General features: G+C 39.1%; 1 protein-coding gene across 1 annotated transcript; it reads left to right on the top strand.

The window, feature by feature from the left end:
• The first annotated feature begins 30,921 nt into the window (after positions 1-30,921).
• On the top strand, positions 30,922-71,608 carry uggt1 (UDP-glucose glycoprotein glucosyltransferase 1). Its single transcript, XM_057860156.1, has 39 exons — positions 30,922-31,058; positions 31,639-31,780; positions 31,868-31,944; positions 32,204-32,337; positions 32,413-32,525; positions 32,599-32,773; positions 37,022-37,118; positions 37,182-37,260; positions 37,339-37,439; positions 37,849-37,948; positions 38,108-38,168; positions 39,376-39,467; positions 40,070-40,220; positions 40,301-40,420; positions 40,492-40,577; positions 42,335-42,470; positions 42,539-42,670; positions 42,746-42,910; positions 46,811-46,931; positions 47,036-47,134; positions 51,564-51,658; positions 51,811-52,017; positions 56,316-56,447; positions 56,522-56,652; positions 57,061-57,156; positions 57,246-57,348; positions 57,411-57,490; positions 57,565-57,754; positions 60,054-60,212; positions 60,287-60,372; positions 60,974-61,058; positions 61,144-61,235; positions 61,302-61,491; positions 61,563-61,745; positions 61,840-62,000; positions 65,574-65,688; positions 66,774-66,890; positions 66,967-67,108; positions 71,031-71,608. The coding sequence occupies exons 1-39, from the start codon at positions 31,028-31,030 to the stop codon at positions 71,048-71,050; spliced, it is 4,596 nt and encodes a 1,531-aa protein (XP_057716139.1). The 5' UTR covers positions 30,922-31,027; the 3' UTR covers positions 71,051-71,608.
• Positions 71,609-72,089: the final 481 nt, after the last annotated feature.

Raw genomic sequence — 72,089 nt, 5'->3', positions numbered from 1 at the left:
GTAAATATCCGGCGTTGTGCCAAAAAATAGCCGCCCCGCGTGAAATGTGACCCCTGACGGGAGTGTCCACACGTCAACAACACCGGCGCGCCGGAGCTGGTCCGCAGTCAATCCGAAGCACTGACGCGGCCGGTATACGTTGAACAATAGGATATAATGGAAACGATTGGTGCCGCTATTTTTTGCCGGACCTGGAACGAAGATGCATTTTGCGCAGTTGGTAACAAGGAATCCGAACTTTTAACAGCACGTCGGCCGCACGCGCGCACACACGTGCACGCGAGGCGATAAATCGCACCAGAAAAATTACCGCCTTCATTTTTATTTATCGTGCGATAAATTGAATTATTATTAATTAGCCATTAATCCTTTTTGTTGTACTTGTACCATATTGTTGATAATGAGGAATGAGTGATAATAATGTTTGCATTTTACAGTGTTATTTATAAGTTAGTAAGTTACTGAGAGGCCTTTTGGTTATTGATAAGCTTGCTTTCCTATAATTGCTAGGTTAAGAAAGGCCACAACAGTCTCCTCTCTTGTAGCCCTAAATGTTTGTATCTGATGACAAAGCACAATACCTGTTGGGTTTATGATTTAGTTTAGTGCTCATTGTTCAGGAAACACATCTTCACTGACATTGACTAATTGATTGTGATTGACTCAAATTATATTTATTTGAAAAAATAAATATTGTCACTTTATTTGAAGTCGACACTATTTTTGTCTTTGTTTTGTTCATTATAATATTGTCACCATGAAAAATCGGGTTAGGTCAAAGGCAAATCTATGTTGAATCCACCACTAGTATTTTTTTTTAACCTCCAGGTGTTCAAAAACTCAGGTGAATATACATTTAAAAATGATATATATATATATATATATATATTTTTTTTTTTAATCGATATCGGTATTGGCTTTGAGGAGCAGGAAGTTATTGGTATCGGTTTCAAAAAATGGATATCGTGCACCCCTAACCGAAACTATAAAGAATGTGTGCGTATCAGCAACTCTTAGGTTGTTTTAAATTTATCAGAATTTGTGTGATCTACGCACATGACGCACATTGTTACACAATGTTATGATTTGCATTTAAAGCAACACTAGGTCATTTTTCAACCTTTATAAGATATTTTCATAACATTTGTGATAATATGTCGACTGACAACTAATTGAATGACATCTATTTTATATCTTGAAGGGGTCTGTATCGCTTTCACCGGCACTAATTAACTTTGAGGAGGATGGCAGGAACCCTGACACACACAAAAAATTTAAATGTGCTGACTGCTTTACGGCATACATCACTTCCCCCTTTCCTCATTCATTATAAAGACCGAAGTCTATGCGAACACTTACGTGGGAATTCTGCAAAGATGGCAGAGCAACAAAAGAGACGAAAAGTTTTGTCTGAGGAGGTTAAAAAAAAGCCCGACTTTCACTTGCTCACTCATCAGCACTGACGAGTTCAGGTGGGGTGGGGTGGTGGCCACACTAAGCTACGCGGTTGCTAACTGTCATATGCTATTGTTTTGCTACAGCAGGATTCATTACCTTATTACTATTCATCCTTCACACAGCCGCTGGAAACAGAAATGTTGTTTAATCCATCTACAGGTGACCAGGAGATTGATTTTTGATTGATTGATGATTTTACAACACTTTGCAGGCAGACCCCTGGGGTCCATAAGGCGAGCTAGGCAAATGCTAGGGGCATTGCAGCGTCCAAAAGGGCATCAATAAAAATGTTCAAAAAATATTTGATGATAGCAATATTCAAAAAATTATAGAAGACAATAAAACAAAAGAACAACAAACCAAATTGTGATAGGTCTTTAAATAATAATGAAATCTGAATTTTTCTAATGCGCCCTTTGACCGTTTCACTGTTTCCTGTGATGCGGTAACTTCATCACAATCTCTAGTATCAACCCCCACGTACACACGTATACTTGGCGCAATTGCAAGCTAGCGGTTATGTACATAAAGTTTAGATGGCCTACTGCTAAAGGTAAATTATACTGTTACATTAGCCAGACCCGTTGTTTTAGAAATATTTTCAGTATTCAGCCAGCTGTGAATGAGTGTCAATTTACTCTCCCTCCCATTTTGGAGAAAGTTGGACAAAGTGTATGGGGGACTAAAATTGTGTCTTGCTCATTTTCATGTGATGTGAAGCACTTTTACCTTGTGTTAAAATTTGCTGTTCAAATAAATTTGCCTTGCCTAAAAGTACTTAGGTGATTAAATAATACACCATTAAATATGCAATTAATAATTTCATAGTTCTGTGGTATGGGGGACTAAAGGTGCCATGGATTTAAATGCAAACATTTGTCATTAAAGTTGTCATTAATTCAATAAAATGGCATCTGTTCATGTAAAAAAAAAAAAAAAATCAATTTTTTTGTTATCATATATTATTTAATTCATTATTATTGGATGGTCCTGTGTAGTTGCAGTGCTTCATGAATTTATTTTCATTTTCAACCTCGCCCGTCAAAGATAGTGGCCGGATCCCACCTCCTGATAGAGCCAGGTACTGTAGGCTGCAAGAAGTTAGGCACTACTATGGTTAATGTCATGCTGGTTTCACAATCAATAGCTATTTGACTAATATAATGTAACATTACACTTTCTTCTCTTTGTAGATGCTCTTCTGAAATATTTTCCTTCCACCTCAGTACATCCTGGGCCAGCAGATCAGGGGATCAGCAAATATGCTGCCTAGGGTACTAAATTGGTCAGAAACGGCCCTGTTTGCGGGTGTGCACTAGTCCTCATTGGAAATGCAGTGCTGGTCCTCATGGGAAATGCAGTCTTCCTTAAGGCAAAACACTACCGCTATTGTCTACCGGGGTCACTAAAATCGACCCATAGACTACAAGATACTTGACGGGTAAGATGCCGTGAACTGCTCTGATCGGTCAGTCGGTATATTATTGGCCTGGTGGGAACTGGTTATTTTGCCGTGACGCGTTCACGGCTAAATAACACTTGGAGGCGAATTACCGGTTACGGCAGAAATAATCACTCCGTATGGTACCAGTTTTCTTAGTTCCACACAGTACATTTTCCACGTAATTGATAAAGGTCAACTTACTGGGTGACTTTATGAGGTAGATGTAGATGTTTCCGAACTCCACTGCAGGCAATTCCTTTGGATTGTTTATCCAGCTATCAGCTGCGACTTTGTATGGGCAGATTTGCAGGCCAATACACGCTAATTTTAAGTTGTATCGCCTCCTCGCGTCTGTCGCAGTGATCGTGATAATATTACGTCATGATTAAGACGTTTTTTTTTTTTTTTTTTTTTAAAGACGCAAAACACAGCTGAAATATATGAATTTCAGACGTTTGTCTATGGATGTTTACCTGTGCGTGCCCCCATCTAAAAATGGCGACTCGTTGCTATGCGAGATGACGTCATTGTGACATCACGCCGACTGCGAGAATGGACTTGTCGTAAGGAAGGCAGCGCCAGAGTCAACTTAAAGACGAGCCGTTTTTATGTGAAGAAAATGCTTCCTTCATGGTTTCTTTTGCTTTTAACCAAGAATCGAGAATGTTTTACGTCCATATCTATAAAGAATTAAGGGATTTAAGCATTTATTCACAAGAAATTCAACGTAAAAACCTCATTGTTTTGCTACGGCAGCCATGTTGGATTTTTTATCTATAGATTTTATTTTGAAATTTCTGCATCCATATTTAAAAACAATCAGCTTTTATGTGTTTTGATTTATGTAATATTGTAAGTAGAGACACGTTTTCCATATAAATGCCCTAATCCGTTCAGACATGAATCTTTTTTATTGGATAAAAACGCATCAAAACAGGTCACAAATACAGTACATGTGACAATTAGATTATTGCACAATCAACATAAAATCTGAGTTGTGCATAATGTGAAAAACCAAGAATAGAGTAAAGAATAAAAATTAATACACTTATCTAAAGCTGTTGGAACACAAGGGGCGAATGAAGAGGACGCTGGGATGCATACATACACATACAGCAGAGGTCCTTCATAGCCAATTGGATGCCAGGAATTCTAAGCAATAGCCAATGGCTGAGCAGCTATACAGTAAGTATGTTACGTTCCGTAAACTCTGGGAAATGTGAGTACCAGCCAGTGTTGGGCACGTTACTTTAAAAAAGTAATTAGTTACATTACTCACTACTTCTTCCAAAAAGTAACTGAGTTAGTAACTGAATTACTCTATAGTAAAAGTAATCTAGTTACCAGGGAAAGTAACTATTTCCGTTACTTTAAAAAGAACTTGTTGTATGTCAAAGAATTTGACATTTTCTGAGCAGTATTCGAGTCAGTGGAATAGAGAAGAACAGACAGGTAGTTAACTTGTTAGGTGCTTCAGCAGATTTGAATTGCTTACCACAGATGTCAACAAAAGCTTTGCCCCGGGACATAAATTACACATTACATGCAGGTTCTTTCCTTTAATTTCGACAAACTTGAAATAGTGTCTATATCTCCACCTCTTAAAGGACCATTTTTCTTGACTGCTCTGCCATCCCGACCCTGTGTATCTGTTCTGCGTGTGTGTGTTAGCCGCACGCGCTGTTCCGGTTTGCTTGTGAAATCACCGGCTTTGATTGGCTTACCACGACACATGACTCTAACCCTCAGCCAATCACAATCACTTCTATCGCATCTCTCGAGGGGCTGCATTCAGGTAGGCTAGTTTCCCGACAATTCACGTCACTTTCATAGCATCTGCCGTCCTCAAGATGGAAGCAGAATTATTGCTGGATGACAGTGGGAGATGGGAACAAGGCTAGCATCAGGTGTAGCAAACACAGAAATGTTACCAAACTTTGGAAAGCATTGTCTAATTGAATGAGCTGGGACAAACAGCTTGGAGTCAGAAGTACGTGCGCTATTCTCGAACCTGAACGCACCCCAAGTCTTGGATGACAAATCAACAGAGCAGAGAGTCGACTCGACACGGCTGGTAGTTTCTTCAATTTATTCAGAGTAAGTAACGTACCGCTTTTGACCGTCAGTAACGGTAACGGCGTTGTAACGGCGGAAAAAGTAATAAGTTAGAGTACCCCGTTACTGAAAAAATAACGCCGTTACGTAACGGCGTTATTTATAACGGCGTTACTCCCAACACTGGTACCAACTATACTGTATTTTTGCCATTTGCATCCTCAAATTTCTTTCTTAACAAGAGGCAATATTTTCCCGTTGAGGCGTGTCTTAACCTGAAGTCTGTATGTAGAGACTTTCTTAAGTAGCGGTTCCACTGTAGTGTTAAAAATACAATGTTTTGCGGGGGAAAAAAGATGTTGTCCCATCAGGACATTTCATTGAAAGGGAGCTTTGCCGTAGATTGTTGCGATTGTCCAACATGCGGAGCCTTACATCTGCATTCACTTGGCTCGCTGGCCCGGGGAAGAGAAAGAAATGGTGAGAATGAAGAGCGGGGAAGAAAATGTCACCGTTGATGGACGGCAAAGGTCCACTGCCGTTGAGATGTGGAGATGAAGGAGATGCCGAGGAAAAAGTCGCCGTGAAAAAAGCAAGGGATTACTGAGGAAAGGTGAAAAAAGAGAAGATGGAGTTGTAATGAAACAGAGGAGAAAGGTGAGGAGCTTTAGGTGGATTTGAATAGAGGAAAGGAATGAGGAGGCTGTATTGGGAAAGGTTAAGAGAGATTTTATTTGAGGTGTTTTCTTTATTCCATCCCGAGTCATTTTAATGGTGTCTGAGAGTCACCGTGAGGTTACCTTGGCAACAAAAAACGCACAGTCGGACTCACGGCAGGACGTTGTTATCTGTGCACAATTATCCCTCTGTGACTACTGGGGAAAATGTGCGGTTGTGTGTGCGAAATTGTGAATTTGTCCCTTGGCCGCCGCCGCCATCACCATGTGTGAATCATGGACGGTAGGCGAGCCCATAAAGAGCCTAGAGCTGTTAGCGGGGATGACTTTTGGGAATGATCACAGGCCGGGTGGCTGCTGTACTGTACTCCCATCTCTCCCCGCATGCCTGCCTTGACGAGTCGACCGGTCACGGCTGACGGCGGCCCCGATGGCCATCACGTCGACGGCGATGATTGAACATATGAAATATGTGCTCTTTGTCCGTGCTTTTGGATGGGGTGGAGGCTAGAGGAAGAGGTCAGGGGAAGGGTGAAGGCAAGAGAAAAATTGCCTGTTGGGAAAGAAAGCCACCTTCTTGCTGCATCTTCCCTCCCTCCTTTTCCTCGCATATACAGTGACAAGACATTTGTCCGATCTGATGTGAGGGTATTAATAATGCATGGTGGTGTACATAATCACAGATGATTCTGGCTTCTGTTGTACTCTTTTAAAGGAGAACATTTCAGAATGGTTGAGACAGCACATGTGACCTATCCTAATTAATAAGTACTGTATTTTCCGGACTAAAAGTCACACTTTTTTCAGTTTGGCTGGCCCTGTGACTTGAAATTGTAAAAAGCAAATATAAATTGATTGAATAATGAGCAAGTTACGACTTCATTTCAAAGTCTGTGCCTTGCAGTGTTGTTAATAACGGTGTTAGAATATAACAGCGTTACTAATGGCGTTATTTTCTTCAGTAGTGAGTATTCTAATTAATTACTTTTCTCATCTTGGCAACGCCGTTACCGTTACTGAGGCGGGAAAGGCGTGCGTTACTATGCGTTACGATCAGGAGTGAAAGTGGGCCGGAACGGTCAGGAACGCAGTTCCGGTATAAGATTTATGGCCGGAACGCAATTCCAGTATAAGATTCAGGGCCGGAATGCTGTTCTGGTACACGATGCATTGAGTCTGAAAATATGACGTCAACTGTCAAAACGCTATGTAAAAAAAAAAAAAAAATGCTAAGCTGCCACACATGCATTTCATCTCCAAGAAGAAAACAATCTACCAACATCAGATTTACATACACAAGTGTTAACAACAAGCGTAATAAAGTGCTTGTGTAGCGTAATCAGTTTCCGCCGATATTTATTATTTATTTTATTCCACGGACGGTATGGAGGTTTCCCCATCTGCTGCAGTTATCTGAGTCTGACGATGATGAGTTATGTCAATGTGCGAATGTACTCAGCAAAGCAAAACGCCTGGACTCATTTATACGTTCAATTGGCTGACATACTGACATGTGATCAGCAGAGATAGTTAGCTCTGATTGGTTCAAATGTGCATGTTTTCTGGAACAGCAAAAAAAAAAAAAAAGTTTGTTGAACTGATCCGACAAAAAAATGGCAATGCAACAGAAAATGGATCAAATCTTTAAGAGCAGGGAAAGAGTTGAGGAGGCTTATTTATCATATCTAGTTTTATTTGCTCTCATGGGGAGGTTCAGAACATCTTAGCTGTCAATGTGCACTTTGGTCTTGTTCATTTATGTTAGGCTACTTATTTATTTCCTTATGATTTAAAAAAATCAATGTGTGCGTGATCTTCAAAATATATTCCATTTCACTCTGCATAATATAAGTCATTTGTACTTATTTTTCTGAATGTATGTTACTTATATCTTTATTATTTAAAAAAGAAAAAAAAAAAGAGAAGAAAGTAAAAATAAATTAACTTCAGGTGGCTACATTAACATTAACTTCAATTTTAATATACATCCTATTTTCTTAAGTAGTTAAAATGGAGATTTGGCATTTAGTATGTGAGGAAATGAGGGGAAAATAAAAATTAGGAGATTGGGGTTATTGCAGTTTTAGTTAACTTTTATTTTGCAAATTATTGAAAAAATACAATTTCGAATGAAAATCAGTTTTTGTATGTGTTATAGAAATAACTGTGCCAAAACAGTTTTCTTTGCATTTCAGTAGTTTATTGTTTTTAAAAAAAAAAAGTAAACAAATAAATAAATAAACAAACAATCAAACTTTCTGGCTCTGTGGTGACCTTCACATTGGGGAGTTCCGGCAAAAAATTCTTGTCACTTTCACCCCTGGTTACGATGTTGGTTGACTGACGTGAGAAAAGTCTGGAAAAAGACGGACTCACGGAGACGAGAGAGCAGAGCAGGAGTGGGAAGGAGGCAAGGGAGTGTGACGCCGTTGCAAACACGATGCTACTATGCCAGGTGGGTCCAATAATATCTGACTGTAGCTGATAGCCTACAAACTACGCCCACATGTACTGTATATACAGAACTAGATGCAAATGACAGACAAGGCGGCATTAGCAACATATATAATAAAGAACTAGATGTGTTAGTTAACAGCCGCCATCTTAAAGCAGTAGACTTCTCATGAAGGCTCTGTTGTAGAGAACCTTCCTAGCGAACCTAAGTCACTTTTTATCTAAAATGCTCCTCAATCGGCAAAATTTAATTTAAATCTATCTTTAAATGACGAAACAGTTTTAAAACTTACACGTCAAAAATAGACGGAAGGGAAGTAATGCAATAACGGGAGCAATTTTAACAACTTTAACGGTTGATTCACAACATTAAATTACTTCCACACATAGCAAAGGTTATTATCTAGTTATCACAATATACGCAATACCCTTGTGTCTAGGTAAGTTTAGGGTAAAGAATTGGCTCGGGCCGACTGTCCCAAAAACCCTTTAAACTTCAGATTGTGTGAACTGTTTTTTTGGGGGGGGCGGGGTTTTGGTTTTTTTTTTTTTTTAGAAAAAATAACATGAAAATTATCACCAGTTACTTTGTCAAGTAACTAATTACTCTTACATTCAGGTAACCGAGTTACTAACGCAATTACTTTTTGGGAGAAGTAATTTGTAACTGTAATTAATTACTTTTTTAACGTAAATTAACAACACTGGTACCTTGTGCCTAAAGCCGTCACATAGACTGCAACAGCATGTACAATATTATTACGTACAGGAATTCTTATCTGTACTGAGATTTTTTTCTTTGTAACTGGAGCCCCTGCGAGAAAGGCATCCAGGGCGGCTGTCCATTTTACTCCTATCAAAACTTAGAACTTCTATCCCAGAGCCGAGAGGTGCCTGTTTCGTTTCTGGACTCATGTCATCTGGGATAAGCTCCAACTCACCTGTCACCCAAAAGAGGACAAGAATGTTCCTCAATGTTGAGTTCAGATGAATATGAAAATAATCTTAGTATAAGATCTATTCATTTTTATTACCCTCCCATAAAAGAATAAATTTTACAATTTAAGAAAAGCGCATATCTTCAGGAGAAGAGACTCCCTCCCTCATCTCTGAAACTGAGTGAGTGGCTCAATTATGATAGCCAATGGCAAGCAAGGGTACTCATTCTATAATCCATGCAATGTTAGCACATTGCAAAAGAAGCTCAACAGTGCCCCCGACAGGAGGGAGGGAGGGCATCACTGCAACTCCTTTATCTAGTCATCCACCAGTTCTTTTTTTGGGGCATAATGGAGGAGATTTATCATAAGTATGATAGGCTCGTAAAAATGAAATGTTCCGCCGCCTCGACAGGATCTGCTGAAGGATCTACGGTCCTGGTAGGGGGATTAAGGTGAAACCCAGGCTGGCCTGTGTCCAAACTATTCTTTGCCAAGGTTAGACTATCCTCTGGCCTTTATGCACACATGCTTATACACAAAAACACATTATCTCGCCTATACGCAAGGTTAAGGCACTTATTCTTTCTTATTTTACCTGTGAACAAATTTGTGTTTATATATACAGTACAAGAAAGTACAAGACTATATCTCAGGACAAAAAGTTCTACTTAATATTTTTAAGTGCAAAGTCCTTTATTATTTTTATTAATCTTGTTTTTTTTCAGAAAAATTGCTTCTTTTTTTTTACTAAAGAATTGTAATCAAATGCAAGTACAGTAGTAATATTTTCAAGAATAGAGAAGATGTTACATCCATGAAAACAAAAGTATGTGCATGTTGGTATTTGTGTCCTTTTGTACAAATGATTGGAAGAGGGATTGAGTTTAATTCACATAAGTAATTTTGAGTTGCATTTTATACAAGTGCAATACAAATACATTTTGACGAATTGGTTGCAATCATTGCAATCTCATACTAATAGTGCATTTTCATGAAAAAAAAAAAAAAAGACATTTCTAGATAAAATGAAAAATAGAGAAAAAGTCTACGTTTTCCAGGAAAGGTGCTCATCAGAAGAATAAAATTATCCTTGTCATAGGCGACTGAATTTGTATGTTTTCTGAAAACTATGTCCATAATTTTTTGAGTTAAAAGTTTTTAGATGTAAAGGAAAACATGTATTTTCAAGATTAAGGTTTTTTTTCTGAAATTGTCTTTATTATTCCTAAATTATCAATAATACTTACAGTGTATCACAAAAGTGAGTACACCCCTAGCATTTCTGCAGATATTTAAGTACCGGTATATCTTTACATGGGACAACACTGACAAAATAACACTTTGACACAATGAAAAGTAGTCTGTATGCCGGTTATATAATAGAGTTAATTTATTTTCCTCTCAAAATAACTCAGAATATAGCCATTAATATCTAAACCCCTGGCAACAAAAGTGAGTACACTGCATGTGAACTAGATACATGCCTAATTGTCCAAATTGAGTACTGCTTTTCATTTTCCCTCCAAAATGTCATGTGACTTGTTACAGGAGTGCTGTCAGCATTGCTGCAGAGATTGAAGAAGTGTGTGTGTGTGGGGGGGGGGTCATTCCCACCACCATGTTCCACCATGCTTGACTGTAGGCATGACACACTTATCTTTGTACTCCTCACCTGGTCGCCACCACACATGCTTGAGACCATCGGAACCAAACAAATGAATATTCGTCCCATCAGACCATAGGACATGGTTCCAGTAATCCATGTGCTTTGTTGACATGTCTTCAGCAAACTGTTTTCGGGGTTTCTTGTGTACCGTCTTCAGAAGAGGCTTCCTCCTGGGGTGACAGCCATGCAAACCAATTTTATGTAGAGTACAGTGTATAGTCTGAGCACTAACAGGCTGACCCCCCCACCTCTTCAATCTCTGCGGGAATGCTGACAGCACTCCTGTAACGAGTCACATGACATTTTGGAGGTAAAATGACAAGCAGTACTCAAATTGGACATTCGGGGATGTATGTAGTTTCCATACGGTATACTCACTTTTGTTGCCAGGGGCTTTGATATTAATGGATATATTTTGAGTTATTTTGAGGGGAAAATAAATGAACTGTATTATACTGTATAAGCTGCACACAGACTACTTTTCATTGTGTCAAAGTGTCATTTTGTCAGTGTTGTCCCATGAAAAGATATACTTAAATATCTGCAGAAATGCAAGGGGTGCACTCACTTTTGTGATACACTGTATGTATCAAATTTCAAGCAACACCCCCCCCCAAGATTGAAAAGTGCTTTTTTTTTTTAAAGAAAAATAATTGCCTAATTTAAAAAAAAAAAAAAAAAAAAAAAGTCAATATGTAAATAAATTGGAAAATGTATGAAAATTCCAAAAACTGTAACTAGAAAATCAAGACTTTCTCATGAAAATTCCAAAAACTGTAACTAGAAAATCAAGACTTTCTAGTTACAGTTTTTGGAATTTTCATGGGAAAAAAAGTTTCAGATAGATAGTTTCTTGAGAAAATAAGTCCAAAAAAATAAAGCAACATTTGAAAAAAATAATAATAATAACCATGTCCTAATAAAAATTCTCTTTTAATGGAAAAGTAATTTTTTACTCAATGATTTTCTAGCTAAAAAGATACAAATTGTCAAGAAAAAGATACTTTCAAAATATAAAGTTGCATATTTTCTCCCCAAAAGTCATGCAAATTAGGTGGAAAATCCATAAAGCAAAAACACTGGGCTCCATCCATCACTGGGGGTGCTCAAAGGGCCCCTGGGTGCCCTCTGGCAAGTTCAAACGGCAATCCAAGCATTGGTAGAGCACACCAGGCTCACACAAAGAAGGTGACTCCAAACCGTAGCAAGGAGAACGGTAATAATAATCATCATCCCTCTGGGTGCATCCGAGCGCCTGGATGGAGACGGCAAGGGCGGGCAGGCGGCACCCTTAAAGGCATCTCTTCTCTTTACCGTGTAGTTTTCTCATCCGATGTCTTAAAGCTATGGTGTGTGTGTGTGTTGGGTGGAAGGGTGGCGATGAGGTGAAGATCACGGGAACAAACAGATTGTAAACGCTTCAGGGGGTGCAAAGTAATATCATGTCAAAGATTGTGCTATTTTTATGGATTCTTATATCAGTTTTTTTTTTTTTTTTTTTTTTAAGAGACTGGAATGAACCAAACTACATGTAGACTAGGCAAAAATTCTTGTCTTTTTTATGATTTATAGTCAGTGTTGTCACAGATTACTTGAAAAAGTAATTTAATTACTGATTACTCCTCAAAAAAGTAATCCAGTTACTTTACTGATTACTTTATTATCAAAGTAACTAAGTTACTTTAAAAGTAATTTGTCAGTTACTTTTCCCATTTTTTCTCCCTTTGCTGCCTCAACAGAAAAATTTCATCGCATGTAATTGAATTTTTCAGATTAGGCTTTATCTTCGAGTTAGCAGGGGTTTAGTTAGTCGATGGAGTTGATTTCAACCACCATTGACTTGCGCTAGCTCAGCCACTCCGGAGCCCTGAAACTAACAAATAACTGACAAACTGCACGGAATTTGTTCAAAACAACTCCAACGACTAATTAAACCCCCGCTAACTCGAAGATTAAGCCTTATGTCAAAAATTCTGAACTTCCCCTTTAAGATAAAGACCTAGCCGTTAAAATGTTGTCTATAAAAGTTGTAAAGCAATAAAACAAACAACAAAAACAAATAAAATGAACAAGAATCCTACAAAGTATTTCATAATGCATGCAGTATAGGCCAAAAGTTTGGAGACACCTCAAGGGTGGATACTTTGAAGAATGTAGAATATAAAACCTGTTTTCAAGTACATAATTCCTCATGTTCATTCATACTTTTGATATTTTCAGTGAGAATTTACAATAGTAGTGAAAATATATAAAAAAGCACAAATGATGAGGCGTGTCCAAACTTTTGACTTTTGACTCACTCTTTTGTCCCCTCCAAACACACACACACACACACAAAGTCTCACTCCGCCTATGGTTACAAACTATAACTATAAAATGTACGTAAAGGCTGGTTACAAACTGTAAAAGTGCTGGCTGTCTCGTTACCTGATGGCTTTGTTTCGATTTTTGTCATGTTGTGCTGTAATTCCAGGTGGTTCCTTAAATTAGATGTAGAGTTATTAGCGGTCGACTGCCCTTTTCAGCCAGCGCAAAGTTTGCGACGCACGGAGATATTTTTGGTCATCTTTATTGGAGAGAAATGTGAAGTCATGGCTGTATGTCCAATAAGCAAATGCAGCCGTTTATGGTTCTTCTCCTACGTCTTCCACTGTTAGCATCCTGAGAAGTAGCCAGTTGTTTGTTGGCCGCCAACAGCGCTCATAGCATGGTAATACACGTGACCGTTTTTTTCCCCCAATGAGAAAACATGACATCCGATGTCACTGCCAAACTCAAGAGCAATATTTTCTATTCAGATTCTCTTCGTACATGACTACAGTATTCTTTATTCTACATACATCATGAGGAAAAAACAAAATAGTAACGCGCGGACACTAAGGAAACAAACTTTAATCAGATTACTGGCCTCGAAACATGAACGCGTTAGATTACTCGTTACTGAACGAAAATAATCAGATTACAGTAACGGGTTAGTAACGCATTACTGACAACACTGTTTATAGTTATACACATACATGCTCAGAAGCATTAGTGTATCTCTAAAGCAGACAGTGGTTAACAGAAAAGCACACTGTCCCTATTGTGAAACATAGAGGGAAAAATCTGCGAAGGGTACAACGACAACTAAAAAAGACTAAAAGCAAACCCTCAGAACCTGGGAAAAGACTCCGGGTGTTTGAAAGATTTTCTGGACTGGTGTTTTTTGAGCACCTTCACATTTTTAAATATTTTGAGTCAACCTTCGAACCTAACACCAAAAATTGTTCCTCAAAAAGTGGATTTTCAGGTTTAGGGGGGAAGATTTTCTTGCGCTCCTTGGCCTAAAAGTGTTTACTGAGCATTTGTAATTATGATCCTTGGCATGCGTTGTGGGTAGTTACTCAAATAAGGAAATTGATAGGAAAAAAAAAAAACTTTGACAGACCGCTCCCAGTTAAAATGGTTTGGACGCCTATTGCCATCAATGGCAGCCAAAGAGTTAAGCTTCTGTATGTGAGGTCACAAGAGATTTACAAAACAAAAGTAAATAAAAATACCCAGAGCAAATTACACATTGGCCATAAGCATTTGAATTTATGACTTCTCCTTTTTTTCAATGTACTGTACTACAATTTGTTTTACCATATTTTTTCTGACTATAAGTCGCACCCGAGTATAAATCATACCAGCCAAAGAATGCACAGTTAAGAGGGAAAAAAATTATTTTAAAATCGCACTTGAATATAGGCAGGGGTTAATTTGTGCCGGATCCTGCCGGAACAAGATCCGGCACATCTTGATTTTGGCCTCCCTATGTTCAAGGGACTTACTTGAGCAGATCCGGCACCTCTCGTGTATAGAAAATAATAATAATATGTGGACCGCCGATTTCCGTGGCTCATTCGTCGTCGCTCCTACGTCCAGTTCTTCCTTTGGGGAGGTGGTGTAGTATATAAAAACACACCTCAGATGAAAGAACAGCCTCAGGTGACTGTTGCATGGAGACTTTTATTAACTAAACAAAAACCAGCGGGGTACAATCAGCCAGTCAACACCGCGCAACTCTCCTTTTCGCTCCCTCTCTCTCCCCCTTACACTCACCCACTTGTTCTTCTACGCCAAATTGGCAATGCCGGTCACACAGCGGGACAGCGGCCCCTTGGGGATGCCGGTAACAATGTTGTTTATAAAAATTTAACGTCATTTGAAAGAGTCGGAGATTTGTTGATGCACTGAAAAGCTGGACCAACAAATCATGCCCCTGAGATTAAAAAATAAATAAATGAATAAAAACTTTAGAAATTTGCGGCATCTGGGAGCAAGCAGCCAGGATCAAACAGTATTTCAACATGCCAAAAAGACAGTTGCGTTTACTGTCCTTTTTCAAAAAGAAGGAAGATTGTTTAAAACGAGTCAGAAAAGCGATTAAATGTAATGCAATAAAGTAGGCGACACTGTTTGGAATTTTTTTTCAATTTATTTGCTTAACTGGCCTATACAATATTTACAATTGTGTTATTGGAATAAATTATTATAGAAGTATAATGAATTAACGGATAAATATGTTTGCAAACCACAGACTCAAGCCACGAGTATAACGGCGTAGTGATATATTTGGTGATGAGGCCCTAGTCATGTATTAATCATCTAGCCATGTTATATCATGATTAATACACGGGAACTGACCAATCAGAGAGCTTCCTCAAACCCACCCATTATTATAATAAATAATAATAATGGGAGATTTGTGTTATTGTAATTTCTGCTTTTTTTTTTAAAAAAATGGTTTACAAGTTAGACCTGTTGAGAAACTAATTGCTGACTGTGGTTACGTGGGCAATTGCCTGTGCTGTGCAGAGTATAGCCTAAATAATTGTAAATTGTTGTCATAACATTTATACCATGCATATTATCTGAAATTAAGGCTTGTAAGTCCCACAGCATAGCAAGTGGGCATTTGCGTGTTGTTTTCAGCACCATTTTCTGCGTATGTTCCTGGACCTGTGCCCGTCTCGTCATCCCTGTGCTGTCATATGTATTTTACGTTCCGGCTCCTTTTGATTTAAAAATTAAGCACTGAGTATAGGTCACATTGGGGGGTCAAGCTGAACAACAAACATTATATGTAATTATAGTAAAATGTAGAGCAACAGGCTAAATAGACATCCGTAAGCATAACATATTAACAGTTTTTCGGTGAACTATGGCTTAAACAGCAGGCTGTCGGCTGTCAGACCGAGGAAAAAAACATAAATAGACAAGTTTCCGGGGTACTTCCGCATTTCTGCTTGCGACTTCCGCTAACCAAAACAACAGTAAAGCTGGAGTGGCATTACTCATCAACATCCCTCAAAAAAGACAATTTTGAAATACCGCATCCATCTGCCATCATCACGACATGGGAAGACAACATGAAGTAATGGCTAGGAGTCGCCACAACCCAAAATAGTTTTGTATTTTATTGATTTAATGGCAGTGGATGGGAACGCAATCAGGGACCTGAAAAGCTCCGAAGCATCCAGTTGAATGTGTTTTTTCTGATACATGAATATGGGAAATTTGTGTTCATGAAGGCAGATGTAGAAACCAACACAGAGCTACCACAAAGTAATAACAGCAACAATTTTGTTCAATTTCACTACAATTCTCTGATGTGTCACAGCTAAGACCGCTGTTAGGCAAGGGAAGACAAGTTGATGTGCCTCACAAAAACACTTTTGTTTATGGACATATATCGAGAATACGTGTGTTCTACCTTGATGATGGAAGGCTCGATTTATGCTCCACCTTCGTTAATATTATTCTAATAATTTTATAAATTGTGATTTACTGACCTGTTTTGCACATCCACCAATTGTTTTAAATAAAACAAGAAATGGACTCATGTTGTCCAAAAGTTTTATTGCGATCAGTCTCAGCAAACAAAAAGAATGAAATAATATTTGTGTTTATATGTACATCTGTGATGAGATGATAACACCATAACTATAACTTAACTAGATGAAAATTACCTTATAGTATTTCCTTGTAACAACTTGCGTCAACCCTTCTGAATTCGGCAACTGTAATCGTATTTGTAATTTTGCCTGATTTTGGTCTTTCAAGTGGCTGGCGTATTAATCTACACCCCATGTTAACACAGGCTGCACAGATTGTTAGAATTTTGTCCACGAACGATCACCGAAGTGATAAGAACAAAATGCCATCTTTTAGGTGAATTCTTTAGGTTCATAACACATTCTTAACTTATTGTCCAGTGCTAGTTTCGATTTAAGGCGTATGATGAGGTAGATCCACACTGGCGCTTTGAAGCTGGACGCTGTTCAAAACATTCCACTTCCACATATACCGTATTGGCCAGAATATAAGACAGTGTTTTTTGCAATGAAATAAGACTGAAAAAAAGGGGGTCGTCTTATATTCGTGGTCTAGACATTATACCCATTCACGATGCGAGATGGCGCCAGATATCATTGAAGCGATGTTCTGTCATGACAGATCTCAGCTACTCTCAAGTTTGACCAGTTTGCATTATTTTATTGCAATGTTTTTCCTTATTCAGATTAGTTTCAAGACTACAGTTACAGTTAGACCTCACTTTGATGGTCAATGCAGTTCTTGCAATTTTGTTGTTTTATCCCAATAGATTGGTTTATTCACATTTCAAAAACCAGAAGCCATTCATTTACGAATGTGAATGCACTTTAGTTTAAATGTTCAGATATTAAGATTTGAATGAGGCAAAATAACATGCTTTTTCTCTCAAATATATTGTTATAATCATTTGTTTCAGGTGTACTGTAATTATTTTCTGTATAAAAAATAATTTGGTGTTCAAAAAGTCTTTTTCAAACTTGAGTCTTGAAAAAGAGGGGGCCGTCTTATATTCGGGCCAATACAATACTATATACTGTGTATTTATATACGGTATATATAGGCGCTTCCAGGAGTTCACAAAACCAAGCACAGCACTGAAAGTCCCGAAGTGTCATCTACGTCGTGCTGAATCCATCTGTGGAGAATCTGTGGGTTCCTCTGGTATGATTTGGCAGTTTAAAACTTTGTCTACTTCAACCGCAATTCGTGCAGTTCTGTCTAAACCAGGGGTCGCGTTAACCAAATATTTTCCGTCGTTGACAGGTTTTTTAAAACGGTGACGGAAAAAACTGAAGTCCGTCCGTCATTTTGACAGGTTGCAATTCACACCCCAGACCACAGCGAGTGAGCATATTAATTAGCTATTGTCTCTCTTAATGCATGACGTCGTTGGCTATTCTGTCAGAATATTGTAGCGTCACCGGGGTCTGGCGGCGGCACCGTGATTGACACATCAACACGAGGTTCTTATTGGTGCACCCGGTGTGTCAGCGCGTCATCCAATTGGTGGACTAGATTGCCGCCTGTGTATAGACCCCAATCACATGACGTCACAACTCCGCCCTCCTGACTGGAGCCGCCATATTGTGTGTCAGTTTGTCATGTTTACACATTACTGCTACGTACATGCCTCCTATTACAGCGTGTTTTTCTGCTCATTAACATTAATAATCAAAATGGTGAAGGCGTGTGTGGCGGTTGGTTGCAGTAACAGAGAAGATAGACGGAGAGACTTGAAGTTCTACCGTATTCTGAGAAACCCGAAGAGGAGAGCGAGATGGACTGCTGTAATTCGACAAGAAATCTGGGCACCAAACGATCACCACAGACTATGTAGTAGTCATTTCATATCTGGTAAGATGCATTTAATATATATTTAGAAGATTTTGGGCTGACAACCACAATTAAGATCATTGTGTGACGTTGGTGATTGGGGTCTATATAGTTGCCTCTTTTTCTTTGGGGGCGGAGTTGTTGTTTTGTTGGTGTTGTTGGCGGTAAGCAGAGTAAAAAGAGGGAGAAAAATACCACGACTTCCGTGTCTAATTTTTCGCCGCCAAGCAAGCGTTACAATATTAATTAAAAATGAATGAAAACTAAATAGTATTGAATATGTCATCATTATCATTTTAAAAATTTAAGTGACGGGTAAAAATAGATTATGACCGGATTTTTATGACCCTGTCAGTCAAAATGACAGACAACGAAAATGTCTAGTGCAACCTCTGGTCTAAACCATAAGTCCTAAGCAGAAAATATCAAAGATGGAGCTGCCCATGTTCGCTCAGGAAACTTGTCTATAAGTCGAATCTGAGAATGGGTCGCATGCCCAGCCAAACTATTAAAAAGTGCTACTTACTGTATAGTCCAGAAAATATGGCAATTTATTTTTAATTGTATTTATTTTTAAATTATTACTCGTGTTTTTTTTTTCTTAATCTTTTTTTTTTTCTTTTATATTTATTAATATGTAAATAATCGAATCCCCGAAATGGATCCTTCAATTAATTAATTAATTGTATTCAAAATTATTTATATATGTTTTGGAACACTCCAAATTTTCCGTAGGAGTGAGTGTGTGCGTGAATGGTTGTTTGTCTCTATGTGCTCTGTGACTGGCTGGCAACCAGTTCAGGGTGTGCCATTCGTTACCTGGGATATGCTCCAGCACCCCCGCGACCCTCGTGAGGATAAGCGGTTCAGAATATGAATGATTGAATATATTTTCTGATCGCCAATTAAGTGCAAATTTCATGCGGGCAACACTAATACTACAATTTCGTGTCAAATTGGGGTCTCAAAATATTGTCCGATGGGCCACAATTGGCCCCTGGGCCGCAGGTTTGAGACAATTGTCGAATATGAACATAATAAAATCATTAGTCGATTAGTCATTAGTCTTTCTGCTCCCTTTCATTCTAGACTTGTAAACATTTTGTTTATGTTAGTTAATGTTTGTTTATATTTACATTTTGAAGAATTAGAGAACAAACATAAACATTAAAGAAAAATCATAATTTGTGCATAAAAGGGTTAAGGTTTTGTGTCAAATAACAAAGTTCCAATATTGCAACAAAATCATGATAATATAAGATATACACCATTAAAAAATGTTTTTTTTTTAATCTCATGATAGAGTGGCAGGGACAATGCTTGTACTGCGTCTTTCTTGATAATACATTTCTGTGGTGCGGTGATTCTCAAACTGATGTACTTTAAGAACTGTGTGTTTCATTTCAAGTTGTTTTGTGATACGACGACTAGCTAAACCACTATAATATCTTGTGTTAAAAATGAATGGTGTTTTCCTGTATTTGCTTTGTTAATGCCAACATTTTCCAAACAAACAATTCCCTTTTTGACGGCAGCCATTTTTAGCCGGGAGCAAAGCGCCGCCAACGGTGCCAGTGTCGCAAGTGACAGAAGTGGTTCATTGCCGTCAGGTCGTCTTTGTCTCTGCAGACTAATTACAGAGTAATGGCTGTCAATGATGTCAGGGAATTGATGCAACACGACACATGCTAACAGCGCTCAGGGGTCTGTCTTGCTGAGCCTCGCTCAAAAATGCTAACTCAAATCATTCATTCATCTTCCGTACCACTTATGTACTGCTTATTTATAGAACGTGGGAATGGGCCCGTGCCAGATTTATACTACCCTCATTTTTTTAAAAAAAGGAGAAAAAAAAAAGGCCGGGGGAATATGATTAGTCTCAAGTTCTCGGAAGAACTTCGATATGACGTTGTCATTTGTTCTGCTGATGAAGGCCAGATTAATGACAAATTAATGTCCTACAGACTGCACACTCCTCTAAGAGGGCCAAAGCAGAATTGACATTTGGAGCCCTACTAAAGTGGTATGAAAAAAAATCGTAACCTTTTGGAATTTCTCACATTACTGGTTAAAATCAGCACCAAACTTGATCTGATCTTTTTCAAAATCATACAGATGTACAAACAGTGTCTGCTGTAAATAAAACTACCCAAACATTTATGGGTTTTCATATTTTAATTAGGCTAGTATGCAAACAATGACAGAAGGGGGGGAAATAAGTAAGTGAACCATCATTTAATATTTTGTGGCCCCCCCTTTGGCAGCAATAACTGCAACCAGACACTTCCTGTAGCTGCAGATCAGTCTGGCACATCGATTGAAGTCTGGACTATGACTTAGCCACTCCAGAACGTGTAGTTTGTTCTTCTGAAACCATTCTGAAGTTGATTTACTTCTATGTTTCGGATCATTGTCTTGTTGCAGCATCCATCCTCTTTTTAGCTTCAACTGTCTGACAGACGTCCTCAGGTTTTCCTGCAAAACATCCTGATAAAGTTTAGATTACATTCCTCCCCTAATAATTGTAAGTTGTCCGGCTCCACAACAGCCCCAAATCATGATGTTCCCTCCACCATGCTTTACGGTGGGGATGAAGTGTTGATGTTGGTGAGCTGTTCCATTTTTCCTCCACACATGACATTGTGTGTTACTCCCAAACAATTCAACTTTGGTTTCATCAGTCCACAAAATATTTTGCCGAAACTTCTGGGGAGTGTCCAAGTGCCTTTTTGCGAACATTGAATGAGCAACATTGTTTTTTAGACAGCAGTGGTTTCCTCTGTGGAGTCCTCCCATAAACACCATTCCTGGCCATATTTTTGCATATAGTTGATGTGTGCACAGAGATATTGGACTGTGCCAGAGATTTCTGTAAGTCTATAGCAGACACTCTAGGGTTCTTTTTTACCTCTCTGAGTATTTTTCGCTGAACTCTTGGAATTGTCTTTAGTGGACGGCAATTCCTTGGGAGAGAAGCAACAGTGCCAAACTCTCTCCATTTTAGACAACTTCTCTGACTGTCGCTTGATGAACATCCAGATTTATAGAGATGGCTTTGTATCCTTTCCAGCTCTTTTGATCGAGCCATGATGCACATCATACAATGCTTCTCATCAAGACAATTTTTACTTTTAACTTTGTTTTTTTTAAGGGTTTTACTTTTTACTTTAAACCACTCATCAGTGATTGGGCACACACCAGACTTAAATTGTTTGGTAAAAATTGGCTTCAATTGCTCTATAAATCTACTTAGGCAGAGGGTTCACTTACTTATTTTCCCCCTTCAGTCATTGTTTTCATGCTATCCTCATTAAAATATGAAAACCTGTAAATGTTTGGGTGGTTATAGTTAAAGCAGACCCTGTTTTTACATCTGTGTGATTTTGACAAAGGTCAGATCACATTTGATGGTGATTTTATGCAGAAATGTGAGAAATTCCAAAAGATTCAGATACTTTTTCATACCACTGTATTAAAAAATAGGCATTCATTGAAATACAAAGATACAACGAGGTGTTTTATTTTTGACACAACCACTGCATAGTGGCACACAGAGGTTTGTAGTAACGTCTTACATGTAGGGTGATCCCTCGTTTTTCGCGGTTAATGGGGACCAGAACCCGCCGCGATAAGTGAAGAAAACGCTTTTTTTGCGTGTGTGTTGAATGTATTTATTCAGATTTATCATTGGAAAGAGATACATGTATATATATATATATAATATATACAGTGCCCTCCATAATTATTGGCACCCCTGAAAAAGATGTGTTTTTTAGCTTCTATTATATTTTTTTTATTCAAATATTATGGGACCTTAATGTGTCATGTCATGTCATTTCCTGTTTTATTTTGAAAGCTTCACCCTCCTTGTGTCTGCGTACTTGCCCTTCCTCTGGTCACCTAATCACCTATTGTTTCCACCTGTTCCCCATTACCCCCTGTATATATATTGCCTTAGTTTCCCTTGTCTAGTGCAGAAGTGTCTTTTGTCCAAGGTCAGTCACGTCAGCCTCTCGTCATAGCCTACCGTCATAGTCTATTGCAGTTCTACTGAATGTTATCCTCCATTGGAGCGCTTTGTGTTTGAATTTTTTCATCTTCGCTATCTTGGCTTTTTCCTCCATTAGGAGCGTTTTGTGTTTTTGCCCTTTCCTCCCTTATGGAGTGCTTTTTGGTTTGAACCCTGATCGTGGTTGCTTTGACTTATTCCTCCATTGGAGAGTTTTTTGTTTGTACATTTTTCTCATTCCCGCATGTCAGCGGAAGAACCTGTTTTCAAAATAAAAGTTTTTGCCTGAACCTCCGCAGCTGAGTCCGCCTCATCATCCAGGTCTGACATAATGGAAAAGAAGAGAAAAAACAAACCTTCAATACAAGTGCATTCATTCAGTGGGGAAAAAATCCCACATAAAGAATAAATTCTTTGACATCAAATAATGTGTGTCACAATTATTAGCACCCCTGGTGTTAATACTTTGTTCAACCCCCTTTTGCCAACAAAACAAGGCCTGGGGACTGAGATGGCCATGGGAGGAGCTTCATTTTGTGTCTGGTGAACCATTTCTGTGTAGATTTCGCCATATGTTTCATTGTCTTGCTGAAAGACCCAGTGACGACCCATCTTCAGCTTTCGGGCAGAGGGCAACAGATTTTGATGTAAAATGTCCTGGTATTTCAAAGCATTCATGATGCCATGCCCCATAACAAGGTTCCCAGGGCCTTTGGAAGCGAATCAGTCCCACAGCATCACTGACCCACCCCCATACTTCACAGTGGGTATGAGGTGCTTTTCAGCATGCGCATCTTTCGTGGCACGCCAGACACACTTAGAGTGTTTGTTGCCAAAAAGCTCAATCTTGGTCTCACACAAAAATACACAGGGTCCCAGGCTTCAACTGGGACCGTGTGCTTTGGTCAGATGAGACCAAGATTGAGCTTTTTTTTTCCATTAAGGTCCCATATTATTTGAATTTAAAAATTATTAGAAGCTAAAAAACACATGTGCCAATAATTATGGAGGGCACTGTATATATACATATATATATGTGTGCATATATATGTTTTTTTCCCTTTTTTTGTTTTAAGTATACATTTTTTTTGTAAATGTTTTTCAAGCACTTCAAATGTAATATGTTATGATCAGTGTTGTTAATAACGGCGTTACAATATAACGGCGTTACTAACGGCGTTGTTCTTTTCAGTAGTGGGTAATCTAATTAATTACTTTTTCTCATCTTGGCAACGCCGTTACCGTTACTGAGGACGGAAAGGCATGCGTTACTCTGCGTTACTATATTGGTCGAAAAGTCTGAGGGAGACGGACTCACCGAGATGACAGAGCAGAGCAGGAGTGAGGAGGAGCCAAGAAAGTTGTGATGAGGAGCAAACGCGATGCTAGGTAGCTCCAATAATACATGTTTTAGCCGATAGCCTACAAACTACACCCGCTGCTATGGTAGATATGGTAGACATGGTAGATATCACATGTACTGTATATAGATATAACTAGATGCAAATGACAGACATGGCACTAAATGCGTTAGTAGACAGCCGCCATCTTAAAGCAGTAGACTTTTTAGGACGGCTCTGTTGGAGAGAACCTTCCTAGCGAACCTAAGTAACTTTTTATCTAAAATACTCCTAAATCGGCAAAATCTTGACTTGAATCTATCTTTAAATGATGAAACAGTTTTAAAACTTTCATATGTCGAAAGTAGAGAGAAGGGAACTAATGCAATAATGGGAGCAATTTTAACAACTTTTAACAGTTGATTAAGGGTAAAGGGTAAATTAGGGTAAAGAATTGGGCTCGGGCCAATTGTACCAAAAACCTTCACAAAAAACTTCACATAGTGTGGCCAATGTTTTTTTTTTTTTTTTTTTTTCTTTTTTTTTTTTTTTCGGTTTTTTTTTTTTTTTTTTTGAAGGAAAAAAAAAAGTAATGATCACCAATTACTTTGCCAAGTAACTAATTACTCTTACATTCAGGTAATTGAGTTACTAACGCAATTACTTTTTGGGAGAAGTAATTTGTAACTATAATTAATTACTTTTTTTCAGTTAGATTAACAACACTGGTTATGATAGGTTTTGAACATGTTACTGTCCCACGGAATTATTTTCAAACCAGAATATAGTAGAAAAATGCTTGTCTTTATTAAATGCTCTAAACTGAGTGAGTCCACTCAAATCCGCTCAAGCTGCTCACTTATACACAACGAGTTGCGGCAGCAATTGTTCAAAAAGTTTAACAATGACTGACACATGCGGCACTTTGAAGCTTCGGCTTCCAAGCATCTGTGGCAAGATCAAACACTAAACTTCTGTCAATCATCGTTAACTTTAATCAGCAACTCCGGAGCACTGCCTGACCAACAAAGAGCAGCAGGAGGGAGAGTGAGACTACGTAATCGGATCGGGATGGCTCATCATTTTATTTTATTTTTTTTAATTGGAAAAAAATCTGCGATGGCCACAGCAACTGTTTAACAAGTTAAATGATGTTGAAACATGCAGCGCTCTGAAATTTCAGCTTACAAGCGTCTCTCTCAAGATCAAAGCTCAACTGTCTGTCAATCATCGTTAACTTTAACAAGCAACTCCAGTGCACTGCCTGACCAAGAAAAGCAGCAGGAGGGAGAGTGAGAGACTACGTGATCCGATCAGGGCGGCTCTATAAAATACTGCTCTTTTTTATTTATTTATTTATGTTTTTTTTTTAAGTGGAAAAAAAATCTGCAATGGACTGAGGGCGCCAAGTTTGAAGCGCGATGTAGCGAGGGATCACTGTACTGCATTACTACATTTACTTGAGTAACCTTTTGAGAAAAAAAAAAATACTTCTTAGACTAGATTTACTACACGATACATTTTACTTTTACTTAAATAGATTTCTCCTTACTTTAGGCTTCACTAGAGTCGTTACATTTTGCCTCATTACTCTACTTATTGACTTTATTTTTGCCAGAGATGCCGACAGTAGCTGTCTCAGTTTCACCAAAGAGACAATAACCAAATGACTTCATTGTACCAATCAGCGGTAACATTGTTTTTTCTCTGCTAGAAGGCACTCAGGCTCTTTGGACTGGTGGTGTTTCATAGTGTTTTTCTGGTCTGAATTCGATGATTTTTGTGTCATGTTTTTGGCCTAATATGATCATGTAATAGGTTATCGTACATTATAATATTAACAGTTCATATGGATCAAGTTGTGCAGAGAAAAAAAAATTACCATTTTTCAAATCACACCTTGTAAGCAGTTACTCACAACGTTACTCATTACTACTCAATTCTTTTCAACCAGTAATTTTTTTTTTACTTGTAATTGAGTAAATTATTGGATGACTATTACTTTTGCTTGAGTAATCATTTTTAGAAGTAACGCTACTCCTACTCCTCCTACTCAAATTTTTGGCTACTCTACCCACCTCTGGTAGCTCATGACGAGTGCTGCAAGATTTAATCGATTAACTTGAGTAATTCGATTAGAAAAAAGATTCAAATTATAGTATTCGTGTAATTAAACTGGCATTGTAATGGTTTGTTTTGATTTTGAAAGTGTTTGCATTTAGTTTTATTGATTTGGGTGGATACACTGCCCTCTAGTGGCAACAGTGAATATAACATAACTCATTTCACATGGCTGAATACAGCTGTCCCCTGTTAAGTCCAACATAAGCTAAAATTTATTTGAGTAATGTTTTTTTTAATGCATTAGTAATTAATTCATTGGTATATTTAGCTGTTTTTTGTGGGAATATGTGTTTGAACCATTTGTTAAGAGCATTGTTAGAAAAAAAAAACGACCATTTTATTGCATTTAAGCTCACAGACTTTTGCTTTTGCTCTTGCTAAGTTAGCCAATTGTTCTTTTGTTGTTATTAGATCCTCTTTTTTTTTTTTTAATGCTGTTAAAGCCTCAGCTAAGGTATTTGGATTTTTTTATGTTCGTTAACCGATTACTCGATTATTCGAACTAACCAGTTCATCGATTAATCGACTACTAAAATAATCGATAGCTGCAGCCCTACTCATTACACAACTTGCTTCACAACATACAGATCAACTTGAAAATTTCTATTTACTGTATTACTAAAACAAAAGCTTACCACCATATTATTTTATGCACTAATTTTCCAGGTGTTTTGCAGCTTTGCGACAGGGAAAACCCAAGATGACTCCTATTAAACAGTCCGGCACACTTTTTTAATTTGCGGGAACCGGCGCGAAACGACATGACGCCTCCATATTAATGGTGGTTTAATTGAGGTCGTTGGCGGGTCCCCTGTTGAGGCTTTCAACCTCTAAAATGGCTGACGTGCCCAAAAGGGTGGCGGGAGCAGGAAAAGACCACCGAGGACCAACCGACACCTAGAGTGTGCCATTTGAAAGATGACAGCCACTCCCGTAATTCATGTGTGGACATCACCTTGTTGACAGTCCCCTGCAGGGCGTGTGCATGTGTGTGTTACATCATGCTTAATTACACTTGTGCTAACTGAGTGCAGCAGCCAATCCTTCAATACGGCACCATCCGATTGTTTCGCATGTAAAGAAGGTGACTGCACATGCACTTTAAAAGTGAAGGTCAAAGCCGACAGGATAATTAATGTCGCCCGCTTTTCACAAAATGTTGAATCACTGGCTGTAACCGCTCTCTCCGGAGGATCACTTGTCCAATTTAATTTAGGCCGTGGAGCGAGAAAGAATCTTGATTCTTCTCACTTTTGCCTTTTCTACTGTAAATCAGTAGCACAGTAGAGCTCAAATTCTCAAACTGGATTCCAAATGAATGAATTGCAAACCACTTTTATAGAAATTCAGAAAAAAAAGAAGATGGATCTTTCAAAAATAGGGTTATATCATGTATTTGCAAATAAAGTAACTAAATTCATGTGGTAGCTGGAGCAATCTATTTGCTGCAAATAGTCAACTACCTCGGATAAGCTGAGTTCAAGGGGGGGCCAGGTGGGCCAGGCCCCCTAATGGCCGAAAAGTGTTATTGCATGTAATTGACTTTCCTATATTATGTATATAAGTTGTAAAGCAAGAAAACAACAAAAATTAACGAAATGAACAAAAAAGATATTTTTATAATGGTTCAAAATTATTTTTCGAACAGCTCATGTGATGAACACCTTAGACCAGACATGTCCAAAGTCTGGCCCGGGGGCCAAATGCGGCCCTTGGTCAAATTTCATCCGGCCCCCAGCCTCTGTCATAAAATCAATAATGTCTGGCCCGCACACAGACTTAAAAAATTGGTCAGCAGTACTACTATCATTATATGAAGTAGCTTACACACTAAATGCTGCTCCTCATTTACCCACTAAAAGACAGCAGCACTCTAAGCAACATTACCCCGTGTGACCCTTTACTCCCAATTTTCTAAAATGGCGACAATCAACAAAAAAAAGAAAGTTGACTGCGACGGCCGACCCTTCAAGGATAGGTGAAAATTGGACTATTTCTTCACTAAAATACGCAACAACTGTGTCTGCCTCATTTGCAAAGAGACAGTCGCTGTTTTTAAAGAGTTCAACGTGAAGCGATATTACCAAACAAGACACACTGACATGTACAACAAGATTAAAGGGAAGATGCGTAGCGAGAAATTGAAGCAACTTGAAGCTAGTTTAATTTTACAGCAGCAGTATTTCGCAAGAGCCAGAAAGTCGAAGGAGAACGCCACAAAGGCTAGTTGCGAGATTGTTGAAATTCATTCATTCATTCATTCATTTTCCATGTTATTAGTTAAAAATAACAATAAAGCAAATGTGACACAAAGAATGGCTTGCTAAAATTTGCTTAAATATATCATTTTACGTAAAAGACGTCAGCCAAGGTCGGCCCCCAAAATTTTTACCACACCAAATCTAGCCCCCTTTGCAAAAAGTTTGGACACCCCTGCCTTAGACGGTCATTTGCTTTGCACATTATTAAAAAAAAAATAGGTGAGGGCAATTTTATTTTTCCAATGATTTTTTTCTTTGATTGAAAATATTTTTTTTATGATTGAAGCAACTTTTGCGGGGATTGAATGATATAGACACAAATGTCCTACCCATAATATGGCCCAAACACAAAAAGGATTGCTAAAACCAAAGAAAACTTTTTTAAATGAAAAATTCAGTGTTCAAATGCAAATGTTTGAGTCTCAAATATTTTTTCACATTTAATAACTTTTTTTCTATGATTGAAGTGGTTTTTCTTTTGATTGAAGTGATTTTTCTTTTAAAAATATATATTTTTGTGTGAAGCAACTTATTTTTTGATTGAATAATAAATACACAAAAGTCCTAGCCAAAATGTGGCCCAAACACAAAACAACATTGCTTTAATCAAAAAAAAAAATCAAATAAAAAATTCAAATGCATTTTTTTTTATTTCAAATTTATTTTTGCATTCAAACACATTTTTTTGATTGTAGTGACTTTTTTTAAATTGAAAATATATTTTTTGATTGAAGCAACTTTTTTTTTTGATTGAAGCAACTTTTTTTTTGATCGAATGATGAAGACACAATTCTACCTCCATATAGCTCTGCCTAGGGGGTGCAATTTTTGACTGAGGTAACTACATTGGCACGACACCGGCGGGCGGACCATATTCAATGGATGATGATTTTGGCTAAAAGTATAGCTGTCCTACCAGCAGCTTGATTTAGAATTCCCCTCAAGAATGATGGGAAACAAAAAAAAAATGCTCATTTTCAACTTGTTATTATAAATATTCTTGTAAGTTAATTTTATTGCTGACACTGCATTTCACAGTTATCAACATGTTGTGCCCCCCCAGCCCCAAAAGTCAAACTCCATCCATGCTACCTCGTCATATACAACCAGTTAAGAAATAATAGCTGATCTAAAAAAAAAAATCATACTCAACATATATTTGAAGAATGATTATTTTTGAAAAACCTGGCATCATTTTTTCCCCTTTAAATGGTAGACGAAACAATCGTTTCACTTTTCAGCAAATTTTCAGACAATACACCATATGTTAAGGCTGAATGTGCTCATGTCAACTAAGACAAGGCTTGATGAGGATTAGCAGGAAAGAGATAGATCATGTTTGCATCCAGAGCACATTATTGAGAAATTCAAGCAACGCAACCACAAAAAATGAATAGGTCACCAGTAAAACAAATACTCCAATGCTAATATTTTAATATTTGCCCACTTTTTAACAATAGTGGAATTAAAAGTACTTCGTTACTGTACTTTAGTTCTTTTTCGTGTATCTGTACTTTACTTGAGTACAAATATGAAGTGGTACTTTTTACTCCTATTTCGCTATGTTTTCCAGCAGGCATCTGTACTTTTTGCTCCACTACTTTTCAAATTGTCGCCTATGTTACACATTACACGTTACTTTTGTTTGTTTTCTTTTTTTCTCATTGTGAATTTATGGTTTCGTTTTCATGCCTCCGGCACTATCGATAAGTCCCATGCAAATATACCGTAACTGAGCACTAGAGGCAGCAACACGAGTACAAGCAAGAGCGGGCAGGTGAACAAGATATTGACCAATATAAATCACCACACTCTTGTACAGTAGGTGGCGGTATGCACATGATATTTGCTTGCAAGCTGCCATTCGGCTGTGTTTTTGAGTTTTTGAGCTTGTTAAGCTTCTGCTTACAGTGCAGTCAATTTTCCATTCTGTAAAGTTTTAAATAAAACTGAGCAGTGAATGAATTTTCTGGTTCTTCTCAGACATACACACACACAAACACATATATGCACGAATATTACATTTTTGTAAAGGACTTTGTACTTTTATTTGAGTACATATTTTCTTAGATACTTGTACTTTAGTATTTTTTGCACCTGTACGTTACGTTTACTCAAGTAAAAAAAAAAAAGTGAGTACTTCATCCCCCACTGCTTTTTAAACACTTTTTTTTGTACATGGGCCCCACTCTAAATGATTGGGTGCCACTGACAGCGATAGACGTCCAATCCATTTTGACTGGGAGGATTAGCAGTGATGGTTCCCGCAATGCCAACCATTCCAACTGAAAGGGATTTGATGCCAATCACTGTCAATGGCAGTGAATGAGTTAATGTAACGTTTAATATCATTGATGAATACCGGTTTGATGAGGAAACTGAGTTACTTGTTAAGTCATAGAATGAATTGCAGTCTTAACATTCTTACAACAGTCTTAATTTCGACAACTCTTTCTATATATTACGAAATATGATGTATCTAATATTAAATCATTCATAACCGCAATCAAATCATTCATAACCACAATCTTACACATTAATGTATGTAAAATTAATATTATAATAATAATAATAATAATAAATAAATAATAACAATGAATAATTAAAAAAAAAAAAAAAAATTCAATGATTGTTATGAAGACACCTGCCAGGCCGGACGTGCCTGAAAAATAATGCCAGATTTTGTCTTGTTTTGTTTTTTTAAAATACTTGTTTGCAGTTTTTATATAAATATGTAAATTATAGATTTAATGTTTTTGTGTCTGTGTGTACGGTTCCCTTATTTTTGTACTGCATCCATTTTCGTTTTCACGGCAGTTTTTCCCCGCCGGCTTATTTTTGATCAGGCTAATGTGTTGGCTACCTAAACACCCTCTACAAGGACCCCACCTTCTCTCTGGCGAATCATGACTCCAGGAAGCTACGAAGCCGGCTTCTGTAAGGAAAAATAAGCCTTCCTCTTGCATACTACCCGCGTATAAACTACTGCTCACCTCCTGGTTACCAAAAATATATATATCACGTATCAATCGCATTCCGTGCCGATAAAATGTCTAAATTGAGTAGTTAATCGTTCGCAACGAATTCGAATGCGATCACCTGCGCTTGGTTTTAAGGTTCAAACTGTAATGAAATCTCGGCCAGCAATGATCATTAATTAACTATGTAAATGTGGTTTCTTTCACCGTATTGACGCTTATATTGTCATAATTATGTCCCAACCAAGTGACAGAACGTACAAACTGTGCGTGCATTGGCCGAACCGGCCACGCTGAGCTCTCCGATTGGTTAAAAGCCATAACGTCTTTTTGTTTACAAGCGAAACTGCTAGTGAGCCCGCTCGATTCCTGCTGTTTTATTAGGTTTTATCATTATAAGTCTTCAGTGAGCCTAACATGCCATTTTTGGGATGTGGGAGGAAGTCTGAGTACACGGAGAAAACCCAGTCAGTCAATTCCTGTGATGTTTTATTATGTTGCCAATTCCTATATGCCTATTTCCTGAAATGTCTTATCAGGTGCAAGCTGGATGATGTGGCTCCTGTTGGTAACTCTGGTGTCCCCACTGGCCTCAGTCTTCGGCGTGGGGGCAGACTCCAAGGCGGTCACCACGACCCTCACGGCCAAGTGGGCAGACACACCTTTGCTTCTGGAGGCAAGGTGGGGAAAAAAACCTCAATGTTTTTATAATCAGCATTTAAATGTTCCTGAATGCTTAATTGCAAATGTGTTCTGTGTTATCTTTAGTGAATTCCTTGCAGAGGAGAGCCAAGAAAAGTTCTGGGACTTTGTCGAGGCCAGTCAGAACATAGAAGAGCATGATGGTGAGTAAAAGTTGTTCATTCTCTATAAGACAAAAGCTGGAAGCTAAGATATTTGCAATTTGCGTTAAGTGGGAGAGGAACTAAATATGCTGTCTACATTTTGACCCTATACCCCTTCTTGTCAAATAACACTTAAAAATTGGAGTCAGACCAAAGTCTGGCTCAAGCTTGAGAGTCCCTTCAACATCAGTTCATAACATTTTGACTGGTGCCATTGTGATGTAATGATTTGCAAAATCTGTTTCTTCTTGCTCTCCAGCTGATACGGACCAGGCCTACTACGAGTTGATCATGGAGAAGGCGGGTACCTTGCTTAGCTCCATCCAAGTGAACATGCTCAAGTTCGCTCTTTCCCTCAGAGCCTACTCAGCAACAGTGCACTCCTTCCAGCAGGTAGAGGCAATTTAATTCATACATTCCTTTTTTTTTTCTTACTTTCACAGTATTATGATCCGTCTTTGCATCTAGATTGCTTCAAATGAGACTCCTCCTGCTGGCTGTTCAGCCTTTTTCAGCATCCATGGAGAGAAGACGTGCAATCCCGACATGTTGGAAGCGCTCCTGAAAACCGCTTCGGAAAGGTAACAACAATCGTAAACAGATACTAGCGCCAAAAACTGTGACAATAATTGGCTGAGTGTTTTTCTTTCTCAGGCCAAAGCCGTACCTTTTCAAGGGTGACCATAAATATCCCGGGTCAAAGTCAGACGCTCCTGTTGTCATCCTGTACGCCAAGTTGGGGAGCACAGATTTTCATGAACTGCACCAGGCCGTTGTGGAAAAAGTCGCGAAAGGCTTAGCGATTTATGTGCTTCGTCATTATGTTGCGGTAGGTGTCACACATTTATCCTGATTGTAGCGAATGATCGCTGACAACCCTTTTTAAGTAAAGATGATCCGTTAAGATATACTCATGCCTTCATTTTCTAATTTATTCATTTGGTTGTTACTGTAAGCCTTACGAGACCGCCAACTGTTGTGATACTTAACGGAAGAAGAGGAAAACAATAAAAAAGCTGCGAACATCCAAAATGGTGAAGCGATGTTCCTACAAAGTATCTAAATCAGCATAGGCGGATGTACTATTCAGGCGAAGTAGGCGATAACCTTAGGCCCCCAACCAGTAGGGGGCCCCCAACCAGCTGCGCTTGCTCCAACGAGCAAGGGCTTGGGCCACCGGAGCCAGCAGCACCCCCAACTATTCGTCATGTATAGTTATGTCAGCATAACAAACGCAGCACCCCCAACTGTTCGTCATGTATAGTTATGTCAGCATAACAAACAAATAACAAAAAAGAAAGCCATTTGAATGCTGCATTTATATTATCTCTCCCCCGCACACACGCACTACAATGGACTGTTCCACGACGACGGACTGAGTATCAGTCGCTTAGCTTTATTTAGCACTTTTAAGCTTAGCTTCGCGCCGTTTAGCATCGCTTAGCTCCGCTTAGCTGTTCGTTAGCTTCACTTAGCTCTCCCGCGTTTTTCATGCCACTAAGCTTGCTATTTTTACAGCTCACTTGCTACTTTGCACGTTGGCTATCGTTTATTTCGAACACATGAGCGAACGTGCTCTCCATAAGAGCCAAAGTGCAGTGAGGGAGAAGTTGGGAACAGGCCGCTAAATGCCTCTTTTAACTTTCTTCTTCGCACCGAACATAAAATACACGACAGCACACCCTGTGGCGAAACAATGTAGTACAGTTCCATTCAGTCATACAATAACACTCAACAGCTGGTTAACAGCATTTGCTAACGAAAAAAAATAAATCTATTAGTGACACTACCAGCAATGACGAAGAATGTTTTTTTTAACGGAGTGTAAAGCTTCCGGTTAGCGGTTTAGCGAACGTACTTCCGGTGATCATTTCAAAATAAAAGCACGTCATGTTCGTCGTATAAATAACAATTTCTGGAGTTAATCCCACATACTTAAGAATTAATATTATAATATGTTGAGTAAATACTACACAATACAGATTCTACACTAAGAATAGCTTTCAAATGACACTCTTTATGACAAATATGATCGGCAATGAATAATTACTATAATAATTATTATACTACTATTATCTATAGTAGTGTACTACAATAATAATGCTAGAATTTATTTTTAAGAATTGTTTTGAATAATGTTGGAAAGGCAAAGTCAGTGTTCTGAATCTGTTTACTTTCCATTCTTCTGCACAAATAAATGCTGTCAGCATTTAACCTCATTGTTTATTTGTGAATAATTATTGTTATTTACATGATTATTCGTACTTTATTAAAGAATTTAAGTGTTCCAAAATGGTTTTGTGAATTGATAAGCGTCAACAAAAATTTCATTGCTAAATTAGTGAAAAAAAAAAATTATTAGATTAGTTGACTAATCGTAAAACTGGTCGGCTGATTAATCAGGAGCAAATTTGTCGTTTAGGACAGCCCTAGTGTACCCGAACATATTTCCTCCACACCCTTCTCACCTTTTTAACCCCTGATCCAAGAAGAGGGCCCCTGGATATGTTCACCTTAGGCCCCAAAATTGCCAAGTCCGCCACTGTAAATCGGTCTTTAGGCACCCCAGGAGTTTATCTCGGTGAATGCGGTTCTTTCCCTTACCAAAGCCGAAAACACAACTTAAGGTGCCTTCAAAGGATTAAAAAGTGTGGACGGACAGCCTCACTCCCAACTAAATGTCTCCAAAATAAACAAGCACACATACAGTACGTGTGCTCAAATGTAAAATTAAGCTAATGCCAGAGGTCTAACTACCCTAATTTTCGCACTATAAGGCGCACCTGACTATAAGCCGCAGCCCACCAAATTTGGCCCGAAAACGGCATTTGTTCATAGATAAGCCGCACTGGACTATAAGCCACGGCTATCCTCACTGTTTTATGGGATATTTACACCAAAAGATATTAACCAGTAACACTATTTGACACCGGCATCATATGACTGTCGTAAGACCAAACGAACCACCATGACGCTTTGAACCAATTGGCTGCAATGCTTTATTGCTTCAAGACGCTTCATATGGCCATCACTGCTCCCTTGGGGTCGACAGTCAACCTCTGCTGCCATCTGCTGTCAACACTGTTGTTGTCCAACATGCCTCCTAGCATGCATTGTAGCGCTATAGATGTAAATAACAATCAAAATTCATGTACTGTGGTAATTATTTTTTCAGTTACTGTTCCGCTTGTTTCATTAACTGCTATAGTATTTGGCAACACTTTATTTGACAGTGGTGCCATAAGACTTGTCATTAGACAATCATGATTATGACATGAAACTGTCATGAGCATTAATGAATGCTTATAACAGATTTTATCATTTAGTCATTTAGTGTTATCCGGCAAATTATTTCACTTTTGAATGGATGTAAAAGATCCAAGCTGGACATAAATGGGGTTAGTGACATATAATTTGCTGGATGACACTTAATGACACAAGCATTCAGTAATGCCTATGATAGTGTCATGTCATAATTATGACAGTCTTACGACGCCGCTGTCAAATGAAGTGTTACCTATTAACCCAAATAAATCAACGAATAAGCCACACTGGACTGTAAGCCGCATGATTTGAAATTAAGGAAAAAGGTAGCGGCTTATAGTCTGAAAATTACGGTAGTTAACTTTGTTGCCCAACTTGCTTTAGTAAAATTAAGCTAATGCCAGAGGTCTAACTAGTTAGCTTTGTTGCCTAACTTGCTTTAGTAGAGGCAAGAAAAATTCATAAAACTAGATATCAAAGTTGTAGTTACTGTGATTATATAGTATACTCTATTAGGTATATTAGTATACTCTCTATTAGGCACGTGCCGGTTGGAAATTCTTACGGTATGATAACCTTAAGCAAAAATATCACTGTTTCACGGTATTGCAATTACAGCTGTGAAATGTGTTACATTGAGATATCTGGGTTAAAAAAAAATTTTTTTTCATTGAACAGGATTTTTATATTTCAAAACATATTAGCAGATTGGAACTTAAGTATAATGTTAAGTCAAAATAAATTTAAAAGATAACTCAGATATTCAAAATAAATGCAGTCCCATAAGTGAGTATAAACCCACAGCCACACCTTAACATTATTACCATCAGAACTAAAATAAGTGAATTATTTTCCAAAAGCTCATGTGTATGACTTGTATCATGTTTACATTATACACACACAGACAGTTGCCAGAGAGAGAAAAAACACATGTTTTACCACTGCTATAGACATTAAACACGCTTGAGTTAACTCTCATAGCTGGTGGGAAACGTTCATGATAGTATTTACTAACCTTTCATTTTGTATAAATTCGAAATCATATTGGAGGTATTGCCTCATCGGGCAGCCACCCTCCGCAAACATGTTTTACATGTTAGTTGGCCCTCCTCCTCTAAGCCGCGGCCATCTGTAACTTTTCTGTAGCTAAAGTGTTCCCATACAAGCAATTTCGTTTTATTCGATGGGAGGGATAAAAGTTTCACCTCCTCCAGCCATCGTGTAGCACAGCTGACTCATTGACACTGAGCAACAACCAACAACCGGTGGGGGAAAGTTGAGCCTTGCATCTGCAAGCGAGGGATCTCTCCCTGCATTTTTGGGACATAAAAAATAGCTAATACCGTAGGGATGGTATGACGGAAAATTTTGGTGGTTTTGAAACCATGACGTTTTCATACCACAGTATACCTTGAAACCGGTAATTGGCACATGTCTACTCTCTACTTCCTCTTTGCTACAAATTTTGAGTATAACCCACCAATGCAAGTTGTGAACTCTTTTGCCTTGGTCTGGAAGAAATTAGGAAAATACACTGCATATTCTTCCTAAATAAATCACTTACACACTCCACCATACGTCTTCCTGCCATGGCATGTGTCGTCTGAGTCACAAATCTTGACTAACTTGTAACAGTAACTAATTAAAGAGGGGCGGAGCGTTTGTGAAAGGTCCATTGTCATACGTTTTCCTTAAAGAGGATACAAAACTTTTTTTTTTTTCTAAATTGGTTAAAAAATGTGTACCGTTGTCAGATAATTTAATGAACGTGCAATTCCAAAATATTTCCATTCTCTATCTCCTTTCCCGATAGAATCCAAGCACAAAGAAGGTCTCTCTTTCTGGCTATGGAGTGGAGTTGGCGATCAAAAACCAAGAGTACAAGGCAAAGGATGACACACAAGTCCAAGGTACGCAAACACACATACCACAGTGTAAACCCGGAGTATTTAGTTCATTGATTGTGGTTTCAGGGGCGGAAGTGAATGCCACAATGATCAGGGATAACGATCCCGTGGATGAGGTCCAAGGATTCCTTTTCGGTCGACTCAAGTGAGCTAAAAACATTTTACCACGTAGTTCCTCAAAACAGAATGAGAACACATTATCAGATGCATTGTATATCTCCAGGAAGCTTTACCCAGAACTGAAAGAACAGTTAAAGGAGTTGAGGAAACATTTAGTGGAAAGCACCAATGAAATGGCGCCACTCAAAGTCTGGGAAATGCAAGGTGGGTTTCTTTCTCAGTGGAATTCTTAAATGAGAGGACTGGCTTTGAAAGGACATATTCTGGATTCATTGAACTGCACGTCCTCTCATAATCCAGAAACATGCATTTTAGGTTCAGTCAAGGGCGTAGGTTTGCATAGGGATGGTAGGGACAAAACACTACCAACTTTTAAGCACCTTTATTTGCGTTATATAATGACTTACAGTTACATAGGTCATTTAGATTGTCTTTCCATGTTTTAATTGTTGTAATTGACCCCACCATTATTAAGTGAATTATTTTCATTATGTTCAGACTTACATGTACCTCTTTTCACTTGCTGAATGTGCCCGTCCTTTTTTTTCCCTCCTAAACGCACATCTGATTGGCTGATGGCTTTTTTGTCATTTTTGCACCTTCTCATTTGCAGACCTCAGCTTCCAGACAGCTGCTCGCATCCTTGCTGCTCCAGCCGTGGATGCCCTTAATGTTATGAAGGACCTAAGCCAGAACTTCCCAACCAAGGCCAGGTGAATAATAATCCAACACAGACGCACGGAATCTCCTGATAGGTAGATGATAAAGTAGCAATTTAAATTGAAGTTCCGAGTATTTTTTTCAGTCAGATGAAAACTAAATGACCACCCTCATCTGGTCAAAGGGGTGTGATAAAATTGTGTCTGTCACAGGTCCATCACCAAAACAGTGGTCAGTAATGAGATCCGCAAAGAGATCGCCGAAAACCAGAAGGTACTCTTTCCCCACACCTATTGTTTGTCATTGGCCCCTTGATCAGGTACACATGTACAAACCTGTACCAGAGTTGTATTAAAAAGTCTACTTGTTGCAATAGCCAAAGGCACAGGTTCCACTGGGACAGTTAATATTTTCTTGGACTGCCTGGAGGGAGGGCTCCAGGGCTTACTCACTTCATTCTTCTTGGTGAAGACACTAAAATTACAACTCTTTTATCATTAGTAGGCAAATCAGAATTAAATTTTCTAGGTGCGGTATATTATCAATATATGGGTCAAGCCATCGTTTCCAGCCCCTTTCAGTTCAAATAGATTGGATATCTATTGCTGTCAATAGGTCTTTGGCAGTGAATGAGTTAAGCTAATGAATTTTGGAAAAGATTTCCACTGTAGTGACTACTGTCCCTGAATGGGTTAATGAGATTTAACTGGCAGCAGCCACTACAGGTATTCCCCGGGTTGCAATGTACCCGACTTACGTTATTTCGACGTTACGACGCCGGAGTCTCGTCCGCCATTCTGTCTCCAGTGTTTTGCTTTTTTTTGTTTTGTTTTGGTTTTTTGTCACGTAAGCGGTACCCAGTTCCCATTGCTTTTCATCATGTCAGGATCCCCTGCTCCCTCAGCACGCCGCCGCTGTTCTGTGGTCCCCACTTCCTTCTTCTCATGCTGCTGCTTCTCCGTCAGCGAGACCCGATCCGTTTTTTTTTTTTTTTTAGTTGGGATGATGGGCTGCCATTGAGAGAGGCGCCACTGGCGACCTGAAAGGCCATGATATCTCCCCTCTCTAGCATTCCTACTCTTTCTACAGTGCCATTTTCTCTCAGCAAGGCGACTCATTCACGAGTCTACGTGCTTCACAGTATCTTTATTTTTTTCTACTTGCTATGATGTATAATACATGTTTTTGCATAGTTATTTTGATTTATTTAGGGTACTTAAAGGGTTAATTCCGCCTTATGCAGAAATTTGGGTTTCATCGCCAGCGTAGTTACGGAACTCTTCGTAACCTGGGGACAACCTGTAATTTCCAGCAATGTCAAGCATGCAGCAGTTACCTTGTTTAGAACAGTGTGACTTGTTTAACTCACTGACTCCTGAAAATGTATGGGAAAAAAATCAAATGAAAACCTGGATTGACAGCGCAATTCAGTATCAACATTTTGTAGTTTATTTGGTGAGTCCCACTGTCTTCCTCTCAGTTCTTCAAAGGAACGCTGGGGCTGCATCCAGGTGACTCTGCCCTGTTCATCAATGGGCTGCACATCGATCTGGACTCACAAGACATTTTCAGGTAGTCACAGTTTTAGCGCGATGAAATTGTATAGTACTTTCCTGCCTTTTATTTTTCATGTACTATATTTTGCTTTGTTATAAAGAACTTTGAGTATCTCTCAGATTTTTGTAAAGGGCTATATAAATGAATTTGATTTGATTTGATTTAATACAGCCTTTATTAACATGTTGTGTAACCCCACAAAAACGTGATTAATCTTGAACGGACTCTAGTTGTTGTTTTTTTTGTTTGGAGGTTTTTTTTGGGGGGTGGGGCTGTGAGAAAGCCCAAGCAACCACAGTAAGAACATTCAAACTGGGGCTTGAGCCAAGATTTGAAAGTAGCCAAGCTTTGCTCTGATTACTTTTTTGCACATTCTTGCCTTTCTCTCGATGAGCTTCAGTCATTAGTGAACTGAAATGATTTTCATTTCACAGGTATGCCTTATCAGGGTTAATTAGTGGAATTTCTTGGGACCATTGTTTGTGTTGTGTTGGATGAGGTGTGTCCAAACTTGAGACATGTACTGTATATTTATATAAATACTAGTATATATTTCAAATTCTTCTTTCTCTGCCCAAAAGCATTGGTCAAACGCTGAATTGTCACATATCTTTTAGTGTGTTTGAGGTACTGCGCAGTGAGGCCCGGGTGATGGAGGGTTTACGCTCACTGCTCATTGATACGCCATACATCCACGACATTCTCAGACTCAACGTACAGCCATCAGACTCCGACTACGCTGTTGACATCCGCAACCCCGCCATTAGCGTAAGAGGGAGCGTCAAATCTGTTGCAAAAAAAAAAGAAAGAGGTATAGACATAGTGTAATTTTTGTACGTGTGTTTTAGTGGATCAACAACTTGGAGACGGACCACCGGTACAGCTCGTGGCCCTACAATGTTCAGGAACTGCTCAGACCCACCTTCCCCGGTGTGATTCGGCAGATCCGCAAGAACTTCCACAATCTGGTAGGATGCCAGTCGAGCAAGCAAATCAAAATACACATATGAAATCTAAACGCTTTATTACGATTTTGTAGGTGATCATTCTAGATCCGACTCAGGAGAGCGCAGTTGAGTTGTTAAGTGTTGCAGAGATGTTCTATTCAAACAACATCCCACTCAGGTTTGTGTCTTGAAAATGATCATGAGTTGACCAAAAAACATTTATCAGTATTTGGTTATTTATACACAGTATTCATTTTTGGTCCAATGTGTAGGGGCTTAAAAATGTAGCAAACAGTGAGCAACTACATTTGAACTGGTCCATGTCCACTAATGTCTAGTCTATTGTAAAATATGTTAAATTGATCATTATTTGGCCGTATCTATATTTACTAAGGTGCGAATAACTTCAGTTTTTTGTCCTGATATTTTATAGAGAAAAACTAATGTACAAAATAAAATAATAAATAAAAACTAATGTACATTATTAAACTTTTATAGGCCATTCATTAACTGGCTGGCAGTGAATGATTGCTGCCAGCCCTCCCAAACTAAATGGATTGAATGTCTAGCATCAACAGTGACACTTAAATATGAACAATTACAGGCAGTTCTCTCAATATAAAGGAATTGGCAATAATTTATTATAGTAAATGGCAAGCAATGAAGTATGTAGTAGTATTATGAAATTAACAAATTTTTAAAAAATGAAAAAACAATCTACTTTAGCGTCTTATTGGGGGCTATTAAATAAAGATATAATTGAGGCCTGCCTTCCAAATACAGTACGTGGACATAACATTTTGAGTCGTGTCACTTTTTTTACACTTTTATACAAAATGTTAATATCATGGCCTACATGACCTGAAATGGGATGTTACGTATGTGGACGCCAGGTCTTTATGAGTTTTTTTTTCTTTTTCTTCTTAAATTACAGAAAATAGTCGCTTGGGTTAAGTCAATGATTGAGATTGCGCAAATACGGATTTACTGTATTGTTATTGTTATTAATTACCAAAGCATTTTAGGGATATGTGCACAATACTACCGGAATTTTGTCATCAATTTTAATACATTTCTTTCACGGTTTTGTTCATTCATGGTGAGGATTACCTTTAGAACAGGGGTGTCCAAACCTTTTGCAAAGGGGGCCAGATTTGGTGTGGTAAAAATGTGGGGGGGCGACCTTGGCTGACGACCTTTACGTAGAACAATATATTTAAGCAAATTTTAGCAAGCCATTCTGTGTGTCACATTTGCTTCATTATTTTTTTTAATCAATTTAAACAATATCGCAACTAGCCTTGTAGCGTTCTCTTTCGACACTCTACTGCTGCTGTGAAATTAAACTAGCTTCAAGTTGCTTCAATTTCTTGCTGCGTATCTTCCCTGTAATCGTCATGTCGTACATGTCAGCGTGTCTTTTTTGGCGATATCCCTCACATTGAACCCTTTAAAAACAGCGACTGTCTCTTTGCAAATGAGGCAGACACAGTAGTTGCGTATTTTAGTGAAGAAATACCGGTAGTCCAATTTCCACCTATCCTTGAAGCATCGGCCGTCGCAGTCAACTTTTTTTGTGTATTGTCGCCATTTTAGAAAATTGGGAGTAGAGGGTAACACGCGGTCGTGTTGCTTAGAGTGCTGCTGCCTTTTAGTGCGTAAATGAGGAGCAATATTTAGTGTGTAAGCTACTTCATATGCTGGTGGCAGTACTGCTGACCAATTTATTTAGTCTGTGTGCGGGCCAGATGTTATTGATTTTATGACAAAGCCGGGGGCCGGATGAGATTTGACCACGGGCCGCATTTGGCCCCCGGGCCGGACTTTGGACATGTCTGCTTTAGAATGTCCGGACCTGCCATCTTGTGTGAATCTTGATGAATCAGATAATGCACCGTCTGCATCCCAAAAAGAAACCTACGCGTTTTCTTGTAGGATCGGGCTGATATTTGTAGTGTCAGATGAAGATGATATAGACGGAATGCGGGATGCGGGTGTGGCCCTATTGCGGGCTTACAACTACATCAGCGACGAGGTGGACAGTCACAATGCTTTCGAAGCAGTCATCTCGGTGAGTCTTAACGTTGTCGTTATAATGTGCTCGTTGTTGTCATCTCATCTTTTTTTTTTCTTCTTAAGATGTTCAACCTAGTCCCTCAAGGTGGGCAGCTGACTGTTTCCAATGTGGTTAAAGTTCTGGAAAAGAGGTTCCCTTATGTGGAGATCAGCAGCGTCCTGGGAGCCGACTCAAGCTACGATACCAACAGAAAGGTTAGATGAGCTGTTTTTTTATCTTTAAATCAAGTTTAGTAGGACATTCAATCTAATGTCTGCGCACGTTGGCAGGAAGGGCGGGCATACTACGAGCAGACGGGCGTGGGCCCATTGCCAGTGGTCATGTACAACGGGATACCATACCCGCGTGAGCACCTGGAGCCAGATGAACTGGAGACGATCACCATGCAAAAGATATTGGAGACCACCTCCTTTTACCAGAGGGCCGTCTACCTGGTCAGTTGGAAGACATACAAGTAGCCTACACACTGCAATTGGAAAGTTCAGATCACATAAATTTGCATGTGAGTTTGAGTCCAAGTCACCTGATTTTGAGGATTGCCGACACAGAGTCCTGATCCGATAGCTCCAAAATGTATCGAGGAGGGGAAAAAGTGCATCTAAATGTCTTTTTTTTTTCTTTCCAAATTGAAGAAAGCTATCCAAACTTTCACAAGTCAGTTGTGAAGCACAAAATAGGATTGCAGACAAATTATGTTCAAATAGTTTTTCAAGGATAAAAAAAAAGTTGGTCATCTAATTAACTTGAACTATCTTGCTTATGATTTTCTTAACTTTTTGGCTGTCAAAGAACATTTTCTCTTTGTTCTGCAAAGTTTGTTTCAGTAGTGTAAATATGTATAGTGTAAAACATACTCTATATATTATTGTTTTTATTTTTTTGACAATATCCTCACAGCTCTGGATAATTTAACTAATTCACTGCTATTGACCGTTATAGACCAGTGCTGTTTTGGGCAGCCCTTTTAATTTTTGTATTAGTCTTTTGGGCGATAATACTTATTAGTCTTAGTCATATTTTAGTCCTCTCAAAATAGGCTTGTCTTTGTCTAGTTTTTGTTGATGAAAACTCAAGACTAATATCGTCTTGTTTCAGTCGACGTTTACTAAAAATGTTTTAGTCTGTAAAATTTAAAAATAAAAAAATAATAAAAATACTCCCAAAACAGATAAATAATGGTTTCTAACTGTTTCAAATGAACATTGCGAGACGAGCACTTAATGTAGCGTCCATCTATAAGGACAACGCCAACTTGGTGATAATACACGCTCAGCAGGAAAACAGTACAATATTTTCCATTTAATTAATATTAATTACCCACATGGAGGCCACAAACTGTCAGTAAAAAGTTGATAGAGAGTTTAAAAGGACGCTCTCCATTAGCAATAGCCTAATACTAACTACAATGCTATGCTAACTAGAAGTGGAAATGTTGGGGCACCTCAAGATTCGATTACAAATCAGAGGCTACAATTCAATTATACATCGATAATTGCTGCACAGCCCCCCACCACCACCATCAGCTATTAGCTGCTTTTAATGTTTTGTATATTAGTTACAATAATACTACAAATATCCTCTCAGGCTTAAATAAACTACTATTTCAGTATCAAGTTAATAGCTCAAAACAGAAAATAAAATACTCAAGTCCCCATTCTGTATCAGCAGCTTTAAACTACATTCAATTAATTTAATGTTCTGAATCAACCGTTAAAGTTGTTGAAATTGTTCCCGTTATTCCATAATTTCGCTTCTGTCTACTTTCGACATATGAAAGTTTTAAAACTGTTTCATCATTTAAAGACAAATTCAAGTCAAGATTTTGCTGATTTAGGAGTATTTTTGATAAAAAGTTAATTAGGTCCGCTCGGAAGGTTCGCTACAACAGAGTCTTCCTGAGAAGTCTACTGCTTTAAGTTGGCGGCTATTTACCTATGCCGGCAAGTCTGTCATTTCGCATCTAGTTCTATACAAATGTGATTTCCACTGTAGCATTATGTGGCCGTAGTTTGTAGCAACTGGGCGTTGTTTGTAAGGCTGTTGGCCGCAGTCAGGTATTATTGTTTTTTTTATCTATCGGCATGAGTTCTGGATGTTTACTCTCGGTCTGTTCCTCATTGCATCCCGAAGACCATGTTAACTAGGGCTGTCCCAAACGACTAATTTTCTCCCGATTAGTCAGCCGACTATTTTTACGATTAGTCGACTAATCTAATAATTAAAAAAAAAAAAAAAAAAATGTTTGTTTTTGTTTACTAATTTAGCAATGAAATTTTTGTTGACGCTTATCAATTCACAAAAAACATATCGGAACACTTAAATTATTTATTAAAGTACAAATAAACACATAAATAATAATAAATCACAAATAAACAATGAGTTCAAATGCTGACAGAATTAACTAGTGTAGCATCCCGATTGAAAAGGTGGTCTCTTAAACTGATGGTTTACAACTTTTATTCCATCCTTGATGTAATCACACCGTAAGAGCTATGGTGCACACAAATAAAACAACACAATTAGAAATTAACAAAAACTTTTCACCTTTTTCCTTTTAAACCTTGTTTATATCAATGAATTGCCTTTACCTTAATTTATTACCTTATCATTGACAATCTGTCCCTTGAGTGCAATCACTGTATATACTGTATATATTTATGACCTTTTAACCTTATATAATTTTCTTTACCATAAAATAAACCATAACATGAAATAAACCTTTCAGTTAGCATTAAGGACAATACTAATAGCACTTATAGGCCCATTGTCAATGAAACATTATTATTCAGTAAGGCGACAGCACCCTCTGGTGTACAAAACATGAAAAAAAAAATTACAAACGGTGACGGCGCTTGAGGTGTTTATTCACGGCCGACGTGCAGCCAAGCTTGGCATTGAACAGACAGGACAGAAGAGTGTACCCTCCGTTGTTTCTTTGAAATAAGTCAATGTTTTGGACACTGGTGCGCTTTTTTTTTTTTGGCTTTGTACCGCTTTCCACGCTTGCATACAGAGCATCCGACATTCTGAACTTTCCACGCATATATATTTTTTTTAACCCTTCATTAACCGTCGACGGGATGTTGTGCTCGTCGACGGATTTACGTCATCGATGACGTCGACTATGTCGACTAGTCGGGACAGCTCTAATGTTTACTGTGTTTTAGTTCCGCTTTACTGAACATATTTAAATAATGGGAATATGGATGTTTGTGAATCGTTCTCGAATCTTCGGCGGCCGAATCGCGAATAATCTAAAAATCGGAAATTTCGCACACCTTTAATGCTAATCCTACGAGTTACATTTAGTGTGTGATGATCACTCAGGACAGACCTTTAAAGGCTAAAATATTCTCTCTGGCCAAGAAAACAAGTCTTACAGTGCGTGCAAGCCTGCATAGAGACTGGAGACAACACACTGGTGGGTCGGGAAGGGGTGGGGGTCGCAGCACATCACAGGTGACACCACCAGACACTGCTACAGTGCAGGCTAACTACACATTAAATGTCAAACATTGTGAACATGTGACGGAAACTATTGCGTATTTTCGTCTCGTCAGACGAAAACTGGCGTTAGTCTCATTATGTTTTAGTCTCCCAAAACAAGTTTTTAGCTCGTTATTGTCTTGTCATCATCATGTAAAAAAGGTTTTGCAACGAAATATTTTCGTTGAAGGAAACAACACTGTAATATATCAAATTTATTTCAACTTGGAAGGCTGGAATCACTGCCAATGATTGCAATAGATATCCAATTCAATTTGACTGGGAGGCTGGCAGGGATCGAACGATTCCAGACAAAATGGATTGGACGTCTGTTGCCGTCAGTGTCTACCAATGAGTTAATATTTAATAATAAGTTTAGTATCGTATTAAGTGGTATGGCTTAACCTTGATAGGACACTCATTCATAACAGCTAGATGAAGAAGAAGAGCTCGATGTCAAATACATTTTGAGCGGGAGGCCTGGCAAGCATTACAGAGACTTACTAGACTCCCATTTTTAGTACAAGCCCCTTAAAGCACTAACGTGTATAGTGTAAGACAGTTGGCAGTTGAAACATAATTGAGACAATGTTTGCTAATGATGTCTTCTAATGACTTGTTTTAATCTCCGCTGTGCTGACTTGCAGTGAAAGTAATGAGCTCCAATGCTGAGCCAACAGTCAGGGGTGCGCACGCCTGCTGCTTATTGGCTGACAACAAAGGAACAAAACATTGACATTTCTAGTTGGGAACCAAATTGAATACATTTTCGGCTCCAAGGGACCAGGCTTTTATGGCTTTTCTAATTCATCAAAAGTGACATTCACTTTATTTTTTGCTGCACATAGGGCGAGCTGGCGACTGATCATGATGTGGTGGATTTTATCATGAACCAGCCCAACGTCGTCCCTCGCATCAACTCCCGAGTGCTGTCCACCACCAGACAATACTTGGACCTTTCTGACACCAGTAAGTCAATTTTCAGTTATCGATAGGCCCACCGTTTGATAAGGGAGCCTTTGCAACATCGGGCCGAAGTAATTCTCCATCCATTTTTCTCTGCTTCTCCCTAGACAACCATTTTGTGGACGATTATGCTCGCTTCTCCACTCTGGACACACGGCAGAAGAGTACGGCCGTGGCCAACAGCATCAATTACATGACCAAGAAAGGTCAGCACTTTCAATACGGTATTTTTCAGTGGTATTTGAACTTCGCCCAGGTGCATACGATTCAGTCACCTTCAAGCCTGAATATTGCTCATGTAGTCCTCCGCCTCACAGGCTTTTTTATGCCTTTAAAATGTTGCCCATGCCAGTGATGAACACTGCCAATCGACATTGTCACCGCCTACTCGTTATTCCTTCAGTCTTTCTCCATAGTGCCTCTCCTGGGGTCCATTACTTCGTCATCGCATACCTCATTAGGCATGTCGTTGTCCTTTTATTCAATTTTGACATGCTAACCTCTCCCAATTTCAATAGATTGGACATCTATCAAAGTAAATGGCAGCCTAAGGGTAGACATGCCAATGTACTAAACTTTTGATATGTTTTTCCCTTTCTTGTAAGACAGCATGACAACCGCTCTAGTTAAGATGTTAACATGGGTGGGCAATCGTTGGCCCCTGGGCCACATATGGGCTGTTGTATTGTTTAAGTCGGTCCACATATGCTAATTTTTGCTATTAATTCAACCTTTTATTTTGTTGGAAAAGAGAGATATACCATATTCCCAGCTAACAACTGGCAGGAGGCAGGGTACACCCTGAACTGGTTGCCTGCTAGTCACAAAGCAAATAGAGACAAGCAACAATTCACGAACACACGTCCACCTACGTACAATTTGGATTGATCAATCAGCCTACCATGCATGTTTTTGGGATGTGGGACGAGACCGGAATACCTGAGGAAAGCCCACCTAGGCATGGGTAGAACATGCAAACTCCACACAGGGAGTCCGAATCTGAGATTTAACCAAAGATCTGTGAAGCGGACGCGCTAACCACTCTGCCACCTTGCTGCCCGTTTTGTAATATTTTATACAATATTTTTTTTGTAATAAGTCATTCACTAACATTGGTTGCGCTTAGTGGTTCTTTACTGGGGTTAAGTGAGTGAGCCTCAGGGGTTCGGTGAAGGTTAGGAAATGCAGAGCCCTATTTTGTACGCTGACTAAATCTAGGCAAAGTGGTGTTTTAGACCAGGATTTGGACTGGTTCGCCCTTAATTTAGACGCTTGATTCCATTTATCAAACGCTAGCCCTCTATCTAAAGGGAGGAGAAATCAGTTTGCTCAGTGGAGGGTTGACTGGCAATTGGTATGAAAAAGTATAACAGACCTACAAACAGCGTGAACTGCGTACATAATTTTAAAAACTCTGTCACTTAAGTCATTTGACGTCATAAAAATAGTATGTGATGCAAGGGTGCGACAATAAAATGAGAATGTATTTTAAATTGTATGGCATATTGGTCATATTACCATCTTAAGGAGAATGGTCCCACTTGGGTGCAGATGGAGTCATGTGCATGTCTCCCAAATTCATTAGCCGCCTTGTGTGGTGCGCCACTGCCCTTGACAGTTGGGATATCGGGAAATAACCCGGTATTATTTCACTCCCTTCGGATACTTTCTCAATTTAGGGGAAAAAATGGTGTAGTTGGTACTTGCCTTTTTAGCCCAGTGGCGTCGAATCATTTTTTTGTACCCTCAACAGTTGATAAAGCCTTTCATCTGTGGTCCAGCCTGGGTCTTACACATTTAAATGATCTTTTTGTGGATGATATTTTTGCCTCTTTCTTACAGTTAGTCCAAAGATTTAATATTCCTAATTCTCATCATTTTAGATATCTGCAACTTAGAAGCTTTGTTAAGAGTATCATACCGCTTTTCCCAAATAAACCTCCTACAACAGTTTTAGATGATGTTATGTCTTTAGATCCGTCAGAGAAAGGGGGAATTAAGCGCATTTTTAATCTAATTTCTCATTTGGTAGCTCCGTCCTTATCCAGACTCAAAGACCTGTGGGCACGGGATCTTCAAATACCAATCGGAGAGGGACTGTGGTCTAAGGTTTTGGGCAGGGTACATAATTCATCCATGTGCGCTCGTCATGCTCTGATTCAATTTAAGGTAGTACATCGGGTACACTATTCTAAAGTAAGATTGTCCAGAATCTTTTCAGAAATCAGCCCTTTGTGTGATAGGTGTAAGCTGGTGAATGCAACACTGATCCATATGTTTTGGTTATGTCCGAGTTTAGAAATATTTTGGAAGGGTATTTTTGAAGCCCTCTCCCTAGTGTTGGGGGTCGGAATCACTCCTGATCCTTTAATATCAATATTTGGAGTTTTACCGGAGGGTCTGCGGCTGCCTACTTGGGGGTGTAGGGTTATTGCATTTAACACCCTTCTGGCACGACGTTTGGTTCTTTTGAGGTGGAAGGAGGCTGCCCCACCCACAACATCGCATTGGATAAGGGATGTGCTGATGAACCTTAGGCTCGAGAAAATCAGATATATTCTTCGCGGTTCTGAAAAGAAATTTTACAGTACATGGGGACCTTTTCTTTCATTCTTTGATAACACCGCTACACAAGTACAGGAATGACATATGCACTGTTACTGTACATTGTTAATTTAGCTATGGGGGATGGGCAATAGTATGGTCGCTCTCCATGCTGCTCCTATTTGGACATTTGAACGTATTGCACTGTATTTTGATTCTGTAACTATTATGTATTGAGAGTGATGGCACGGAAGAACTTTCTATGGCTCTCTGGACATTTTTGATTTGACTTGGACTTCATGGTTGGCTGTGTTTGATAACTTAGAGTGAAACATTTAAAAAAAAAAATTTTTTTTTTTTTTTTTAAGTTTGGGGAGGGGGGTGTTCTGTATTTTTGTAAAACCAATAAAAAGAAATTTGAAGGAAAATGAGAATGTAGACATGAAACCAAAAAAAGGAAATTAAATGAAATTAAATGAGTTTCATTTTACAATGTGAAAATCAACAAAAAAAAGGCAAAATTATTTGTTGTAAATTTGAAATCTCAACGAAATTCACTTAGATACTAGCTTGCTAAGTTTTGAATTCGTTAAAAAAAAAAGGATTTATTATGAAATTCCAAAGGGTTCAGTGAATGCACCTGTGAAACTCGTGTGGTTCGGTACCTTTAGCAAGGTTAAGAACCACTGCGCTCGATCCCCACTCAATTTGAAATAAGCTCCCAAGCACTCCTATTAATAATGAATTGGACATCTATTGCTGTCAGTGGCAGCCATTAATAGGGTAATTATTATTTCATTGTACAATTCTGCTTAAAATCCCGATCATGTTTTTTTTTTTGCTCCCGATCCGATCCCAATCGTTTTGGTTTGAGTATCTGCCGATCCCAATATTTCCCGATCCGATTGCTTTTTTTTTGCTCCCGATTCAATTCCAATCATTCCCGATAATTTTTCCCGATCATATACATTTTGGCAATGCATTAAGAAAAAAATGACTAAAACTCAGACGAATATATACATTCAACATACAGTACATAAGTACTGTATTTGTTTATTATGACAATAAATCCTCAAGATGGCATTTACATTATTAACATTCTTTCTGTGAGAGGGATCCACAGATAGAAAGACTTGTGACTTTGTGTATTGTAACTAAATATTGCCATCTAGTGTATTTGTTGAGCTTTCAGTAAATGATACTGCAGCATGCCCCAATGCATGATGGGAAGTGGAACCATGATGGGAAGTAAAACAATGACTGTGCGTCGTGCTACCAATGGATATATCTTCTCTGCTTTGGGAAATAAGTTAAGGTGTTAAGACCAAGATCTATAGCCATCTAGCTTCCCCACATTGCTTCCCATGATATTTCTAATCACAGGGAGAGGGATTGCAAGGTTTTAGCCAGTTGAAGAACGGCGCCAAAGGCTGCCAAAACTCACTCTACTCATTTTGCGCTGCCTTTTATCTCTCTATATAGGTAAAACGCCATTATAACAGATTGAGCGCGACAATGAGTGAGAGGGTCGTGCAGCGTATATATTAATAGCGTTATCGGGATATTTTTGATAACACTACGCTAAGCCTAAACTAAAGACTCTGGATGAGTGTAACATATTATGTCTGTAACGTTAAATACAATTAGAAAACGATTTAATTAAAATATATACTGTATATATTAAAAAAAGGCATGGCCGATATCTTTTTGCCGATTCCGATACTTTGAAAATGACGTGATCGGACCCGATCGATCGATCGGGACATCTCTATTAATAAATAGTTGTAATTCTAATGAAATTATTAACACCCCCCCAACCCCCCACTGCAGTGCTTTGTGACACTTATTAGATGACTTAGACTTATTAGATTTTGAACACACTATATGACAATGAATTTATTTAATACAATTATTTATTTTACATAAAGACTTTTTAATTTTTTTTACATTTAATGTCAGTCTTGGAATTAATACTGTATACCTTTCTCAATGAATGACCTTGTTGAGTAGAAAAGTTCGGCCAGTCCTTAGCTACACGCACAATGGCAGGTCAAATCAGTGTACAACTTGTCTTTTTTGTCTGCTTAATAGATGATGGCTACATCCGGCCCGTGACCTTCTGGGTGGTGGGAGACTTTGACACGCCTTCAGGACGCAGCCTCCTCTATGATGCCATCCGACACATGGTAGCTTAGTGTTTTTATCCCGTTTTGTCTCCTCGTGATGACTTATTTTCCTTCAAATGAAGTTGAATCTGTAATAAACGTGAAAAACTGCATCCATTTTCTTAGACAGACCTCTAACTTTCGCTGAGGTAAGCATTTTTCGCTGTCTACAGAAAACCAGCAACAACGTGCGTTTGGGCACGATCAGCAACCCGTCGGCCAACCCGTCCGCCGAGTCGAGCCAGGTGACGCGTGCCATCTGGGCCGCTATGCAAACACAATCTGCCAACAATGCCAAGAACTTAATCACCAAGATGGCCAAAGAAGGAACGGCAGCGGCACTGCAGAAAGGAACCGACATTGCTGAGTTTGCTGTTGGGGTGAGTTTAGCTGTCTCTTGTGGCAAATAGTTCATCATACCTATATTGATGTGACTTAGTGGTGGACAATTTGATTATATATCACAGAAATAACAGTACACTTCTTATCGTCATACTTCTATCTTCAGAAATAAAATTTATCAATAGAGCTGGGCATGAAGAGACACAATACGCACATTGCAATATGACATGCAGTTTTCATGTAAGGGGGGCGTCGCGTTGAAAGCTCAGCAGCAGTGTACATATGTTGCGAATTACAAATGAAATGATGAAAATTCAAAATGATCTGGAGTCTTACAACTTAAGTTGATAAATGTTGCGTAACCACATATGTTGCACACACGGCATTATTAACAACATACTTTTTTTTGTTTTTGATGCCGTGATCTACGCACACTAGCGTTAAGATCGACATAATGAGCAGCCCTGCTGTATGTGATTCTCGTTTGAAGCGAGCTGCAACCATAGACAATGGATAAAAGACGCCTCATTAAATTTGTGTCGGGCGCAACTACAACCATCACAATCTCAAAAGATTTTGTTTTTTAAAATGTTTTTTACAGTTCTTATATAATTGTCATATATGCGTGCCTAGCTGCATGGTTATAGCTAGCGAGCTATAAAAAGATTGTTTACAGTAGCATGTAGTAAATAGAATTTGCACAACATGAAAGAAAATTTGACATATATTGCCAAATATATTGCAATGCATTAAAATATACCTTTGCCATATTGGATTATATCATAATGAGAGCCGGGCGGTATACCGAAAATTTACTGTTACCGAAATTCTTCACAATGACCGACGTAATTTTGATCATGCCGGTAAATTCGGTAATTTAATAAAACAAGAAAATATAGTCTTTTCATCCCGCTTTGACTCTGTGTTGTTCAGCTCTGTTCATTCCTCTTTAACTCATTCACTCCCAGCCATTTTCACCAGAGCAAGGCCCTTCGCTCCCAGCCGTTTTTCTGGATTTTGACTGATTTTGCAAGGCCCACAGAAAATTTGGTTCTATTGTTATATAAACATGGAACCCAGCAAAAGAAAGATTAGACTCTCTTCTTTCAGCAGAAAAAAAGTAAGTTCATATCTTTTTCGATTCTTTAGAAATCAGCATTAGAAAATAGCTTAGTTTGAGCAATTTTCCAATTTCTGATGAAAAAACGGAGAAAATTACATTTCAAACATAAATTTGACTTTAACAAAGCTATTTTTTGCATTAGTTACATCCCAAACATCCAAATAGTGTTTTCCTTTTACAAAATACCATGAACAACCAGACAAATAGAGCTTTTGATAGCAAAGTAACAATTTACAGGATGACCCAAAAAAAAGTTTACACTGCTATAATACAACTTAAATGCCATGTTTATTCAGCTTAGAATTAGAATTTAATCACAAATGATACATTATTGTAAAAAACATGTACAGTACACTCTATTTTTCAATGTGTCCTCCCTTAAGTGTCACAACCGCCTCCAGGCGCCTGCGGAACGCTTGACAGGTCTTCTTTATGTAGGATGCTGTCATCTTTTCCCAAGATCTAACAATGGACCTCTCCAAGGCTGCCACAGAAGTTTGTGGCTTCTTACAGGCACTGTCCTCCACAGTTGCCCATATGCTATAATCCAGGGGATTGAGATCTGGACTCTGGGGTGGCCACATATCACCTTGTCAATCAACTTTTTGGTCCGCACAGATCGGCACTTCCAGACCCCAGGTTTTCGTGAGGCTGTTCCAGTATCTTTCAGCTTCTTTTTAACTTTGTAGACTGCACATCTGGATATTCTCAGATTTGCTGCAATCTCAGTAGGTGTCAGACCGGCACACAGCAATTCAGGTACAGCTAAAGTTTTCTTCATTTTCAGCAGAAGCACAGGAATTGTAGAGACGAGACATTACCAGCTGCATTGAGTGACCTTAATGAATCACTTAAGCATGACAACCTATTTAGATATGTTTCAATGGCTTTTAAACAAGCAGTTAACTGAGTGTAAACTTTTTTTTGGGTCACCCTGTATTCACACATGACTACTGAGAGATGACGGTTTGTCGCCGAGATGACGCCGTTGTCGCCACGTCATCCTTGTAAACTTTTCCCTCATCGTTGTCTGTCTCACAAAGATGGATTATTTTTGCGTTTCTGCGGGGTCTGCTCGGTGAGCCGCTGCACTGGGGGTCTCACTCGTTTTGCTCGATCGTCCAACGCCTGGCCTCCCAGGTCTCCTCTCGGTTGTTTTGTTCGGTCGGAGCACCGCCTGGCATCATGCCGCCAGCGCTCCGACCATGCTGCCCGGCCCTTCACTGCTGTTGAATCGGGTTGCCTGGTCTTACAAAATCCGCTACTGCCCTCCAGTGGCCAGTTTTTTTGCTTTAAAATGGGTTTGAAGCGTTGTTCTTTGGTTCTTAGACGTTTAAAGACGTTTTGGGGACAGTGAAGCATTTGAAAATAGAACGTATTTATACGTTTCTGGGAGCAAATGAGTTAAGAAAGCAGTCAGTGTGCTTACATATGAAGTTACGTGGTTATCAGGAACTTAAACACAGAAGCCCGGTAGGCTAACGCTAGTGGATAACGCTAGCGGCTATCGCTACAAGCAAACGTGGTGGAGTTGGGCTTAAGGGAGATTCGCCAAACTTTCACCCGACATTAAGTAGACTCTTGGCGGCCCCCAAAAAGGGTTTCACCTGTTTTCCTCACTGGTTCTCACAATTTCAGGTGAGGGTTCCTTCTACTGGTAGCCAGGCTACAGGCTAACGCTATAAAATGAACGTGATGGAGTCTGATAGCGGCTCTAACCTTGTCAAAACGGCTGAACTTAATGAGTGGATTGGGCACGGAACGGACTGCATCTAGCAATTAGTGTGTCGCGCTATTTTGTATCTGTGTGTGTGTGTAATTTCTTTGATATCTTTTATGAGGGTAAAGCATTCAGCATAAATTATAATGCAACAATAAAGCCTATAATACACAGGTGTCAAACCGATTCCAGAAAGGGCCTAGTGGGTGCAGGTTTGCTTTCCAACCAATGAAAAGGACACCTTTTCACCAATTGGATCTTTTACATGTGTGATCAGTTAAACTTTGTCAGGTACTGCTTGTTTCAGCAGGAAGTTTATTGGTTAAACTCTCTGCGCGTTATCGGTTGGAACAAAATCGAGCACCCACTAGGCCCTTTCTGGAATCTGTTTGACACCTGTGCTATAATATGACTGTTTAATGGCCACAGCTATTTTTCTGTATGTGCATGCTTCATTCTGTGTCATTACTGCCATGATAAAATCTTAAATGTTTCATTGGCAAAAAAAGCAATATAGCTTTAATGTGTGTGTGTGTGTGTGTGTGTGTCTGTGTGGGGGGTGCATGGTTGTGTGCATCTTTTAAAAAATGCTCTGGGGGAAGAACCTGAAACCTTGACGTAGACACTTGTGTTGAGTAATTATGTCACAGCAGCTATTAACAATAAGTTGTCTGTTTGAAGTGTTTTGTTCAAACTGTCAAGTCATTTGTGTTACAATGACATGTTTTCACAGTCGTCGTATTGATTTTTATAATGTTGTACATTGTTCAAGTCATATAAGCTGTTATAAATGTTCATACTTGAATTCTTATGGTTTACAAGAAATTTTTTATACACTTAATATTTAAACTGATTGTACAGTTGTTTAAATATGTTAAATTGAAATCTGGTAAATAAATCAACGAGAAACCGTTAATTCGTATTTCACACATTGATTCAGATTTTTAAATTATATAACAGTCCGCTTGGGAGAATTTATCGTTATCGAGGTATATCTGCTCAATTTACCGTGATCCGTACTTTAGGCCATATTGCCCAACCCTAATCACAATACACTTCCAGCCACAATACTCACTCCTATTTATTAGGCACAGGTCGTATTGGTGATTTGAACAACTTTCGTCAATAGTGAGTGAGGAATGATATTTACGACATCATCAAAATTAAACAAAACCAAAACGGGGGTCTCAAAATCAGAGTGCATAAAGTAAATGGTTCATGAAAATAACAAACGCATAGCAACCATTACTACGTTCAGGACGAATTCGCAAAAGCACAACGAAATTTCAGCTCACTTTGTCTCCTCTCTTTGCCACTCTCCAACACAACCCGCGTGAATGAGGCATTCAAAACAAATGGAAATAGTGTCTATTCAACAAAAAAACGTATTCTCATTTCTTTTGAACAGCTAGTAGGGTGTGGTTCACTATTTATAAAATACCCACACTTTTTGATCAAATATAACAATTACAACTTGTGAATCTTTCCCTCAGGGGATGGATGTGTCGTCTTTCAAGAACGCATACGAGAGTTCCAAATTTGACTTCCTGCTCTCCCATGCCGCTTATTGCCGAGACGTACTCAAACTGAAGAAGGGCCAGAGAGCCGTCATCAGCAACGGACGAGTGAGTTCTTATTTTCTTCGGTGAATTTGTTCCTCCCCTGACGTGGTTTTCTTTTTCTCTTCTTCTTGCCACAGATCATCGGTCCTCTGGAGGAGGACGAGGTATTCAATCAGGATGACTTTCTCCTGCTGGAAAGCATCATACTCAAGACTTCGGGCGAACGCATCAAAAGCAAAGTACAGCAGTTGGGAATTGAGGAGGACAGGTATTTGACATTTTTAAGAGTTTGAACCCTCCTATTTGATGGGTTTCTTTGATACGCCATTAATCTCATTAGGTCATTATAGGACTGTCTGCTATGGCCCTTATAATATCTCAAGTCCATATTTTTTTGTTTCTAGTTGTTGAAATCAAGTTATACTTTTTATCTTTATATCTCCTTCTGTGATTGTTTTTTTTCCCCCAATCCCTTAACAATAACGAAACCTGGGTTTCCTTGTAACTACGCTGTTATTGGTCATTCAGTTCTTTTTAACACCGCCTGTGGCGGTCAGAAGGGATGAAATTGAACTATTAATGTTTTCTTCTTCCAGCAGCACAACTGCTATGAATCTTTTCCCGTGGCAACAAAACACAACGGTTCAAAATTGCATTAACATTTATTTTCTCTCAGGGCCAGCGACTTGGTGATGAAGTTGGATGCTCTGCTCTCATCTCAGCCCAAAGGAGAAGCACGCATGGACTATGACTTTGCTGGCGAACGCCACAGGTAAGATGATGGACATAAATGCAAACAATACTAATAAGTTACATGGGTCTAAATCGTTGTGAAGCATATCATTTTTTTCTTGTCATCAGTGCTGTGAAGATCCGTCCCAGGGAAGGAGACGTTTACTTTGATGTCATAGCCGTGGTGGACCCCGTGACGCGGGACACTCAGAAGCTGGCTCCTTTTCTGATAGTAGGTCCGTCCACAACCACATCTTCTACTTGTCTCTTACAGATTTTCTTGTTTTCTGTCAGGTTCTAAAACAACTCGTCAATGTCAACATGCGTGTCTTCATGAACTGCCAGTCCAAACTGTCTGATATGCCTCTGAAGAGGTACTGCGATTAACTCGGCCTCGGGGAAGAAGATTCCGTTCAGTAGCCAATTTGTTCCCCTACATCCTCTCCAGTTTTTATCGCTACGTGCTGGAGGCGGATGTGACTTTCCAGGCGGGCGGCAGCTTTTCGCCCGGTCCAATGGCGCAGTTCTTAGACATGCCTCAGTCGCCGCTCTTCACTCTCAACCTCAACCCTCCGGAGGGTTGGATGGTGGAGTCCGTACGCACTCGCTACGACCTGGACAACATCTACCTGGAGGAGGTAATGACATTTTATGACTTTGATTGGGCTGGGGGATTTTAAGATGGAGTTTTAAAATGGAAAAAAAAAAAATAATCGATCTCACTGATCCGCTGCGAATACCTACTAGATTAAACATGGTGGAAATGCAGCGTAACTATAGAATTGGGAGGATAGCAAACGGTCCTTTAAAAAGAGTCTATGTTGATGGTTTGCTAGTCATTTTAAACCACTCTAAATTAGGTCAACTGTTAAGCTGTACACACATAAAGAAAATAACTCATAAAGTGAGGAAAATAGGTATTTGAACACCCTGCGATTTTGCAAGTTCTCCCACTTAGAAATGATGGGCGGGTTCGAAATTTTCATGGTAGGTGCTTGCCCATTGTGAGAAACAATCTAAAAAGAAAAAAAATCCAGAAATCAGAATATATGATTTTTAACAATTTATTTGTATTGTACTGCTGCAAATAAGTATTTTAACACCTGTCAATTAGCTAGAATTGTGAGCCTCGAAGAATTGTTAGTCCCTTTTAAACAGGCCACCTACACTTCACTTATTCTCCTAAATAAGTGGAATGGAGGTGGACTTTTTCACCTGTTTGGGGTGTTTAGCTGCATATAAACACCCGTCCACCCTATTCACCCCAAAGAGCTGTCTAAAGATACCTGAGACAGAATTGTAGACCTCTACAAGCCTGGAAAGAGTTATGGGGCAATTGCTAAGCAGCTTGATTAAATAAGCTCCATCTTTGGAGCAATTATTGGAAAATGTAAGGACTTAAACATGACTGTCAATTAGGCCTGAACTACAGGTATATTGGAAAAAAACTATTGTTGCAATTTTTGGGGGGTTTGTGATATTATATTGCGATATAATATATATATAAATGTCTTTTTTTAAGAAATTTTCACTGGATGACTTGAATAGCTGTTTGGAAATACTTTGGATGACACACCGTGATCACAGTGTATTCATATAATACCATTTCATTTGTGAAGATTGCTGTATGAAGGGATCCAGGAAGCCATGTCTGCACAAAATAGATGATTTATTGAACACTGTATTTTACACTTCAACAGCAGCAAATACATTAAATGAAAAATAAAAGAGCATGTGCATTAGTCCCCTGAGTTTTTGACAAAATATTACAATAAATAAAAACTTCTGTAAAATAGCAACAAAGTTGTAAAATATTTGAACAAAAATATGATTATGACAAATAAAACAATTGTTCACAAACTATTACAATAAATAAAAACCTCAGTAAAACAACAAAAAAGTTGTCAACATATTTGAACTTAAACATTAAATCAAATAAACAAAAGTGCAAGTGCATTAGTCCCCTGAGTTGTTTACACAAAATATAACAATATAAAACTGCAAAACACCAACAAAGTTGTAAACATCTTTAAACAAAAATATTAAATATTAAAACTATATGTGCAGCTGTACTATATATAGTTATTTGAAAAATACAATTTACAATAAATTTAAATATAAAATAAACAAACTCAATTGAACTTGTAAATAATTGAACTGACTAACTGCAAATAACTGTGATGACTAACCATTTTAACACCCAAATTTCCTTCCTTCCTGATAGCTATCACAGAAATAAAAAGAAGAAAAGACATTCGTGCAGCTGTGTTATGTATTTGTCGGCATATCGGCCACCTTCCTTGCTCAGCAATTCTCAACTGGGTCTCATAGGTTTTTGGCCAAGACTACTAGTTTATCCACCATTGCAGGCGTTACATAGTGTTGCTTTAAAGAACCACTAATAATAACTAGAAAATGGAACATTCATCAAGATGAATTGATGATAAATTTTATGATCCCTGAAACAGCAGCTTCTTTCTTTTCCTCTTGATATATATATATATATATATATATATATATATATATATATTTGCATGTGAAAAATACCCTAATTTATTACCCATATTTATGTTTATAAATTCCTTGCATTGTTAAATGAATTTATTTACTATATTTTTCTATATTGTATTTTATTTCGATATTGACTTTGCATATTTGTTATTCTGGGTCTGCTGTTTCAGTTTTGTTTGTGACTTGCTAGCTAGTTTTATGTTAATATCTACTTCTGTTCCCATTGAAAATTCTGTCAAATTACCAGTTAAAAAAAAAAAAAAAAAACGTTAAATCGTGTAAAGAATCGAGATCTGACAGTTTGGAAAAAAAGTGGTGATTTTTTTTTGGCCATATCACTCAGGCGTACACTGAGGTATTATGAAGCTGCTCTGTACTGCTTTTTTTTTTTTGACAGCGAATGTATCTTCTGTGCTTACATGACAGGTGGAAAACATCGTCGCGGCACAGTACGAGCTGGAGCACCTTCTCCTGGAGGGTCATTGTTTCGACGTCAGCTCGGGCCAGCCGCCACGTGGCCTCCAGTTCACGCTGGGCACCGCCTCCGAGCCCGTCATCGTGGACACCATCGTCATGGCAAATCTCGTACGTTGCCGCGTCCGGCGCCATGAGATAATCGTCCTTACCATAGATTAAGCATTGTTCATTGTGCTGTGAAGGGTTATTTCCAGCTCAAGGCCAACCCAGGAGCCTGGAACCTGAGACTGAGGAAAGGCAGATCTGATGAAATCTATAAGATATACAGGTGATGACAATGATAATTTTTTTTGTGCAACTGATTTGTATGTGTCAGGCTTGCCATAATGAAAGTTTTATAATCACCGCAGCCCCAGAACAAAGCTGAGCCTCCTCCATGTTTCACATTCAGGACAGCATGCTTTTCTGTGACCACTGTGGCTTTTAGAAGGGTATATTAACACATTTTGAGTATTTACGAGGATAAGCGGCTAGGAAAATGAACATAGTATTGTGTGCTCACAGAACTAGGCAAAATGTATTATAGTTTAAGACACCAACGTCAAAATTTTTTTTTTTTTTTTAAATTATGTCTTGGTAAGTTCTACTCATTTTGAATTCTGCATTTGACAATTAACCTGAACAATAAAAAACTAATAACACAAATTCAAGAAAAATTTGAATGAATTAAAAGCTAGTAAATCCACTCTAAAAGCTCATTAAAACTAGCTGAATTAGTGAGAAAAAAATGGGCGGAAAAAAACTAATAAAACATCTAAAAGTAGTTTATCCTTGATGTGCACACGTTTTTATCGCAATAATAACGACTAAATGTGTGGGTTTTTTTCTCGATGGATGAATCCCAATGAATCTGCAACTTTCTGTTGCAGTCACGACGGAACCGACTCGCCGGCAGACTCGGATGACATCATCGTGGTCCTGAACAACTTCAAGAGCCGCATCATCAAGGTCAAGGTGAGTTGGTGTGCCGTTTAACCGGAGCAGTACCTTTTCTCCGCTTTGTCGCAAACATAAGTCCCAACGCACACGTGTCCAACAGGTCCAGAAGAAAGCGGACAAGTTCAACGAGGAACTGCTAAGTGACAGCAGCGCCGAGGAAAACGACAGCGGCTTCTGGAAGTCTCTGACTAGGTAAGTCCAGGGGCACCGCGTGACCCTGCGACCCGTCTGTGAAACTTCCTGTCCTCTTCTCTTCAGAGGCTTCACGGGTGGCGGGAAGACAGAAGAGGCCAAACAGGATAAGGACGACGTCATCAACATCTTCTCGGTGGCCTCGGGTCACCTTTACGAGCGCTTCCTCAGGATTATGATGCTGTCGGTCCTGAAGAACACCAACACGCCCGTCAAATTCTGGTTCCTCAAGAACTATCTGTCGCCCACTTTCAAGGTGGGATCTCATCAGTCTCTACCTGCTTCGAACATCGAAATTTGAAAGCCACCGTCTTTGCCGTCCCGCAGGAGTTCATTCCCCACATGGCCGAGAAATACGGCTTCCAGTACGAGCTGGTCCAATACAAATGGCCCCGCTGGCTTCACCAGCAGACAGAGAAGCAGAGAATCATCTGGGGATACAAGATCCTCTTCCTGGACGTCCTATTCCCGCTCGCTGTCGACAAGATCCTTTTCGTTGACGCCGACCAGGTCCGCCTGCTTCCTTTGTCCAATTTTAGAACCGTAGCAGAATTGAAGGCCTACCTGTGAAGTTCTCCTATTTGGTGTTTTTGATGACGTTCAGATCGTGCGTACGGACCTGAAAGAGCTGCGAGATTTCGACCTGGAGGGGGCGCCGTACGGCTACACGCCTTTCTGCGAGAGCAGACGGGAGATGGACGGATATCGATTCTGGAAGTCTGGATACTGGGCCAGTCACCTGGCCGGACGCAAGTACCACATCAGGTACACCAGAATACAAAAATATATCTACACAGATACCAAAATACTAGTCATTCTCAAGAAATTAGCATATTATGATAAAGTTCATTATTTTCTGTAATGTACTGATAAACATTAGACTTTCATATATTTTAGATTCATTGCACACAACTGAAGTAGTTCAAGCATTTTATTGTTTTAATATTGATGATTTTGGCAAAAAAGTCAAGAAAAAATAAAAATCCCTACCTCAAAAAATTAGCATATTTCTTCGGACCAATACAAAAAAGTGTTTTCTAATACAAAAAAAGTCAACCTTCAATTACTTATATCAGCTATGCACTCAATACTTGGTCGGGAATCCTTTTGCAGAAATGACTGCTTCAATGCGGTGTGGCATGGAGGCAATCAGCCTGTGGTGCTGCTGAGGTGTTATGGAGGCACAGGATGCTTCCACAATGTTGGGTCTGATGTCGCTCAACAACTTCTTCACAATATCCCACAGATTCTCTATGGGGTTCAGGTCAGGAGAGTTGGCATGCCAATTGAGCACAGTAATGCCATGGTCAGTAAACCATTCACCAGTGGTTTTGGCACTGTGAGCAGGTGCCAGGTCGTGCTGAAAAATGAAATCTTCATCTCCATAAAGCTTTTCAGCAGATGGAAGCGTGAAGTGCTCCAAAATCTCCTGATAGCTAGCTGCATTGACCCTGCCCTTGATAAAACACAGTAGACCAACACCAGCAGCTGACATGGCACCCCAGACCATCATTGACTGTGGGTACTTTGCACTGGACTTCAGGAATTCAGGCATTTCCTTCTCCCCAGTCTTCCTCCAAAGTCTGGCACCTTGATTTCCGAATATCATGCAAAATTTGCTTTCATCTGAAAAAAGTACTTTGGACCACTGAGCAACAGTCCAGTGCTGCCTCTCTGTGGCCCAGGTCAGGCGCTTCTGCCGCTGTTTCAGGTTCAAAAGTGGCTAGACCTGGGGAATGCGGCACCTGTAGCCCATTTCCAGCACACGCCTGTGCACGATGGCTCTGGATGATTCTACTCCAGACTCTGTCCACTGTTTCTGCAGGTCCCCCAAGGTCTGGAATCGGCCCTGCTCCACAATCTTTCTCAGGGTGCGGTCACCTCTTCTGGTTGTGCAATGTTTCCTGCCACACGTTTTCCTTCCCACAGACTTCCCACTGAGGTGCCTTGATACAGCACTCTGGGAACAGCCTATTCGCTCAGAAATTTCTCTCTGTGTCTTAGCCTCTTGCTTGAGGGTGTGAATGATGGCCTTCTGGACAGCAGTCAGGTTGGCAGTCTTGCCCATGATTGCGGTTTTGAGTAATGAACCAGGCTGGGAGTTTTTAAAAGCCTCAGGAATCTTTCACAGGGGTTTTTAGTTAATTCGTTGATTCAGATGATTAGGTTAGTCGCTTCTTTAGAGCAGGGGTTTTCAACCCAGTCCTCAAGGCACACTGTGGGTCCTGGTTTTTGTTCCAGCCGATCCAGCAGAGACAGTTGAACCAATGAGGCTTCTGCTAAAACAAGCCACACCTGACTGCAATCAACTGATTGCACTTGTAAAACACCAGATTGGGGAAAAAGTGTTGTCATCTTGTTTGGTAAGAATGAAATCCTGCACCCACAGTGTGCCTTAGTGGAATAGGTTGGGAACCCCTGCTTTAGAGTACCTTTTCATGATATGCTAATTTTTTGGGATAGGGATTTTTGGGTTTTCTTCAATTTTTTGCCAAAATCATCAATATTAAAACAATAAAAGGCTTGAACTACTTCAGTTGTGTGTAATGAATCTAAAATATATGAAAGTCTAATGTTTATCAGTACATTACAGAAAATAATGAACTTTATCACAATATGCTATTTTTTCAGAAGGACCAGTATATCAAATTGAGTACATTCGTAAAGATTAGTATAAATCATCCAATTTTTGACCGGATAATAATGATTCCATGGACATCAACACCATATACAGTGGTACCTCTACATACGAAATTAATTCGTTCCAGGACCTTGTTTGTCGAAATGGTCGTATGTCGAGCAGGATTTTCCCACAGGAATACATTATAATTCCATTAATTTGTTCTACAGCCCAAAAACCTACACTAAATCCTTAATAAATACTGCTGGTACTATTGATAAATGGCAATTACACATAGCAAAACAAATAAATTATAAATAAAAATCAGAATAATATAATAAAAATTATTATTCCTCTAATAATGTAACGACTCAGGTTCTAATGTGGCAGACATTTTTTGCTGTACCTGAATGCACCGTACCCGAGAGCGGAGAGCTTGATTCTTCTTCTTGTTTCTTCACTTGCAATGTTTTCTTGAGAACACAATCAACTTTGGCGGTCAGAAGGCGTTTTTCTGTTGCATAAGTTGTGAAATAAATGATAAAAACGTGATGAAGCTGGCGATTTCTTTAGAGGTGTTACCACAATAATAATTGTCAGCTTAACTTATGAAGACTGGCGAACGGTGGTCGGAGGAGGACCGTGGAGATGTATAGTTTAGCCATTTCACGGATGCGCACCGCACGCTCATATTTTCCTATAATTTGCATCTTCATTTAGAAGGTCAGTGTCACCTTTTACCTTGTTTCACCACCTGTACCAACCTTTTTGAAACCTGTGTTGATTTCTCACACACGTTCGTCTGCGGTGCTGTCATGTCGTCGTATTTCGAGCATGTCGTTGGATGTAGAGACAAATGGTGAGTCAAATTTTACGTCGGATGTCGAAAAGATGGTGTGTCGAAGTGATCGTATGTCGAGGTACCACTGTATGCCGATGTTACGAAGTTTGCCACAAGTCCATTTAATAGAATATTGTGTACAGATTTAACTAGAGTTGTCCGATAATAACTTTTTAACTAACGTCATGAAAAATTTGATGCCTATATCAAACCCATATATGCTGCGGTTGTGGTCTTGGCATATTCATTATTTTTCCTTCATTTATTGTTTATTTGATTTTTGCACCATGACTGCAAATGGTTTGCTCACATAAAAATCCCAAGCATCTTAGTTTGAAGACATCTAATGGTCAGTAAACATAACTGCTGTGCTACGCTGTGACCAGTCCTTGTACAAAGATAGAAGGCTTCCACATTCACTTTGAAGGCAACATGCATATTGGCCCAAAACCGATGTTGATACTATACTTTAAAATGCTTTAACTTCAACTCTTAATTTAACACAGTTACATTTCATTGAGACAAAAAATGAAATGTGTGTTTTTGCCTGTATATGTAAACTTCTGGCTATATAAAAAATGACAGTGTTGGTCCATGTTTTGCATTTCAATCCAATTGATTAGATGGTCGCAAACCCGATCCATGTATTGATCCACATCAATGTCAATTTGTACCAATTTCATGACAATACGATACAACTTTGATTCTTTGGACAACAGTACGATAATTGCGCATATCGCAAAGTCCGCTCTGATTCGATTCAAGGCCCATCAATAGATCCAAATTGATATATCGCCCTTAAATGTAAGGACAAAAAAAAAAAAGGACCAATGCATGCCAGCAAGGTGGTCTCTGACACCTGACGTGTGCTCTTCAGCGCCCTTTACGTGGTGGACTTGAAGAAGTTCAGGAAGATCGCAGCAGGGGATCGACTACGTGGTCAGTACCAGGGTCTCAGCCAGGACCCCAACAGTCTGTCCAACCTGGACCAGGTGCACACCACACAACACGCAAAATATTATGTTAAGCTACTTTCACACCAAAGTTGAACCGTCTTTGATGCAGAGATTGAAGAAGTGGGGGAGTCAGCCTGTTAGTGCTCAGACCATACGCCGCACTCTACATCAAATTGGTGTGCATGGCTGTCACCCCAGGAGGAAGCCTCTTCTGAAGACAGTACACAAGAAAGCCCGCCCGTCTCATCAGACCTTAGGACATGGTTCCAGTAATCCATGTGCTTTGTTGACATGTCATCGGCAAACTGTTTCCTGGCTTTCTTGTGTACCGTCTTCAGACTTCAGTCTTCAATGCTGACAGCACCCCTGTAAAAAGTCACATGACATTTTGGAGGGAACATGACAAGCAGTACTCAATTTGGACATTTAGGGGTGTACGTTTTTTCATAGGGGTGTACTCACTTTTGTTGCTAGGGATTAAGATATTAATGGCTATATTTTGAGGGGAAAATGAATTAACTCTATTACATAAGCTGCACACAGACTACTTTTCATTGTGTCAAAGTGTCATTTTGTCTGTGTTGTCCCATGAAAAGACTTGAAATACTTAAATATCTGCAGAAATGCGAGGGGTGTACTCACTTTTGTGATACACTGTATAACTACAGTCATGTGAAAGAATTAGGACACCCCATTAAATATTCAGTTCTTTATTAAGAAATGTTCACATAACAATCCCTGATCTTGTTTTTCTTTATCTCTGGGAAAGAAAGTGATTTAATTGCAGGTAAACAACAAAGGTTAACATTGTTTTACTCATTAAACCAAGTATATCAACAAAATTGCACATTCTAACCAAGGAAAAAGTTAGGACACCCTACCACCTCATAGCTAGTGTTAGCCCATTTGGCTGAAATAACTTCAGTAAGACGCTTTTTGTCACCATCTACCAGTCTTTGAAATCGGTATGAAGAAAGTTTACCTTTATGTCAAGGAGAATTTAACTTGGTGTAAATGTAGCTTCAGTTCAAAACTGTACGGTTACAAGAAGCAAGAATGAAATCCGACAATGGCGGAGTATTGGTCTAACTATCAAAACATTGTGATTGACTTTCTAAAAGGATCTTCCCAACAACATGATCCATCAAGTGCCAATCAAGTCTTTGCCTCAGGAGTGGTTGTGGTGCGAGACGTGGTGCGACAACGCCTCCAAGAAAAATGCTAAAACTATCGACCTGGTAAACAAGCCATACAACAACAATTCTAGGTTACAAGCACATTGACTTCCACATCATTTGCACGTGTTGTTTGTAGTGTAACAACCCGATGACCAAGGAGCCCAAGCTGCAGGCGGCCGTGCGCATCGTGTCCGAGTGGAGTGACTACGACCAGGAAGTCAAACGACTGCAACAGGAAGTCACACGTGGGAAGAGCACGGCAGAGGATCCCAGCACAGGTACAACTCCGAACTCTTTCAGTCAGTTGGTTGTAATGTGCAGGAGTTCTGCCCACGGCCCGATGGGCAGATCCGTGTGGCCCGCAAAAGTAAATCATGTGCAGCCACTTCCTCTTAGTTGCTGAAATCGTTTTCAATCAAATTTCTGTAGTCCTTGATGAAAGATTGAGGACACCAGGGATCAGAATACAGGTAGTGCCTAGGTTACGATGTACCCGACTTACATGATTTAGTATTGTCTGTTATTTTGTCTGCAGTGTTTTTTGTTTGTTTGTTAGTTTTTTTGTTCGTTTCTGTTTTGTTTTTTTAAGTCGCGTCAACAGTACCTAGTTCCAGTTGCCGTTCTTCATGTCAGGATCCGCTCCTCCCTCAGCAGCATAGCCACCGACTTGCAGTTCTTTTCAGCCGGAAGATCCCATTTCCTTGTTCTCATGCTGCTGTTGCTGCTTCTCCCCTGACACAGACTCCTCTTGCGAGTCCCGATCTGCTTTTTTGAGTTCGGACAGTGGGCTCGCATTGAGAGAGGGGACGCCGGCGACCATGATATGTCCCCTCGCTCGCCTCCCTACTCCTTCTACTGCGCCTTTTTCATTGAATATAACAGCATTCAACACAACATACCTCACAGTATCTTATTTTTTACTTAATATAATTAATAGGATGTATAATACGTGTTTTTGGGTAGTTATTTTGAGTTTAGGGGGTATCTAGCGGTACTTAAAGGGTTAATTAGGTCGCCAGCAAAGGAAAAGAACTCATAGCCCGGGGACTACCTGTACTTTTTTTCCCTTGCTATAATGTTTACTATAAATAAATGAATTTTAGGAATAGAGAATATTTACTATTTGTTTTCCCTTAAGTTTTTTTTTGGGGGGGGGGGGGGGGGGGAATAAAGGTTGTTTTCCACTTTTTTATTCCGAGAAAAGAGAAGAGTTGTTGTTTTTTCTGTTTTGTTTTGTTTTTTCATTTTTAAATAGAAAAATGTAAATAAGCAAAACTGAAAAAGGAAAAAATGTTTTTAATTTGTTTATGATCTTATTCGGATCTTTTTGAGGTCAACAATCTCTCGAAATCACGAACAAAATAGTTGTCAATTCGTTTGCTAATCTATTTGTTATCGATTTTTTTGTAGCAGCCATCACTACTACTGACATTCTGCCAGCCCTTACAGTCAAACTATATTGGGCACCTAGTGCCCTCAATGGGAGCCAATGGGTCACCTTTTTATATGGGCTGGGATCAGAGGTGGGTAGAGTAGCCAAAAATTTTACCCAAGTAAGAGTAGCGTTACTTCAGAATAAAATTACTCAAGTAAAAGTAAAAGAAGTCGTCCAAAAAATGTACTCAAGTACAATAGAAAAGAGCATTTGGTGAAAAGAATACTCAAGTAATGAGTAACATTGTGAGTAACTGCTTATATTTTTGTTGGATTTTTTTTTTTAAACAATGGTTTTTTTTTCTGAGCACAAAGTTATTTATATGGACTGTTGTTATACAGTGCTGGCCAAAAGTATTGACACCCCTGCAATTGTCAGATAATGTGCAATTTCTCCCAGAAAATGATGGCAATAACAAATGCCTTGGTGGTAATATCTTCATTTATTTTGCTTGCAATGAAAAAAACACAATAGCAAATGGAAAAAAAATTAAATCATTATTATTTTACACAAAACTCCATAAAATGGGCCGGACAAAAGTATTGACACCTTTTGAAAAATCATGTGATGGTTCTCTAATTTGTGTAATTAACAGCACCTGTTACTTACCTGTGGCACATAACAGGTGGTGGCAATAACTAAATCACACTTGCAGCCAGTTAAAATGGTTTAAAGTCGACTTAATCTCTGTTCTGTGTCCTTGTGGGTACCACATTGAGCATGGAGAAAAGAAAGAAGACTAAAGAACCGTCTGAGGACTTGAGAAGCAAAATTGTGAGGAAACATGGGCTATCTCATGGCTACAAGTCCATCTCCAGAGACCTGAATGTTCCTGTGTCTACCGTGCACAGTGTCATCAATAAGTGTAAAGCCCATGTCACTGTGGCTATCATCCCTAGATGTGGACGGAAAAGAAAAATTGATGAGAGATTTCAACGAAAGATTGCGCGGATGGTGGATAAAGAACTTTGACTAACATCCAATCATGTTTAAGCTGTCCTGCAGTCCGAGGGTACAACAGTGTCAACCCATACTGTCCGTTGACATCTGAATGAAAAGGGACTCTATGGTAGGATACCCAGGAAGACCCCACTTCTGACCCAGAGACATAAAAAAGCCAGGCTGGAGTTTGCCAAAATGTCCCTGAGAAAGCCAAAAACGTTTTGGAAGAATGTTCTCTGGTCAAATGAGACAAAAGTAGAGCTTTTTGGGAAAAGGCATACACATAGTTTACAGGGGGGAAAAAACGAAACCTTCAAAAAAAACACGGGCCCCACAGTCAAACATGGCGGAGGTTCCCTGATGTTTTGGAGTTGCTTTGCTACCTCTGGCACTGGACTGCTTGACCGTGTGCGTGGCATTATAAAGTCTGAAGACTACCAACAAATTTTGCAGCAAAATGTAGGGCCCAGTGTGAGAAAGCTAGGTCTCCCTCAGAGGTCATGGGTCTTCCAGCAGGACAATGACCCAAAACACACTTCAAAAAGCACTAGAAAATGGTTTGAGAGAAAGCACTGGAGACCTCTAAAGTGGCCAGCAATGAGTCGAGACCTGAATCCCATAGAACACCTGTAGAGAGGTCTGAAAATGGCAGTTTGGAGAAGGCACCCTTCAAATTTTAGAGACCTGGAGCAGTTGGCCAAAGAAGAATGGTCTCAAATGCCAGCAGAGCATTGTAAGACACTCATTGATGGATACCGCAGGCGGTTGTTGAGTTATTTTGTCTAAAGGTTGTGCTACCAAGTATTAGGCTGAGAGTGCCAATAATTTTGTCCAGCCCATTTTTGGAGTTTTGTGTAAAATGATAAGATTTAATTTTTTTTTTCATTCTTCTTTGTGTTTTTCATTGCAAGCAAAATAAATGAAGATATTACTACCAAGCATTTGTAATTGCAATCATTTTCTGGGAGCAATTTACCATTATTTGACAGAATTGCAGGGGTGCCAATACTTTTGGCCAACACTGTAATGATACTTTAGGCCAGCACTGTAATGATACTTTACAATAACCCATTATATAAACCACATTCAGCCAAAGAAATTTAAAAAAAAAAAAAAGATTTCCATCAGAGAAAAAAAAAAAAGTAAATAAATGAGCATTATTCATTTAAAGAGCATGACTACCCTCTGGTGGAGAAAGTGGTTCCGAGTTTGAATAGTGAAGCGTTCCTTCATAATTACTATTTTAAAATTAAAAGGATCATATCTCCGGTTTTCCGTGGTCAATCGGTGCCAAATACAAACTGGGAGAGAGGTTAAAATCTGCGCTTGCGAGTCATGTTGAGGCCAGCGCTCTATATCAAATACCTCATTTGTTACGGAGCTTTAAAGACACCACATGATTGAACAGACTGATGTAAAGATAGAACGGCAAGCTTGCGTCTGATTGGTATAATGGAGCTATGTGATCATTGTTACGACGTCTCATTGGTGAAATCGGTAGAGTTACCCCGCTAATAAACCAGGCACATCTCTAGTCATAGCATCGCTGGCAAATAAATAATAAATGTAATATGTAGAATGAAAGGAAAAATGTAACGACTCTTACGTAGCCCAAAGTAGCGGAGTAAGAGTAGCGTTGTTTTCTTCACAAATCTACTCAAGTAAAAGTAAAAAGTATAGCTTAGGAAAACTACTCTTAGATGTACATTTTTCTCAAAAAGTTAGTCACGTAAATTAACGGAGTACATGGAACGCGTTACTACAATATGGCCCAAGACAAAGAAGAGTTTGACACCCCTGTTGAAATGTGTCCCCTCTTTCAGATGTGCACACGGAGCTGTGAGGACGCCCGCTGTCTTTTACGGACGCCAAAGCCAGCTCTGTTTCAAGAGTCTGCTGCAAACCTGCACCACTTTTACGTCCGGCGAATTGTCCACAAAATGTTGCCGAGTACTCCCTCCGTCTCATCCACTGTTATTTCTCATTTTTCGGCACATCCGCCTCACAAGTCTGAGGTTCTGAGTTCCGATCCTGACTTTCTCCCACTGGGTCTCCACCATCTTACCCCTAAAAAAAAAACTTGAAATTACCAATTCGGGTCCCTATGTGCACTGTGGATGGACTGTAGGTTCCAAGCTGTGCGTGCGTGTGCGTAAAAATTCCATTTTTGTGATCACTATTGTTTTCCCTGCCTCAAGACTTAGGAAAAATGTGAGGTGTGGTAGTAAGAACGTCCTACTTACATTTTTGTTATAACAGTTCTCGGTCATCTGGTTTGGGAATAAGATTTCATATCTGAATGCTGGCACAAGGGACGATGAATGGAATGATACTTGTTAAAATTTTTGTTTGTTTTTGGTGTTGTCATATTTTTGTTTAATAAAAGTTTCTTAAAATTGTTGGCACGTCTTTTTTTTTTCCTCATTAAATGTTATTTATTATTAGGGCTGTCAAAATTATCGCGTTAACGGGCGTTCATTAATTTTTAAAAATTAATCATGCTAAAATATTTGACGCAATTAACGCACATGCCCCGCTCAAACAGATTAAAATGACAGCAGTGTAATGTCCGCTTTTTTTCTGGTGTTTGGCGCCCTCTGCTGGAGCTTGGGTCCAAATGATTTTATGGGTTTAAGCACAATGAGTGAGCATGGTGTTATTATTGACATCAACAATGGGGAGCTACTAACTAGTTTATTTTTTGATTGAAAATTTTACAGATTTTAATCAAACGAAAACATTAAGAGGGGTTTTAGTATAAAATTTCTATAACTTGTACTAACATTTATCTTTTAAGGACTACAAGTCTTTCTATCCATGGATCACTTTAAAAGAATGTTAATGTTAATGCCAGCTTGTTGATTTATTGTTATAATAAACAA

Source organism: Corythoichthys intestinalis, chromosome 15, assembly GCF_030265065.1.
Source record: "Corythoichthys intestinalis isolate RoL2023-P3 chromosome 15, ASM3026506v1, whole genome shotgun sequence".
Lineage (NCBI taxonomy): Eukaryota > Metazoa > Chordata > Actinopteri > Syngnathiformes > Syngnathidae > Corythoichthys > Corythoichthys intestinalis.
The sequence above is the reverse complement of the archived record's forward strand: the minus strand, read 5'-3'. Positions and strand labels throughout refer to the sequence as shown.

Bases quoted from the DNA above. Each gene is read 5' to 3' on its own strand.
- uggt1 (XM_057860156.1), top strand. From the start codon at position 31,028: ATGACTCCAGGAAGCTACGAAGCCGGCTTCT. The intron at 37,261-37,338 runs GTGAGCTAAAAA...GTATATCTCCAG, and splicing joins TTCCTTTTCGGTCGACTCAA to GAAGCTTTACCCAGAACTGA. The intron at 40,421-40,491 runs GTAGGATGCCAG...ACGATTTTGTAG, and splicing joins GCAAGAACTTCCACAATCTG to GTGATCATTCTAGATCCGAC.